Genomic DNA, 61271 nt, shown 5'->3' with positions numbered 1-61271 from the left:
TTAGACTAATAATTTGACTTCGATGTTGAGTTCACATTACACAATTTCAACCCTTTTTTTCAATTGCTGAATTGAAATTCCAGCTTTCCCAGAGGAAACTGTCTGGGAATTAGATGCAAGCAGGTTTTTGGAGAAAAGAGCCATAAATTTTGACTGAATGCCTTCTCAGCTGTAAGGGCTATGGATCTTCATGACAAAATCATTGGATCTGTGTTAAGGCCTCTTCTGACAATTACAAAATATGTTCCCAATTTTGGTTGATCTTTAAAAATGATCTTCCCATCTTATGTTCTGATGTGTGGTATGTATATACAAATAGTGACTGCCCTAATTTGGAATTGTAAGTCCAACCCCATTTCTGAAAAAGTTGGGACAAAAATGTAAATGCAAAATGTAAATAAAAATTGAATGCAATGATGTGCAAATAATTTCCCTGAAAAAGACATAATCTAGATGGCAGCATGTCTTGCTCTAAAACCTGTATATGTACTGTTCAGCATTAATTATGCCTTAACAGATGTGCAAGTCACCCATGCCATCTGCACAAATGCACCCCTCTATACCATCATGGGTGTTGCCTTTTGGACTGTGTGTTGACAAAGGGCCAGATGGTTTTAGCCCAGAGGACACAGCATCCATGATTGATTTCACTTCACCTCCGTCCATCTTAAATGAGCTTGAGCCCAGAGAAGGTGTCTGCATTTCTGGATCCTGTTTGTATATTATTTCTTTTGAGGTAATCAGTTTCCTCAATTCATTTTAATTGACTTAACTCATCATGTTTTACAGAGTGTAGGATTTAAATGATTTGAATATAATTGCATTCTTTTTTATTTACATTTTGCACAGTGTCCCAACTTCTGTGGAAACAGGGTTGTATTAAACATGTTCAGCCTCAACACAAAATCCTATATTGGGAGGTGTTTTCCAATTGCCCCATCACATGTGGAAAAGCTGAAAAACAATGAGTGCTAAGCTGAACAGATATTGAGCTAAATGGAAGGATCATTTTATTTTATTAATTATCTTTGTTTTCTTTTGCCTTTTTACTGCAACATGTAGAAACAACTAGCACAGCAATCTGCCTCAAAAAGTGTAAGAATAATCTGAAAATCAGTAATGTATGGTTAGCCAAATCTTATACTGCCGGGGCTTTGATGACAGAAGGATGACCAAGCAAAGATAATTCTAAGGACTTTCTCATTAAATGTGCAGTCTCTCACTTTTTCATCATCAGGTAGGGTTTTATAAATTCTCCGTACTCTACAGAATTTCTGTAACTTCTACAACAATATGATGTGTTCAAGCCAGTAAGATTATGTATGTAGTTCCATTCTTCTGGGTGACATTCTATATGTGGCCAATTGGCTGATAAATAATAACTGAATCAAGTGTTAAATGAATGCAAATTTCAACAAACAAACAAATTTATTATATACAAAATGATATAATCACCATCATTTAGTCACTGGCCTACTGTTTTCTCCTTTGCTCCTTCACAGTGTTCCAGTGCAATTCTTTCAATAATAAGCTTCTTCTGAGCAGTCAATCATAATTTATTTTATCAATAGAGATTATCTTCCCACTGCCTATAGAGGACATTGTGACTTGTAGACTAGTCATAAAAGAGGACAATGTGCATGACACTTAAAACACTCTAAATCTTACCTTTCTAGAAGAGCAGCCTCTGTGTAGAAAGAAATAGAATTTAATCAGAAATGAGCAATATGATTCATGATGTTAATTTTGAGCTAAAAAACATGTGAACTAAAAAGGAGGTCTGTACCTTCCATTAGTTTGCTGTATTCCTGCTTTAGCCAAGAGGTGTAGACTGGATCTAGACTACAAGGAAAAAAAGACTGTCAATCGATACAATCAAATCTTACATACTTGTTGAATAATGATCTAAATTCTGTTCTTTCAAAATATACTTTTACAACTCTGATAGTTCCACCTGGACCAGAAACACACAATAACTTCTGTTCTTTTCTTACAAGCATGAGGCTAAGCACTCAGTGTAATAATATATCATCTGTCAAGTTTATTATCAACATGATAGTAAACTTGACATTATGCCTGCAAGATGAGTAGCTCTGTAGTTGGTGAAGAATCAATTACTGGGAGATCAGACATCTACAGTATTAATGAGTAAAGTATCTGAATGAAAATTGTACCTGATTTCTATTTAAGACTTCTAACTGACTGGCACATTTTTAGACTGCTACTGCTACTCAGATATACTTTCAAAATGGCTGACAAGGATTTGTAAGATGAACGCTGATGAGCAATAACAGTAACATCAGTCACTTTGCCTTTGGCCTAAAGCTAATAATGCCTTTTTGGTATCACAGCAGACACAGAAACTACTTGATGATGATTTTTAAGGCTTTCTGAATATAGTGTATATGCTCAACATTTGCATGATTGAAAGGTGACCAAAGGTTCAACATTTAAATTACATGAAAGATAATTCTTTTACCAAAGCTAAGAAGAAAAATAAGGTGCTAACAAATGGAAAAGCGAAAGTAAAACTGAACAGCAAACAGTTTTACTTTCCTTTTTTCATTTATGTGCAATGCTTTATAACCAAAGAGGGGGGAGAGTTACATAAGGCATGGGCAAAAATGAAGTTGTAAAATATAAAGCATAGAAGTGACAAGCAACGTATGGACAGCCATGCGCTGAGACAGACTTTAAGTTGATGAGAAATACTATATAGGCAAATACTAGAGGGGTTGTAATACTGAAACATAAACCTTTTATACAGCAGACCTATTCTTTAATTGTTAAAGGTAAGACTATTTATTTAGTTACTAGTAACATTTATTCAGTAACTTCCACGAAATGAAAGAATGTATGTAGTTAGGACAGGAAGGAAATAAATTGCAGGCCTAATGGAACCTTAGAGTTTGAGGGGTTAATAATTAAACTGCGTAAGCGGACAATAGTACAAATGGACTGTGCAGGCTAATACATATAAAGACATAATGGTAAAAGTGTGAAAAAAAAAGTGTTGACGCAAAGTTCTTGCTCACATTTAGTGGGTTACATGCAAGATAATGATTTCATATATTTATATGGGACATCAACCTTAAAACAAATGTTAAACATTACATTAAATTGATCATACCTTGTTATGTCTCCTCAATAGTTTTCATATCAGTAGATATTCAAATTGAAAAACAACCTTATCAAATTTGAGTGATGGACATAGCTACGTTAGGCCTCCCTTGAATCTGGCATTGTTGCCTACAACCTCCTCAGACCTGCTTTTAGCACAAATGCAAGTGCAAAATATGTTGTTTTCCGACTTTAAGCACAAGTACGTCCAGTTTATTACAATACCTTTCTGTAGCTGTACCATATTAATATCACCAACTTCAGTATAAATAGCAGTTTCACCCAATTACTTATAGTCCTTGGTTATGTAGTTCATTATCTTTACTTTGTTTCCTTTTTTAATCATTGATATGTCTTGTCTGTTGCTGCCTGCATGTGTGTTGACTAGGGGCGTTGGCTGGCCTTGTAAAGATCCAGGACTTAGCTCAGTTTTCTGTAAGCTAATTTTGGTGTACCTGCCCCTAAAATATTTTTAGTCAATTTATAAAAAGTAAAATGTTTAGTTTTTAGTTCAATGAGGATTTTAGTTGTTTGTTTTTAGTTTAGTGAGGATCTACTCATCAACAAAACTTTCAGAAATTCAGCGTTGATCACTGTATACAGAACATAAGAAAATAAGTGAAAACCCAGCTTGTAACAGAAAATAAAAAATTGTCAAAACAGAGATTTCCCCACTAATGCCATTCTGAAAGTCCTCTCCACATTTCTTCTCTTTCTATATCAAACAGCTCTTCTACACTCTTCTCAAATCAAGGTGTTATCTAACGCTAAAATATGTTGACTATCAAAAATCGGTCAGCTGTAATCATTTGAACATGCATGTATTTAATGATATAGATGAGTGATATGACCAGTGTTACAATTAGAGTTTGTTACATTGTTGAAGTGATCTGTTGCAAATAAAACATTATTTCAACAAACTCAGTCAAAATCTCAAAGATTAAGCCATTATTTTGACATAATCAATCAAAATCTTGAGAAAATAAGCCATTACTGGAACATATTCAAAATCTGTAGGAACTTAGCCACTATTTTGACATAGTGAAAATCACAAGAAAATAAGCTATTATTTCGACATGATCAGAGAAAATCTTATAAGCCATTATTTCAACAGTCAAAATCGGACAGGGATAAAAGAGCGCACTTCATTTGATGATTGTGATTGGTGACTGACCAATGGTGTTGTTATGTATGTAGCTAATGATTGAGAGTTGTATGTTCTTTGGTATATGTTATACATTGTTTTGGGAATTTCATTTAGAGTGCTGAGAATGAGATTAGCAAATAAGAAAGCAAATGAGAAATACATTTTAATATTTATTTTACTAATTAATTTAGTATTTAATTTATAGACATGCTGAACGTAGTCCCTGGTGATTACTGCCTCCTGCTACATCCAATGGCAGACAAAACACATATAAACTTAAATAAACCAGTTAAAAGTTCGTAGTAGTTACACATTTTATGTGCTCCTACAAGTAGAATTTGTTTTGTATGTCATGATCAGGAAGAAGTTTGTTTACACACCATTACTACACCAAGAAACTATTTTTTCTCACAAGCACTAGGCTAAGTGAACAGATCCCTTTGTTAGCAATCCATGTTTAACATAGCAGAAAGCTTGACATTGTGTTACATTCCAGAAAGTAACATCTTAACAGATTGTGGAAAATATTGCACGGCCAAGAAAACCATTGATGAAAAAAGCATATTAGCAAACAGTAGCCCTTACCTTCTGAGCTCCATTTAAAAACATTTAATGGAACACTTTTCAGGCTGAGTGTGACGAATGATATGACACCTTCAAAATGCCTGGCATTGGTTTGAAAGATCATGGTTGTTGGGTTTGTCAGCAGTGACGCAAGTCATTTGACTTTAAAAGATAATAACGCCCATTGGGAATCACAGACTAAAGAGAAACTGCATTAATTATTACTACATTAATCAAGGATTTTGATTATAAAGACTTCTAAGCATAGTGTATACTGTCAACTTTTGTTTAAGATTTAAAAGGTTACTAAACCCACTATTCTTTTAGCAAAAGCTAAAAGCTAACTTATATCTTATAAGTTTTACTTTCCCTTTTGCACTTCTTAAGAATGCTTGGAGAGAGGAAAAACAAGTCCAGCAACTTAGGACAAATGACAAATTGTTCCAGACAGATTTTCAAAGTTGGAATTTATAAGTTTTTTAGTGAAAACTGAAAAATGCTGCTTGCATTAGTATTCAACCCTTTTAGTCTAGTGCTGGTACTGGTGGTAGAACCTGGACACTGTTTGTTAGCAATTTTGTACCCATACATCCTGGCAGATTTGTTCCGAGTTGTTCAAACTGCTAATGCTTCTTTGAATAGACACAGATTCTCAATTGGATCCATCCTTCAACCTCCACCCATTGTTCCATTTGGCTTTAGATAAAATACATGAATATCATCTGTATATCTGTCACATGTGATGTCCAATGCAAGCAAAGAGACAGACTGTATTATTCAAACCGATTAACACAACCATTGTGCAGTACTGTGCAAATTTAACTATGTAAACTAAACATATATAAAGTTATTTTTGATATAATATCATATTATATATAATATTAATATATAAAATTATATTATAATATTTAAGTAAAATGTGGATTTGTTTGTCCGTAGAACAAGTCTTTGAAAAGAGCTCAATGTCAAGCCCTGGTTGATGTAAAAGTTACATGGTCATAGTATATAACATTTACATAAAGCAAGACAACTCATGAATGTTATATTTATGCCAAATATAACAAGTGTTTTCCTTATACACTTCTTTAATGTTTGCTAACATTACGGTCATTTCTAACTGTAAGTATGTAATGTAATTAGCCTTGGGCTAATGTGAACAATTCCATTCTTCGTGTCATTTTCCTACTGGACTCCAATTCCACACTGATGCTCCAGGTCATAACCCCTCTTCAGCCACTTGAACGGCAACTGAAACAACCAAGAATTAGAATAATGAAGATAGGCTTACTGTCATAGAGTACAACGAGCTCCATTGACCTCAGTATACTGATAAACTCTCGCATTTAAAAGTTATGAAAACTGTAAATCCATTATGCTACCATAGTTCCAGCTCTACCATTACTGTGTCCAGGTTGAGTGATGTTGACATAGACAGCCATATAAACAGGGTAATCATTTTTAAAATCTGCAGCATCAAATCTAAAGTCGATGTTTGGTGCTACTCTTGGGTTATCGACGTACAGGACCCATCTACCCTCCAGGTTGCAGCACAAGACCATGTGCTCTGTTGGCTCTCTCCTCTTCCATGGAAGCAAAAACTGCAGCTCAAATGTTCTGAGAAAGAAATGTGTATCATATCAATGGCATTTTTTAAAAAGGTGCAATATGAAATACTTGCCAAAAGATAATCAGAAAATATATTTTGTATGCATGCTTTTTATTTTCTCATTACCTGCCATATTTTTATGTGATATGAAGTGGGGGAGCTGTGTCCATCCAGCCATCTACATTTATGAATATGAGGCAGGGGTCTCCATATTTACCCAAAGTCATCACATCTCCATAGGGCTGGAACACACTAAGAATCAACACAGTTTTTTTACACATGTATTACACATATATTACACATTTATTAGCTGTTATATTAGACATTATATTTGTTTACATTAAGATTGTGAGAGAGAGCAAACATGGTGGGTAAGAAATATTCACCGTAGTATGCTTTCTTGTAAATGATCAGAAGCTCCATAAATGGCTCTGCTTTCAGACAACTGGTCTCTCGAACTAGCCAGCTCTTGAAGCATTGGCAAATGCTTTACCTCACTCCAAACATTAATTACCTTAGACATTTTGAATTTGCAGTCCTCAGATATGAGATTTAACCCAATCAGCCAAAGAACTTTGGCTTCATTTTTTTTTTTTGCATCTACAAATATCATTATTGCATTCATTGTAGGGTTGGATTGGAAAAGTAGTTTAATTTGTTTAAATTTGGTATAAAAAAGATGAAAGCCAACTAGGAGTGAGTCAAGAACGCATGTGTTTTTTGCCTGATATGGACCATAGTGACCACCAGCTTTTATATAGCTCCTCCACTCTTCCATCATGAGTTTCTTCAAGTTAGGAAAATATCTGCAGAGATGAAATCAAACATATGAGATGATTTGTAGGTCTGTTATCTTAATTATAGTGTTAAAAGACAGCCCATATTGAGTGGTCAGATTTTGAAAGTCAATCTTCGCACTAAGGATCATGACATATATACACATTTGTAATATTATTTAATCAAAAATATTAAATGCTCCTTTATTTTATCAGCATTGACTTGCCTAGTATTTTTGCCTTGGTCTGCATCAGCATCTGATAACATACACCAAAACACATAGACACACATGTAGATATTCGACCATCAGTGGAAACATCTGGAACAAACATCTCTGCTGTGAAGTAATCGTCCAACTTTACCTTTAAGCAGATGTACATACACCTGCAGTAACACATCGCGGTCGATCTCTCTCCAGCCGAAAAATGAAAAAACTCAGGATATGATTTTTGTGCTGGAATTTAAATAAACATTATTATTAGTAAAATGTTGCCATTTCTGAGATTATTTTCACTGTCCTCTCACACAGTACTGAAATACACAGTCAGGATTGTAAACATTTCTGCCTAGACTTGCCCTGACATATTTTTACTCTTCAGGTTAGTCTTATCTCACTGACTAATATACAGGAACTCTGTTACGTAACTTACAACCACAAAGCAATTCACACAGCGCGCCAACACTGCAGTAAAAGTTTTCTATGCAGTGTCGCAGAGAATAACTGATAGTTTCTCATTAGTTGATCAAGACAACAAAAAAAGAGAAGCATTTTAAACAGAGAGTCTCCTTTTTGATGAGTCAGCTCACCAATAAGAGCCAGCTGTTTTGGCGCCAATAAACTTCTCTGCCAATAAGCCAAAATCTGTTCTATTATTACAAAGAATTGTTTAGTTTATCCATCAATAAAGTTAATGAGGATGAAACTGAGAAATTAAGACAAATCTTTTTCTACCTTTTGATGAGTATAACACTCTTTTGCATTGTCTTTTAAATAGAAATTGTAAATAAATGTAAAACATCGAAATAATACACATTCAAAAAAGGAATTTTTAGTTAAATAAATTCCAGAATAAATTAAAATTTTAGTTCCAATAACTTCCATGTTTATTATGGAATTTCTTTAACTAAAAAGCTTTCATTTCAATGCAAATTATTTGCTTCAACAATTCTTTTATGTTGACCAATTCAAAACAAATCACACTCAAGTATAAAACTATAGCTACAACAAATGTGTTGTTCTTCCAAAAAAGTATCTCCATTTTTTCTACATCATTTGATTTCAGCAGCTGTTTAACCCTTTAAATTGTGTCAAAATGATGACACATTCATGATGAATTGACCAACAGAAAAGAACCAAAATGGTTCACCACTTTAACGTACATTAATAGAAAAGATCATACTACAATAATGTGATATTTTAGGTTAAACAGTTGAAGAATCCAGGAGCCGAGTTTGATTAACAGGCTTGTACAAAAATAATTGTGATGTGATGATAACTGCATTACCATAATACTACAGTCATGTGATGCCCACTGTGGGTTCGGCTCATTACTATCACCACTTTTTTTATTAATTTATGATGATTATTTATTTTGGATATTTTTGTATTTATTTATTTTATTTATCTATTTATTTTTGCTGGTGAACATTGAAGGAGTGCATATGGTGTGTGATATGAAATATAAGCACAATAGTAATTATTTAGTTATCATTACTGAATGTCTTCCATCCTATCTTCAAGGGATTCTGGAGAAACAAAACGTCTCAGTTGCTGGTAACTTCAGCTTTGCGCATGAGGGGGAAGAACAGTACATTAAACTTATGGGGGTTTCTTTTATGTGTGTCTGATTATTATTGATCATTTCCAGGCTTGAGTACTTGTGACATCTGCTAATAATGTTTAATTGAACAGACACACACAAACACACAATACACAGATATAAAAGACAGACGCGTAATGTAAACACTTGGAGTTAGATTTTAATTGCCAGTGCTTCTAGCAAACACACTTCTCTTATGTGGTATTGCCCAAACAGTTGATGCTAGCCGGTTGTCATTATTTGATTCAACAATGGCAATGAATCTAGTTTCTAAGCCAAATGTTATGTCACCAATTTGGGCACATTTTTTCTTTGAGCAAAATGACAAGGGGCAGCCAGGGAACTTGGATGAGGATTCTGCTGGGAGCAGTGCTAGTTGTACTGTCTAACAGCAGCAGGAAGGAAGGACCTGCAATAGCCTCCTTCACACTAACAGTCTTCACTTGCAGTGAAGCAGCCTGTCACTGAAGGAGCTGCCCAGTGCTGCCAGAGTGTCGTGCATGGGGTGGGAGCTGTTCTCCAGCATGGATGCTAGTCTGGCTAACATCCTCCTGTCTCCCACCATCTGCACAGGGTCTAGGGGGCTTCCCAGGACAGAGCTGGCCTCCTTAATGAGTCTGTCAAGTCTCTTCCTGTCCGCAGTTGAGATGCTGCTGCCCCAGCAGACAACTCCATAAAAGATGGCTGATGCCACAACTGTGTCGCAGAATATTTGTAGATTTGTAGGTGTATCCATATAAAGGATCAGTCTTGTGAGGAAATACATCTAATCTGGCTCAGGAGGAGACCTTAGGCCAGCAGTGACAGTTGAGAGTGTCCAAGGCCTTTGTGAGAGGAGTGAGGTACAACATGATGGCACCACAGAACAGGTTTGATTTTGGCTTTTTATCACTCACTCTACTTTTACTCTCTCAGACATTAGGTTTTTATCTTGTAAACTTGTGTCCGCAGACCAGCAGTTAGTGAGAATCAGGCCTTTACTGTGGTGATTGCACCATTTGGTTCTGTAACCTGCTCGCTAAGTTAACATTAAGTTTAACATTAGGCCAATCATGCATCCAATCACCACAGAACTGGTTAATTTTGACCTTGAGCGTAAACTGCCAAGACTGCTTCTTCACCACAGTAAGAAAAAACCTTACCATCACAGTTCTACAAGAAATACAGTCCAAAACTCAAAGACATGTGAAACATGCAAAAGGTCTGTAATCAGAAAGGCAGTTCAGAACCAGGCATGACGGTCCAATGACAATTTTAGCAATATTTCACAAACTGGAGGGGGAATGGAGAGGAATTTAAAAAGAGACTAAAGAAGGGGAAAGTTTCTGTAATTGTGAGTGCTTAAGTATAACCTTCATCACAGTTAGTCATGATGAGGACCTCTGGTGGACAGAATGGACAATAGCAGGATGTGACACATAATTTGCTGATAAGTTGGATCAGACTGGGGACAACCTGAAACTGTTCAGGGCAGTGGAGCTGAAAAGCCATGACATAAATCATCATGATAAAAAATGTAACTAATGACAACAAACCTACTCTAACTCTTTTCCAGTGTAAGCATTGTAGGGTGTGCTTATCTTCATTTTCCAAAAATGGCCCTTTAGATTTGTGATTCAGCTGAATTTCAACAAATAAGAGCCCACTTGTTTGCATAGGATGCATCAGTAGGTGGATGTGCAGTGTGAGATGCCAAAATACAGAATTCTCTGTTAAAATACAAGAAGTGAGCTCTTCATTTAGAAACAAATAAGTTGTTTATTCATGCAGTCTTATTCAAACCCATGAATTACTTGACAATATTAACAGATGTGGCATGTATTTCCAGGGGAAAGTAGGCATCATGGCCCCATCCTCCAAACACCACCATCATCATGCAGCTGATCAAAGAAGTATGCATCACCTAGAAATGCTAACATGGCTGACGCAGCATTTACCATGAAGCAGTTAGTACACAATTAAGGTGTATTTAATTAATAAATTTGTCACCAACTAAACTATCAGGTTACAGCATACTGAATTAGTAATTACTCAGTAAAAAAGTAATAGCTAATGTTTACCAAACAGTTAACTAATCTATAAATATGTAATTAATTAGTCATTAGCAAGTACCTGTAAATATCATTTGATTTGCCATTTATTCAGTATTTTAAATTGGTTTGAGTAGCCCAGGGTCTCCTGAAAATAACAACATATGGCATGTGTGACTGTCTCATGTAATACTTTATAAATGCAATTGTGATATTTTTATCCCAAATTATCCTAGGGTCCTAAGGGCTAATGGGGATGGTTTTGGTGGTCTACCAGGTCTTTCACAGTTGTTAAGAGTCTCATATTCTCTGTATCTTTGGTGGGCAATAAAATTTAGAATGAGTGCCCAACTTTGCTGGTCAACTCCATGTACTGCTTTAGCATAGTTGCTGTAGTAGTAAGTTCAGGGTCTTTGTCTTGCTGCAAGATTAAGCACCAGTCAAAGAGGTTAATAACACTTGAACTGGATGTGAACTGGATCTGAGCTGCTAAGATGTTTCTGTTCACTTCAGAAATCATTGTTCTCTCTGCAGTCACATCATCACATTTCTTTACAAGTGATTCAGCTCTGCAGCTGTACATGCTCATATCTTTATTGGTGTAATTTCTGGTCAGGATGGGGGTGCTAGGTTATGCCTTGATCTACCAGACTACCATTGTTAAGCTCCATTACTGCTTTTTATCACTGCACCAATCGATTAATTTATAAATATGCTGTGATTATGTCTATGATTTTCCATCTTCTTAAAGACTTCCTTTCCTGACATTGACAATTTCTTAGTCCTTATGTTAAGAGGAACATCCCACATCAACTCTAGTCCTCTAGTACAATAAAACCAATCAATTATTGTCAATTGTCAAAAACTTTTTGGTGACCAAAAAAAGGGGGACTGACAACTATGTAATTTGTACATTGGTAACCAGAGCAAGCAAAGTTTATTTATATAGCACTTTTTACATCAGGTGTTGTCACAAAGCAGCTTTACAAAAAGAAATCCGGGTCCAAACCCCCATGAGCAAGCCAGTGGCGACAGTGGCAAGGAAAAACTCCCTAAGAGAAACAGGAAGAAACCTTGAGAGGAACCAAGACTCAGAAGGGGAACCCATCCTCCTCTGGTCGACACCGGATAGTAAACATTGTTAGTACAAAAACGGGGAAAACAGGTGGAGCAAATGATTAATTTGATTAGTTTCGTTTATGCAGCAGCAGCAGCGGCAGCAGCATCAGCATCAGTGGGGTCAGAATGTGAGGGTGAGGTTTGCACAGCGTTGTACAGTATGAAGCTCAATGGTGGTCAAGCCGGTCCAGAAGGCAGCAGTGGCAGAAGAGGCAGCAGCATCAGGCGCACAGAATGGGCAGCTGTTCAATTCGGCAAAGGAAAGAAAGGAAAAACACACAGAGTCAGTTCTGTAATGGGTGTCAGTTCTGTAATGGGTGACTGATCACAGATTATAGTGTTAGCAGAGCAGCAGAGACTCTGGCAGGTATAGAACTGACAGGGAAAACTAATTACCAAAGGCTTGACTATACAAGTAAGTTTTTAGCCTAGACTTAAAGACTGAGGCTGTGTCTCGAACATTAACAGGAAGACTATTCCAAAGCCGGGGGGCTTTGTATGAGAAGGCTCTGCCCCCTAATGTAAATTTATTAATTCTAGGTACTAATAGTAAGCCAGCACCTTGTGATCTAAGTAGGTGTGATGGTTCATAGTGAGAGAGAAGTTCACTCAGGTACTGAGGGGCGAGTCCGTTTAGGGCTTTATAAGTCAGTAAGACAATTTTATAATCAATGCGAAATTGGTAACTAGCGTAGATTGATAGAACTGGGCTGATATGGTCAAATTTTCTGGTTCTAGTAAGAACTCTGGCTGCAGCATTCTGGACTAGCTGAAGCTTGTTATGGCTTTTGCTCAAACATCCAGCCAGCAGGGCATTACAGTAATCTAGCCTTGAAGTAATAAATGCATGAACAGAGGTGCTCATACCTTTGAATTAATGCAGACGCTCGGCACTTTCATTTCAATTTGAGTGTTTAATTTCAAAAACATCATTACAGAAAAGATTACTATTTAAAAATTGGACTAAAGCTTGAGTGCAACTAGAGAGTGGCATAAGTTGTCTAGTTCAATGGAGAAAGGCTGTGCTCCTGTTCCAGTCTCAGGAATGCCTACAGAGGGAAACAAAGGAAAAGGAAAAGTTAGTCGATCAATGAAAACTTCAAACTGGAGGGCCATTTATAAAAGCATAGAAACTCATACCATATTTATGTTCACTAGCTTGTGTTGTATTAACATAGCCAGCGAGGCAGATGACATAACAGCCAAGCTCCTCCTCAAGGTCGAAAGACCGAAAAGTTGATAACCCAGAAGTCGGCTCATTGTCATAGAGAATCCACCTGTTCTTTGAGAGGTTAAAACACTTGAACATGTGAGTTCGTTGACCCAGCAGCAGAAACTGAAGCTTAAAGATCCTAAAAGACAGAAGACGACACAGGATGATCACAGAGGTAAAGCAATGCACTTCAGGCTATTTTTACTGTTTAGTTATTATTTTTGGTGAATTTGTGGAGTTGCCTTTGGTTGCCATCTTCAACAAACAGGGGTGGTTTAGGAAAGTTTAAGTGAACATCTCGATGCACCAGAATGAGAGCAGGATCATCCACATGGCCTAAAGCCTTCACATCCCCAAACGCTCGAAATTTACTGACAAGACAAATATGAGATTATGTGAAAGTGAGAAAGTATTATTTTCTCTTTTAGCAGTTCCGCTCAGTCATAGCACACCAATAAACCTTGGACCTGGCAGGTCATGTCAAGAAAAAAACTTTCATTTAATTCCTACGAATGATATCAAATAGTGCTTTAGATAGTTTTAGAATCAGACAAAGCTAAACTGGAGCAGACTTGCTCGTCCTTTTATGCATAATGAAAACACAGCTAATGATGAATATGTGGATGGGAAAGGCTGATATCACAATGAGAGCCAGAGGACATTTCACTACAAACTGCCAGCTGACTTAAAACTGTATAGACAGTGGCTTGACATCTGGAACAATGCATCATAAACATGATAATGGCTTTTATTAGGCTGTGTTCAAAATGCATGCATACACATCTCGTTACCTTTTTTCCAAATGATGTCAAATAATGCTTCAGATTTTGAGAGTTTAAATATAAAGACCTTTTACAGACGTGACCTGCCAGGCCTCTGGTGAGAAGCTCTGTTGTCGTTATTTTTTATATTCATTGCTTACCTCAGCGTTGTTTCATATACGGCATCGTCATTCGGGGTTTCTTGATGATGATCAACTTCAGCACATATCAGTTTAGCAAACACTGGAAAATGGTCTTGCACACAACTTTTACAGTCAATTATTTTATTTTTAGGAAACTGTATTAGCAGGCTTATCCAGAGAGCTTTAGCATCATCATAATTTTCTGTATCCAAAAAAGCCATAACTTTTCTGAGTGAGGGGTCTACCTCTAAGAGATATTTCACATTTGAATATTTAATATAACAAACGTGAAAAGCAGCAAGGAATGAGTCCAGGACACACGTGTTGGTAAACTGTTTAGATCTAAAATGACCACCAGCTTTTATGTAGACACCTCGATTTCTCAGCTTCAGCAATGCTAGTGGCTCTGAATCTGAATTAGAGTGAGATTTTATAAAAAATTACAACAGAGAGCTAAAAATATTGAACAATATTCATTTCTCTTTCAACGTAAGAACATGTTTGAACTTTTGCATTGTCTTTTCAAATGCAATATTGGAATCAACTATAATATGAAGATATTTGGTATTATAAAAATTGTAACTATAACCATGCAGTAAAGTTTTTATTGGGCATGAAAGTACAAACCTTCAGTGTTGAATGGTCTATATTGGTGCCACCATGTATAAAGAGAAGAGCTGTTAATCACAGAAAATCTTTGTAAGTCTGAGGTGATCATGTGATAAGTTACACACAGCTTCATGCTACCCATTCACAGATTACATCAATGTTGCATCAAGTACCCTGACTTTAAAATGATCAGGGTCCATCAGAACAGAAATGCTGTAGCTGTAGAATTATTGTTTTACATTTGATTATGTACAAATACCAACAAATGAAAAATGAAAAAGGAAGGTAAAGAACACAAAAAGAAAAGATATACAGCATGTATGTATGAAAAGCTCTTTCTAGACTGTTTCAGATCGACCAGTCCATGTTCTGATCATTACTTTATAGCCATTTCTATGAGGTAAATAGCTACAAATGTTAACTTTTACATAAACTAGATTGTAAACACATTTCTGCCTAGACCTGCCCTAACATATTTTTACCCTTCAGGTTAGTCCTAGTTTACTGACTGAAGTACAGGAGCTCTGTTATGTAACAAACCAATTCAAACAGCGCGCCAACACGGCAGTAAAAGGTTTTCTATGCATTGTCACAGAGAATAACTGACAGTTTCTCATTAGTTGATCAAAACAAGAAAAAGAGAAGCATTTTAAACAGAGAGTGATTGTTCTGTACCTGCTGTTTTCCATTTCAAGTTTTTTATTTACTAAACGACAAGGGTCAAAGTGAACTTGTTTGCCAGCTGAATCAAATTCCAGCTAAGGAAGTGAATCTGATGACGTGAATTTTGTCTCCATCAGCTAATCCAATCAGAGGCAGCTGTTTTGGCGCCATAAAGCTTCTTTGCCAATAAGCCAAAATCTGACATATTATTACAAAGATTCTTTAATTTATTCTGAAGTTATTTCTAGTGGAGGTGAGCAGTTTTTTTTCTATTTGAACTTTATAAACATTGCCATGTTAATATGAATTATTTTTATTAATGATCTTTGAATTCATGCTAAAATTACAAAAAAACATGGGTACAAAAAAGAACCTGCACTGAAAAGTACTGTATTGTACCTCAACAGGGTGCAGCCCCAGTGTCAAGCCTTTGTACTCTCTTAAGTACCTAATTTTCTTAGTGTGCAGCCTGTTACTAGGTTTGTCTCTGGTGTTGGGAAGAAAAAAAAATGAAAATCAATTGATAACAGTCCAGTTTAGTTAAGGGTAAGGCTTTTGCCTAAAAAGATTGCAAGGTCTAGATTAGACAGAAAAGTGACAGGAAATAGAGCAGAATGTAAGTTTTAATTTACCTTATGTTTGTCATTGTTGATATTAATTTTCCACCTTCCTTCCTGCTCCAGACTGTCTCAGTTTCCTTTTTATAGTTACATTGAAGTTTAGTATTAACAATTTTTAATTTAATCTTTGCACTTTCAACCACCAATCATTTTCACAATCCACATGGCGTTGCATTGAAGTTAATATTAACTAGACCATAATATAGATTTACTTCAAGGAAACTTCCTGTAGACTCTTAAAAACCTGGCACTTTTCCACAGATGAACAAGAAGGTAAGTGTACTGGAACTTTGGAACTGGAATACTGTACATGGCACAGGAAGTAAGGTAAGAATTGGTACGTTTGTTGTCACATTGTCTATATTGTGGTGATGAAATGAATGACTGCATTCACCATGTCATTTTGTTCACCCTCCTCCATATTTTGCATAATCATTCATGACATAAGTTCTAAGAAAGACTTTCCTTAAAACAGAGATAGAAAAGAAATAATAATCATTTTAAAATCCTTAATGTAATGCAGATACAGGCCTGTCATTTGAGCAGATTGTAAATTCCACATAAGCTTCTTGTTTTCTTCGTAAATATAGGTAATATAGAGAAGAGAAAATTGCATCTATAATATAGTAATTATACTGTAATTACACTGAAAAACATAGTGTTGTGCTAATTGATGGTAAATTAACCAAGACATCATGTAAACTGTACAAGTAGGAAATGATTCATTCTTGAAAAGAAAATGTTATTCACTTACATTTATTTACCCTGTTTATATTGGTGTTCAGGTGTTAAGATGTTAACCATGTGTTAATGTAAAATGAAAGCATTTTATTATAAAGTGAATCTCACAAAGTCAGACACTCAATGTTTTAATATTATGGTCATTCTTTGTTTTATATATTGCAAAATACTTCAATGCATGCAGTATGTAGAGCAATGTTCCATTCAATAAAGTATTCAGATTTCAAAATATCTAAGTATTATTATTGTTGATTACATTAGTTTTCATGCTTACAAATTATAATTCTAATTATCCGACATTATATAAATAATCTCATTAGTTCATCAAGAGTAATGATTTAAATATTTAATGCAATATGTAGAAAACAGGCAGCGTAAAAAAAGCGTAAAGTTGATAAATGTGACATGTTAAATTGCTTTGCGTAATGACTGAACTTAAGCTTTAGAAAACCATGAATGTATGATATAATGGATATTGGTTAAAGGTATACTTAAGAAATGCTAGTAATGATATCATTTGCAATGTACTGGAGGTGGAGGTGGTGTTATTGCACGAGCATGTATGGCTGCCAATGGAACAAAGTCCATTTTTTATCTTCACTGCATCTTTTTATTGATAAAGTAACTGCTAACAAAAGCAGCACAATGAATTCAGAAGTGTGTGGGTGCAGATTCAGCCAAATGCTTCTAAAGTATGGACACAGAACACCACAAAATAAGCCAAGACTTTAAGGCAAAGAAAATGTTCTGCCAATAGCAAGTCACTCACCTGACCTTAAACCAATTGAACATGCATTTTGCTTACTGAAGGCAAAACCAGAGGGAGAACACCCAAAAATCTAGCAGGAACAGAAGACTGCAGTGAAGACCTGGTGGAGCATCACCCAGTATTTGGAGATGTCTGTGGCTTCCAGACAGCAAAGGATTTGCAATATGACAATTTAATTAAATTTATAATCGTTAGTTTGTCCATGTAATGTTACTTTGTTTGGTGGCTATTTATAAAAATGGTTGTAATTCCCACAACATGTACTATCACACCTGTCCAGCAGGTGGTGCCAAAGCATTAGCACTATGAGGGAAACATCCACACCTTCCTTTGAACCCTGGGCTCATCAGCTAATGTGGTTCAGCTGAGTCTCATCTCACTGGCTTTGTAAGTCACCAGAATCCTAGGAACTCTGTTTAGTCATGCAGTCTCCTGTGTGCTGGAGCATTTGTAAGATTCCTGCTATGCTCTCTGTAAGTTTGTCTGTTTTCCCTGTGGAATTGTGTTTGCCTTTCCAGGACACTGTACTTTGTTTCTTTATGTTTTTATATGCTTAGGGTTTTGTTCTGTCACCGCTTGAGGAAGTAAAACCACTTCAGACATCAGTACCGCCACTGTGTATTGGTCTATATTATACATATATATATCTATATAATACAGCAACATGGAGACACTTTGTCTTTTCTTTCTGTTATTATGCTTATAAACTGTGAACATGAATTCCACCTTTGATTAGACAGTCAAGCTCAGCACTCACGTTTAAAGAACATTGGAAAATGAATCTGTTTAACTAGTGCTCAATTAAAATTCTATGTCTCTTTGGTGTTTATCATTTTAATATGATGAGTTATGCTTTATATGATTTTCAATGAATACTCATAGTATCTATTACTGTCTTATCACCCAGCACTTTGAGGTGCCACTGTATATGCCACTACAAATAAACTTATCATTATTATGACGCTGTAGCTACTTATTGTTCTCTTTGGCATCACATGGTACATGATGCCAAACCTGATTTCAGATTTACATAAAGCAAAACAGCTCATAAGCATTATGTTTATGACTGTTACACCCTGTCTAGGGTTTTTACAATGGTTAATAACATATAGAAGACAAAAGAGAGCCATTGAGCGTTTAAACAGATCAAGTTGTGTTATTTTCTTTACTTTTCCTGCTGCCAACACACAAACTTCAGAGTGGGCATGTGCCAAAACAACAAACATAACCAGTCTAGCTAGGTTTAGAGAACTAACTTACCTACACCAAAAATAAAGAAACTAAAATACATTGTCTTTTCTGACTCCCTGACTAGGCCTGAAACAAGAGAAAACATTGGGTCAAAGGAAACGGCACCCACTCCTACACCCTGACATAAGAGAGGGAAAGTTACAGAGATTGTTCATGAGCTCACTTTTCAATAGTGGAAGTAAACTTAGCAGAAGACATAGGCCCAATTCCATTTCACCCCTTGCCCCGACCACTTAGCCCTTAGCCCTCTGTTTTGCGTGTTCATGAATAGGGGTAAGGTGTCCCAATGTTAGTTGAGATAGGGGGTAGGGTGAAGTGTTGGGCCAACATGGCCCTTCAAATGGAGGTTTTTCAGAGGCACACAAAAAAGAAAAAAAATCCAGCAGATGGCTGCGCAAGCGACCAAAGAAACCCACAAATGTATTTTCTCCATTAAAAATTACAATAACCACTGTATTATCTCAGTTTAATGTCTTTTCAATGTATTATAGTCACTTTCTTCATAACAAGAATAAAAAATCGCTAATAGCATGCTAATGTCTTGGTAGCTAGCTAGCTAACTTTCCTGTTCCACCTTAAACAGTCCAGCAGTTCTTACGCCTGAAGAGCCAGAATGTCACTGCTGCACCATTTAAGGTGGAACAGGAAATCAAGAAGCTGGTGAATAATTTCAGCTTCGTATCACTAAAGAATTAGGGGTAGGTGATAATAAATAATTGTCTTATCCGTAAGGTTGCTGAACTTTACCCTTCTCTGCTATTAATCCAGACTGGCAGGGTCGCCTACAGAGCACAGCTAGTAGCCTGTTAATTAAGTAATTTAATGAAGCGTTTTTTTGTTTTTTGTTTTTTTTTAGGGTTGTCCATTTGGTTAGGCTGACACTCAAAAACAAGGAGTAGGGGTAAAAAGAAGAAATGGAATTGGGCCATAATTAGAGCTAAGCTAATACATTGAGAAAGAGACAATACACCAACTATAAAGCAAACATCTATCTGAGCTACGGTTCTAAACTACTAGGTTTGCCCCAAGCCGCCTTGGAGGTACGCCTAGAGGACTTCGGAACAGGCCATGGAAGAAATACCCCATGCACTCGTAGCCAGCCAATCAGATGAACTTTTGGTCAAAGGACTGCAGCCAATCACATGCACGGGTGGGCAGTTTCCTAATCAGTGAGAAAGAGAGATGGACAGAGAGAGAAAAATAAATCAAACAAAAACATACATCCCGGGGACGCAACAATTCATTGTAATTATGTAACTGTACCTTTGGCTAATGTGAACAATCACATTCTCCGGTTCCTGTCACCTACTGGACTCCAATTCCACACTGACGCTCCAGGTCGTAACCCCTCTTCAGCCACTGGAACACCAACTGAAACAACCAAGACATGAGACATTCTGAGCTTTTAATCTACTCGGAATCTCAGAATTGGAATAATGATAAGATTTTACTGTCAGAGTAAAATGAGCTCCATATACATTGATCTCAGTGTACAGATAATTTTAAACTCTCGGTGAAAAGTTATGAAAACTGTAAATCCATTATGTTACCACAGTTCCAGCACTAACATACCATTACTGTGTCCAGGTTGGATAACGTTGACATAGCCAGCCAGGTGAACGGGATAATCCTTTTTAAAATATGCAGCATTAAAGTCGATGTCTGGTGCTACACTCGGGTTATTGTCATACAGGACCCATCTATCCACCAGGTTGCAGCACACAACCATGTGCTTTGTTTGTTCTCTCCTCTTCCACAGAAGCAAAAACTGCAGCTCAAATGTTCTGAGAATGATATGATATGATACACATTTCTATGGCATTTTTAACAGAGGTCAAATTTTAAACACTTGATGAAAGGTAAAAAGAAAAACATTTTGTATTAATGCTTTTCACTTCCTCATTTACCTGCCATATTTGTCTTTAATAAGTGGGGGAGCTGTGTCCATTAGGCCATCTATGTTTACAAGTATGAGGCAGGGGTCTCCATATTTACCCAAAGTCATTACTTCTCCATAGGGCTGGAATTCCCTAAGAATCAACATAGTGTTTATTACAAATATATTACACATTTATTAGTTCTTATATTAGACATTATATTTGTTTACATAAAGATTGTAAGAGACAGCAAACATGATGCATAAGAAATGTTCACCGTAAAATGCTTTCTTGTAAACGATCAGCAGCTCCATGAATGGCTCCGCTTTCAGAAAAATGGTCTCTGGAACAAACCAGCTCTTGAAGCATTGGCAAATGGTCCTTTACTTCACTCCAAACATTAATTACCTTTTGGAAATTAATTTGGAATTTACAGTCTTCAGACATGAGATTTAACCTAACCAGCCAAAGAACTTTGGCTTCATTATATTTTTTTGCATCTAAAAATATCATTATTGCATTCATTATAGAGTCAGATTGGAAAAGTAGTTTAATTTTTTCAAATTTAGTATAACAAAGATGAAAGCCAACTAGGAGTGAGTCAAGAACACATGTGTTTTCTGCTTTATATAGATCATAGTGACCACCGGCTTTTATATAGCTCTTCCAGTCTTCCATCATGAGTTTCTTCAAGTCAGGAAAACATCTGCAGAGATGAAGACAAACATATGAGATGACTTGTAGGTCTGTTATCTTGCTTTTAGTATTAAAACACGGCCCATATTGAGTGGCCAAATTTGTAAGTCACTCTTCACACTAAAGATTGCCACATATATAACATATTTATGAAATTATTAGACCACAATTACAAATTTACATTATCTTACACAGTGTCAACTTACATAATATTTGTTCCTTGGACTTCTTCAGCACCTGATAGCAAATACAGACAGACGTAGACACAAACACACATGTTAAAGCCCGGTGGAAACATTTGGAACAAATATAATGTCAGCTCCATGGTGAAGTAATCACCCAACTTTACCTTTAAGCAGACATTCACGTATGAGCAGTAACTCATCACGTTTGCTCTTAAATTTGGTGCTGGAAATTAGATAAACAACATTAGAAAAATGTTATTTCTAACAATATTTCCACTGTCCTTTTACACGCTACTGAAATATACAGTAAGGAGCTACAGATGTTAAGTATTACATAACCTGGATTGTAAACACAGACTTGCCCTAACAAATTTTACCCTTCACTTTCACTTTTTTTTTCAATGTTACCCTTCAGGGCTTCCCTAAATGTTACATGGAACATAAATTTTTTTTTGTTCTATAATTGATAGTATCTGTATTCGTAAACTATTTCTCATAACCCACCCCTCCACCACTACGTCCCAGGCCTGGTATAATCACAGTCGGTGACAACTTGATAGTAGGCCTTAATAGCCTTCATGACATGAAATACAGGACTAGATATAAAAGAAAACAACACAGATCTGCCCAGACCTGTCCTTCGTCTCATATATTTACCCTTCAAGCTAGATCTACATCATTTACTAAAATACAAGAGCATTGTTATATAACTTATATGACAATGACTAAGCTAATCACGCAAGGCATTTTCCTAATACTGCGGTCCCCAGCATGGTTTTAAAGTTAATCACTTCCATGTATTGTCTCAGAAAATAGATTCTAATTTATATAAACCCTTCATATATCATCCACAATACAAAAACAAATGAGAAATATTTTCAGTCCTTTACCTGTTATTGCCCATTTCACGCTGTGTATCTAGTCTTGTCTGAAAAGGTAGAAGGAGGAAGCCTTTCTAGACTGAGAAGGAAGTACTGATGACACTGAAATAGGCCCATCCCATCACAGTACGGGAGAAAAGTAGTTAAAAAAGGCAGGTTTCCTTATTGAAATACAAGAAGTTAGTTCTCTATGTGGATGGGGAAAAGTCATGCTACCAGCTTGATTTGATACTTTGTCAAAATCATCTAGACAACAAGTCTTCTATCTTTCAGTTCCCTCAAAAGAAAATAGTTGAAAATAGTCTGCTTTGATTTCTGAGAGACTACATTTCATTTGCTTCCAGAATTTGCTGATTTTTCATGGTATTCCATCTACCCATACAATGTGTCCTGTGCCACTGGCTGCCACACAAGCCCAGAAAATAACAGATCTATGCTTGACAGTTGGCAAGGTGTTCTTTTCATCAAATGCTGATCCTTTTTTCTTTAAACATACTTTTGGTGGTTGTGACCAAAAAGATCCATTTTATTACAATCCACCGCATTTGTTATCAAAATGCTCATTGATCTTTATCTGGATGTTGTTTTCAGTGCAGAAGTTGCTTTTTGTGATGAGGTTGCATGTGAGGTTTCAAACTGATGATTCTTCCCTGTAGATGAGTTTTGTTCAAGCAGCCCCCAAATCAAATCTGCACCACCAATCCTGTGATAAGCTAAATCTTCCTGCTAGCCCTTGCTGTCATTTGCTTTGCATTTCAGGCCAGCATATAGGTAGTTCTATCTGAATATTTTCGTGTTCCTCCAGATCTGGTGTCTTTGTGGTTTCACAGTTCCCCTTAACTGCTATTTCTTAATGACAATTTGGACATTAGAGCACAAAGCATTTTGATAACTTTGTAAAGTCTTCTCTTGCTTTGTAGGCATCTATTAGCTTCATTTCTCAGATCCCAGCTGCTTACATGAACCTATGGTTGTTGAGTATTAGCACAAGATTTAAAGAATCAGAATTCATTATGCTCAGCAATTTCCAGCAGCTGACAATTCCTACTGACAATCTTAACTAGTAATTAAATTCTATGTCTTTACAACTAGAAAGGTGTCTTGTGCCAACAGGTTATCTATTAAAGCCCACCTGCCTTTGCCATCTTTCAAAGGTGCTGAGTTACAAGTTGCCATGCATGACAACAAAAATCTAAAACAATACATTTTTTCACAATACTTTTAAACATTTCAAATCATACACAATGCACCTAATTAATTCCACAATTCATATCCTACACAGCACTGCACTGACATTTACAATGTCCATGTTCAATATACTTATTGCTTCAGGTGACTAGCAGGGTTTTTACATGATTTTGATTGATACCAACTTGAGTGTTTCCTCATGCAATTTTATTTGTAGTGATTGTTTAATTTCAATAACAATATTCTAGAGTACAGAGAAGATGTTTCACTGTTCTAATACTGCATATAATGAAAGTATATTATTGCTTCATGTTTCATATGATACATTCACTTATATGGATATAGACTGGTTCAAGTGCTTTGATTATACAATAATACCTTAAATACAGCTACAATCAAAGTTAACAAGTAATGATAAAACAAGGGAACTTTTTAAAGAGGAACTTCACAAAAAAATCTGCAGCCCACTCCAACTGCTGGTTGCTACACCTGGGCTATACTTCATCAAAACATTAAAATGCAAAAATAAGGTTAATGTAAAAAAACATGCATTTGTCAGTTATCTTTGTGAAACACCATAACAAGTGATGCATAGTGGCAAATATTATAATGCTTTTTTGCATGAAATGGTGCACCACAGATTGAATTGTCATTGGTGCCCCCAGCTTACATTCTGTTCATAAAGAGAGACATGCATGCATTCGATTTGATCACATGGTATTTAAAGCTTATTCTGAGGTCAGAGCTTAGCCCAATAGTGTAGTTATTCAGAGGTGCCACAGGATAGATCTCCCAATTTCATCAGTACATCATCCACAGACTCTTCAGGAATATTTCGCTGCCCTGATGAATCTGAGTCGAAAGCCTGTGCTCCTGTTCTAGTCTCGGGAATGCCTACAAATAAAGGAAAAGCAAGCCAATGTATATGGAGGAAACCACAAACCAAAGTGCCATTAAAAAGCATTAGAACTCATACCATGTTTATGTTCTTCAGCTTGGGTTGTGTTGACATAGCCAGCTAGGCAGATCATATAACGGTCGAGTTCATCTTCAAACTTGAAACGCCGAAAAGACCTGCAAGCCGGATCGTCATCATAGAGAATCCAGATGTTCTTTGAGAAGTTGAAACACATGACCATGTGAGTTCCTTCACCCAGCAGCAGAAACTGAAGCTCAAAGATCCTAAAACAAAGAGGACAATGGTTGTGGTACGTGGATAATCACAGAGGTCAACTAATGTACTTCAGGGTGTTACAGGTCTCCTATGTTCCCTCCTGCAATTGTTATGGGTTTCCCTGTACTCTGTGTGTGTCTGTGTATTTCTCTGTCCTCCCTGTCTCTAGGTGGAGCTCTATTCAGGCTGAAGGCTAGTGTGTGCAGTGAGAGAAGCATTTCCTGGAGAATACCCTAAAAGAGGTGGGAAAATGAAGAGAAGAGGGGGGGACCAACCTTGTTGTTGTTTTTTTTTTTGTGCCCTGTGTGTGTTTTGAGTCTTCTTTGGCAAATGTGTGCTGTGTAAAGTGTTTATAGAAAAACAACTATGCAACGCACCATTTTGGTAAGTGCCATTTTGTTTGTAGACTCCTTCGTTTCTCCTGGTTTTAGGTTAGTTAGTGTTGGGTTTGTTTGTTATTTTGGCCTTTGCTTACCCCTGGAGAGATAGCAGATCGGTTGACTCTTCGCTAACAGTTATTGCCTGTATCAATTCTATCTTTGTTCTAAATACATGTAAATAGTCTGACCATTGTGTGATGTGGGTTTCTTTTTGTCCCTTCACTTGCCCCCAGATTCATTACACCCTAGACCAACCTGTAACAATTGGGGGGGCGTCCTAACTTTTTGCTCTTCTTGCCTTTTTCTTTTTTTTGTGGGGGCAGGTGTGGTGTGATCATGGAGTTTAATTCGGTGGAGGCGTTGAGTAAGTGCAGGAAGGCTGAGTTGTTGATGGTAGCAGGGTTTTACAATGTGTCAGTGTCTCGCTCTGCTAGGAAGGCTGAAACGAGAGATACATTAATCAACAGATTACGTGAAGACCAGCAGTTGCCAGTGTCCACTGATACAGGGGGTGCTGCTGTGTTGCATGGGGTGAGGGATGCTGGTGTTGCCACAGGTGGCCCTGGTGTTTCCTCAGGGGTGGAGGCTGCTGAGCATTCCCCAGGAACACCAGGCATAGATCCAGTTACTCCTCCACCTGTTGAGAGCCTTCTCACTGATTTGAGTATGGCAATAAAGTAGAAAGAATTGGATCTCGCTATTAAGCAGCAGGAGCAAGAGACACACGAACTGGAGGTATTTACCCTTCCTCAACCCTACTACTGTGTTCCTACCACCCTATTTAGTCTGACTAAGAAATTATCACTGAAACTATTGTGACACTGTGCCATGAGAGACTATGCATGATCTTGATTTCATTAATGACACCAGTCTTGCTTCTGTATCATTTTGTCCATTTGTCCATTTCTTGCTTCTGTATCATTTTGTCCATTTATGAGTACTGTAAAAAAAAAAAAGTACTTTATTGACATCTCCACCTCATTTTTTACCATCAGCCTCTTGTTACTCTTATTTTGTAGGCAGTGCAGTCTGGATGCAAACATTTAGTATTTTGTCGGTGTTTACACAAGAATAAAAGAGCGCCCTTCATTTGGTGACAGTGCGGTAGTGATTGACCAACTTTGTGTGTTGTGATGTATGTGGCTAATGATTTGAGTGTTTTAGGTCCTTTTGCACAGGTAATACATTGTTTTGGGAATTTCATTTAGAGAGCTAAGAATGAGATCAGAAATGAGATTAGATAAGAAATGCAACTAAGCAAATGAGAAAAGGTACATTGTACAGCCCTGTTAAAGAAGTTTCTTTCTTGCAAGCTCAGAACTATTACTTGATCAGACCTTTATTTTGCAAGACTAATTAATATTAGACACTTATTATACATTTATTTTTTTCTTCATTGATTTATTATTGTAATTTATAGACATAGTGTTGAATGAAGTCTATGGCAATTGTTATTTCCTATCACATCTGACAGCAGACAAAACACAGACATATAAAACAGACATAAAAACTGTAATGTGTTTGAAATATACATGTAGTTGTACTTGACTGATACCTTCCTCAAGTCTAAAGAGGAGTTGCTTTCACCTTATTCACCCTTACTCAAGCCTACTGAGTATTGCCTACCAACCTATTTACCCGTTCTCATCCATACCGAGTTCTCACCACCTTACTCACCCTTTTTCATTCTTACTACTGAAGAGTTTCTACTACTCTATATATCCTTCCTCAACCCTACTGAGGAGTTTCTACTACCCAATTTATCCTCCTTAACCCTACTGAGGTGTTCCTACCACTATGCTTATCTTTCCTCAACCCTACTGAGGAGTTTGTAGTACACTGTTTATCCTTTCTCAATACTACTGAGGTGTTCCTACCACCATATTTATCTTTGCTCAACTGTACAGAGGGGGTTCTACCACCCTATTTATCCTTCCTCAGCCCTATTAAGGATTTTCTGCCACCCTATTTTGCATTTATTTTGTCAGTGTGTACACCTGGATAAAAGAGTGCCCTTCCTTTAGTGACAGTGTTGTAGAGATTGATGATTGACCAGCTTTGTGTGTTGATGTAGGTGGCTTATGATTTGAGTGTTTTAGGTCGTTTTGCACAGGTGACACATTGAGTGCATTTACATAAATCCAATAACTGTAGAAAATCAGATTTTGACAAATCACATTTAATCCGATCAACATGTTTACATGCTCTTGAGTAATTAGATAATGGGAAACTCTGGGTCTACATGAGTCAAGCAGTTATTAGATTTCTACTTTGCAACCAACCAATAAACTTACAGAAGAAGATGTGATGTAAACGTAACATAAAACTCAAACTTCATGCCAAACTTCAACATTGTGCCACTTTTACCCGAAAATATTAACATACATCCATCCATCCATCCATCATCTAAACCGCTTATCCTTCTGGGTCGCGGTGGGGTGCTGGAGCCTATCCCAGCTGTCATTGGGCGGAAGGCAGGATACACCCTGGACAGGTCACCAGTCCATCGCAGATATTAACATACATCATTTAGAAAATGAAGAATATTTAAATCCTTTATTTCATGCTTGATAAGCATGGAGCACCTCTCCAAAAGTGTTTTGCAGCCATCTCGCAGACTGAGAAACATGAGTTTACATGTACTGAGAAATCTGATTACTGAGCTAAAATCCAGCTCTCTTTATCAGATTTCTTAATCAGATTCCTAGATTGGAGTACAGTGTTCACATGACCATTTAAATAACCGGATAACTGCAGAAATCTGATATTGATCAGATTATTGAGGGCATGTTTATGCGCTCATTGTTTTGGGAATTTCATTTAGAGAGAGAATGAGATTAGATAAGAAATGCATCTAAGCAATTGAGAAAAACTAAGTCCTCCTAGTACATTGTATAGCCCTATAAAAGAAGTTATATAATCTCAAGACTTTTACTTAACCAGGCGTTTATTTTACAAGACTAATATGTGGTGATTACTACTTCTTACTACATCTGATAGCAGACAAAACACAGACATATACATTAAAATAAACCAAATAAGTTTAGTGAAACTAGTTCTTATTGATTTTAGGTGCTCCAACATTTAGAATTTGTTTTGTTTGTCATGATCAGGAAGAAGTTCTTTTACATACCATTATTACACCAGGAAACATTTCTGTGGTCCAGTACACATGTCCTGACCACACCCTAGCTGAGAAACTCAGGAGAGTTAAGTCAAATGGACTCACTGACTGATGTATGAAATTTTAAACATAAAGTGACTAGAGGGACTTAAAAAATTGAGTTCAATGAACTTGTAATATTAACAGAAGAATCATTTGTGTTTTATATTCGTTAATTTATTGTTTGAAGCTCAATGCACACAACATTTCAAAGTAACCTGGTTATTTAGAAAGAAAATATCTTTAGCCTTTTTTCTTACCTTTCCAGAACAGCAGCTGCTTCTCCTTTCAAAACATTAGAATTTAGTCAGCACTGAACATGTTTTTGAAGTAAACAAAAGTAAAACATATAAAATTGGTGTTAAATAGAATTTCTGTACCTTCTGTTAGTTTATCTGAGTCCTGGTTTAGCGTAGAGATGTAGTCTGGATTGTGAATACAAAAAAAAATCTATCAATTGCTATGAATTTTTATACATGCTTGTAGTCATGTTGCACAGATGCCAGAACATATCCGGGCTTCGTGTTGGTTGTAAATAAATAAAACTGTCTTTTTTTCAACACATGCTTTGCAATTTGAGCGAGTTCCAGCTTGATCAGTCATGTCTACAAGAACTTCTGTCATCTAATATATCTTTTTTCACAAACACTAGGCTAAGCGAACCAATCCCATTGTAGCAATCCATGTTTAACATAGCAGGAAGCGTGAAATTATGTTACATTCCAGAAAGGAACAGCTCAATAGATTGTGGAAAATAATACATTGGCAAGAAAACCATTGATGAAAAAAGAAATTAGCAAACACTTGCCCATACTTTCTGAGTGCCATTGAAAACCATAAAACACTTTTCAGGCTGAGCGTTACAGAGGATATGACACCTTTGAAATGGCTGGTATTAGCTTAAAAGATCATGGCTGTTGGGTTTTTCAACAGTGACGCAAGTCATTTGTGTGAGGCTTAAAGATAATAACGCCCATTTGGAATCACAGACTACAGAGAAACTGCATTAATGATTATTACAGTAATCAAGGATTTTGATTATAAACACTTCTAAACCTAGTGTATACTGTCAACTTTTGTTTAAGATTTAAAAGGTTAATAAACACACTATTCTTTTAGCAAAATCCATAAGCTAACTTATATCTTGTAAATTTTACTTTCCCTTTTTCGCTTCTTAAGAGCACTTCTTCTCTCTTACAGCATGTACAGTGAGCCATTACAATATGTAAGATCAGACAGGCAAGTAAACAAAAGAAAGGATAGAGAAAAGACAGAACCCAGAGGGTAAGTAAAGTAAGGGTGAAGACACACTAAACATCCAAAGAGCTGGCACCAGGACCAGTTTGGAAGCTCCCAGTGCCACAATATTTTAGAAGCAACGAAATTTCAATTGCACCCATCTGCATAAGAGATCACATTCAGTACCTGTCATTGTTAGTGTAGGGTACAAGTTCACCATGAGATTGGGACAATGATACATATGGATAAAAATATTGCTTTGTTATTATCAGCCCAGCTTTTTTTTATTAAAAACTGAAAAATGCTGCTTGCATAAGTATTCAACCCCTTTAGACTAGTATGGGTACTGGTGGAAGAATCACCCTTTTCTGCAATAACAGCTTAAAGCCTGTTAGGTAATGCTGCTAATGCTTCTTTAAATAGTGACACAGATTCTCAATTGGATCCATCCTTCAATCTCCACCTATTGTTCCATTTGGCTTTAATAAAATGCATGAATATCATCTGTACATCTGTCACATTATGTGATGTCCAGGTAAAGCAGAGAGTTGGACTGTATCATTCAACCTAATAGCACAACCATTTTTTGGTACTGGGCAAATTTTTTGTAAACTAAACATCAGTTTTAATAAATTTGGACATGTGACTTTTGCCTTTGGACAAGTAAAATATGGATTTTCTTGTCCATAGAACAAGTCTTTGAAAAGGTTGGTCAAGGTGTCTAACTTTATATAATATTTACATAAAGCAAGGCAACTCATGTATTATATTTCTGCCAAATCTAATTTATTTAGCAAGAAAGTAGTTTTCCTTACACACTTCTTCAACGTTTTCTGACATTATGGTCATTTCTAACTCTAGTTGTGAAACTGTAATTAGCCTTGGGCTAATGTGAACAATTCCATTCTTCGGGTGATTTTCCTACTGGACTCCAATTCCACACTGATGCTCTAGGCCGTAACCCCTCTTCAGCCACTGGAACACCAACTGAAACGATCAACAATAGGAATAATGAAGATAGGCTTACTGTCAAAGAGTCCAACGAGCTCCATTCACCTCACTATACTGATAAACTCTTACTTTAAAGTTGTGAAAACTGTAAATCCATTATGTTACCACAGTTCCAGCTCTAACATACCATTACTGTGTCCAGGTTGGGTGTTGTTGACATAGACAGCCATATAAACAGGGTAATCATTTTTAAAATCTACAGCATCAAATCCAAAGTCAATGTTTGGTGCCTCACTTGGGTTATCCTCATACAGGACCCATCTACCCTCCAGGTTGCAGCACACGACCTTGTGCTCTGTTGGCTCTCTCCTCTTCCACAGAAGCAAAAACTGCAGCTCAAATGTTCAGAGAAAGAAATGTGTATCATATCAATGGCATTTTTTAATTAGGTCCCATGTGAAATACTTGCTAAAAGGTAATCAAAAAGACATGTTTTTATGCATGCTTTTTTATTTTCTCATTACCTGCCATATTTGTCTGTAATATGAAGTGAGGGAGCTGTGTCCATTAGGCCATCTATGTTTACCAGTATGAGGCAGGGGTCTCCATATTTACCCAAAGTCATTACATCTCCATAGGGCTGGAATTCCCTAAGAATCAACATAGTGTTTATTACACATATATTGCACGTATACTACACATTTATTAGTTGTTATATTAGACATTATATTTGTTTACATAAAGGTTGTGAGAGGCAGCAAACATGATGCCTAAAAAATATTCACCGTAGAATGCTTTCTTGTAAACGATCAGCAGCTCCATGAATGGCTACGCTTTCAGCAAACTGGTCTCTGGAACAAACTAGCTCTTGAAGCATTGGCAAATGGTCCTTTACCTCACTCCAAACATTAATTACCTTAGACATTTTGAATTTACAGTCCTCAGACATGAGATTTAACCTAACCAGCCAAAGAAATTTGGCTTCATTATATTTTTTTGCATCTAAAAATCTCATTATTGCATTGATTATAGGGTCAGATTGGAAAAGTAGTTTAATTTTTTCAAATTTAGTTTAATAAAGATGAAAGCCAACTAGGAGTGAGTCAGGAACACATGTGTTTTCTGCCTGATATGGACCATAGTGACCGCCGGCTTTTATATAGCTCCTCCACTCTTCCATCATGAGTTTCTTCAAGTCAGGAAAACATCTGCAGAGATGAAAACAAACATATGAGATGACTTGTAGGTCTGTTATTGTACTTATAATATTAAAACATGACCCATACTGAGTGGTCAGATTTTGTAAGTCACTCTTCACACCAAAGATCATGACAAAGCTTATTTGTGATATTATTAGATCAAAACTATAAAATCCTCCTTTATATTATCTTATCAGCATTGACTTGACTAGTATTTCTTCCTTGGTCTGCATCAGCATCTGATAACATACACAAACACACACATAGATATTAGACCATCAGTGGAAACATCTGGAACAAACATCTCTGCTGTGAAGTAATTGTCCAACTTTACCTTTAAGCAGATGTACATACACCTGCAGTAACTCATCACGGTCGATCTCTCTCCAACCAAAAAATGAAAAAACCCAGGATATGATTTTTGTGCTGGAAATTTAAATAAACATTGTTATTAGTAAAATGTTGCCATTTCTGAGATTATTTTCACTGTCCTCTCACACAGTACTGAAATACACAGTCAGGATTGTAAACATTTCTGCCTAGACCTGTCTTGACATAATTTTACTCTTCAGGTTAGTCTTATCTCACTGACTAATATACAGGAGCTCTGTTACGTAACTTACAACCGCAAAGCAATTCACAAGTTTTCTATGCATTGTTGCAGAGAATAACTGATAGTTTCTCATTAGTTGATCAAGACAACAAAACAAAGAGAACCATTTTAAACAGAGAATGAATTTTCTGTACCTGCTGTTTCCCATTTAACGTTGATTATTTACTAAACAACCAGCATGAAAGTGAACTTGTTAGAACCAAAATCGCTAAGGAAGTGATTCTCACATAGATTCCATCTCCTTTTTGATGAGTCAGCTCACCAATCAGAGCCAGCTGTTTTGGCCCCATAAAACTTCTCTGCCAATAAGCCAAAATCTGTTCTATTATTACACAAGATTGTTTAGTTTATCCATCAATAATGTTGAAAGTTGATGAACTGAGGATTAAGATTAAACATATAGCTACAACAAATGTGTTGTTATTCCAAAAAAAGTATCTCCGTTTTTTCTACATCATTTGATTTCAGCAAACCCTTTAACCTTTTCAATTGTGTCAAAATGATGACACATTCATGATGAATTGACCAACAGAAAAGAACAAAAATGGTTCACCACTTTAACATACATTAATAGAAAAGATCATACTACAATAATGTGATATTTTAGGTTAAACAGTTGAAGAATCCAGGAGCCGAGTTTGATTAACAGGCTTGTACAAAAATGATTGTGTTGATGTGATGATAACTGCATTACCATAATACTACAGTCATGTGATGCCCACTGTGGGGTTCAGCCCATTATTATCACCACTTTTTTTATTAATTTATGATGATTATTTATTTTGGATATTTTTGTATGTATTTATTTTATTTATCTATTTATTTTTGCTGGTGAACATTGAAGGAGTGCATATGGTGTGTGATATGAAATATAAGCACAATAGTAATTATTTAGTTATCATTACTGAATGTCTTCCATCCTATCTTCAAGGGATTCTGGAGAAACAAAACGTCTCAGTTGCTGGTAACTTCAGCTTTGTGCATGAGGGGGAAGAACAGTACATTAAACTTATGGGGGTTTCTTTTATGTGTGTCTGATTATTATTGATCATTTCCAGGCTTGAGTACTTGTGACATCTGCTAATAATGTTTAATTGAACAGACACACACAAACACACAATACACAGATATAAAAGACAGACGCGTAATGTAAACACTTGGAGTTAGATTTTAATTGCCAGTGCTTCTAGCAAACACACTTCTCTTATGTGGTATTGCCCAAACAGTTGATGCTAGCCGGTTGTCATTATTTGATTCAACAATGGCAATGAATCTAGTTTCTAAGCCAATTGTTATGTCACCAATTTGCGCACATTTTTTTTTTGAGCCAAATGACAAGGGGCAGCCAGGGAACTTGGATGAGGTAATTTGCCAAATTTAAGATAAGATAATCCTTTATTAGTCCCACAACAGGGAAATTCTCAGTGTTACAGCAGTGAAGGGAGAGCAAGGCACTCAAGAAAAAGAAAAAAAGTAACAAGAAGAAAATTAACAAGCAAGTAATTCACTTTGTTAAGTGCTCAACAAGCTTTTTACAGTTTGTTACTTGTTACTATATAGAAAACATATATAATACTAAAAGTGAAGATAAGATAAAAATATAAACTCTATTCTTCACAAAAAATAACAATATAAAGGATTATAAATAAATAAAAAGCTAAGATATTTACATTGTAAGCATATCTTGCCCGAAATTCACATGGAGTATTGCATATGAGGTACTGGTTTATATTACACATGGGATGGTGAGGAGTTAACAATAAAAACAATTATAAATAGAAAGCAAATAATATTTACACTACATAGATATTTTAAAAAATATTGCACATGAAGTGTTTATATTGCACACAGGAAAAGGTCATAAATTCACAGTTTATGTTCTGTACGTGAGTGAAGTCTAATGGGGGGTGGAGGATTCTACTGGGAGCAGTGCTAGTTGTACAGTCTAACAGCAGCAGGAAGGAAGGACCTGCAATAGCCTCTTTCACACTAACAGTCTTCACGTGCAGTGAAGCAGCCTGTCACTGAAGGAGCTGCCCAGTGCTGCCAGAGTGTCATGCATGGGGTAGGAGCTGTTCTCCAGCATGGATGCTAGTCTGGCTAACATCCTCCTATCTCCCACTATCTGCACTGGGTCTAGAGGGCTTCCCAGGACAGAGCTGGCCCTCTTAATGAGTCTGTCAAGTCTCTTCCTGTCCGTAGTTGAGATGCTGCTGCCCCAGCAGACAACTCCATAAAAGATGGCTGATGCCACAACTGTATCGAAGAATTTTTGTAGATTTGTAGGTGTATCCGTATAAAGGATCAGTCTTGAGAGGAACTACGTCTAATCTGGCTCAGGAGGAGACCTTAGGCCAGCAGTGACAGTTGAGAGTGTCCAAGGCCTTTGTGAGAGGAGTGAGGTACAACATGATGGCACCACAGAACAGGTTTGATTTTGGCTTTTTATCACTCACTCTACTTTTACTCTCTCAGACATTAGTTTTTTATCATGTAAATTTGTGTCAGCAGACCAGCAGTTAGTGAGAATCAGGCCTTTACTGTGGTGATTGCACCATTTGGTTCTGTAACCTGCTCGCTAAGCTAACATTAAGTTTAGCCAATCATGCATCCAATCACCACAGAACTGGTTTATTTTGACCTTGAGCGTAAACTGCCAAGACTGCTTCTTCACCACAGTAAGAAAAAATCCTTCCCATCACAGCTTTATAAGAAATACAGTCCAAAACTCAAAGATAGTGAAACAAGCAAAAGGTCTGTAATCAGAAAGTCAGTCCAGAACTGGGCATGAGTCCAACAGCAATTGTGGCAATATTTCACAAACTGGAGGGGGAATGAAGAGGAGTTTAAAAAGAGACTAATGAAGGGGAAATTTTCTGTAATTGTGAGTGCTTAAGTATAACCTTCACCACAGTTAGTCATGATGAGGACCTCTGGTGGACAGAATGGACAATAGCAGGATGTGACACATAATTTGCTGATGAGTTGGATCAGAGTGGGGACAACCTGAAACTGTTCAGTACAAGAAGTGAGCTCTTCACTTAGAAAGAAATACATTGAAGTCTTATTCAAACTATGGTGTAACAGAAGGTGGTCTCCAAGTCCATGAATTACTTGACAACATTAACAGATGTGGCATGTATTTACAGGGGAAAGTAGGCATCATGGCCGCATCCTCCAAACACCATCATCATCATGCAGTTGACCAAAAAGGTACGCATCACCTAGAAATGTTAACACCATTAGCATGATCACGGTTCCGCTTGTTTTCAAAAGACCAGTGACAGAGAAATGGGCCTGCAGGAAAACAGTGAAACTCAGTTCAACAAGTTGTGTAGCAACTTTTACTTCCACGTTTAGTGTGATACTTTTGTCTAAAACATTGCAAGGGATAGCGTTGATAAAAGTGATAAAAAAGAGCAGAATCTCAGTTTTAATTTTCCTTGTCTTCATCATTGTAAACATCAACTTCTATGCAGTGCATTTGACTCTTGAAAAGGGAGGCATCATTGAAGATGTATGACATAAATGTAAAAAGGTGGAACAGTGGGGACAGTGCACACAGCACAGGTGGGAAGATGGCAGTAAGATCTCAGTGAAGAACAATGTCACCATGTTGTTCTTGGCAGAATCATCATCATCATCACCGTCACTTTTATTTATATTGCACCTTTCCCATGCTCAAGGATGCTTTACAATCAAAGAACATCAAGACATTAAACAAGAGGACAATATAGATAAACATTCAAGTATAAACAGTACAACAATAACAGTGAAAACAAATAAGTCTTTAACAGAGATTTAAAAGAAGATAGAGAGGTGGCATCCTGAATAGACTGGGGGAGAATATTCCATGATTTGGGAGCTACTACACTAAATGATCAACCACCCATAGAAGTCAGTTTAACCTTGGAACATGAAGAAGGTCTAAATTTAATTATCTCAAAGTACGGGATGGGACAAATAGGTGAATAAGCTCTGCCAAGTATTGAGGAGCCAGACCATGCAAAGCTTTATATGTTATAAGGAGAACCTTGTACAGAACGTGGAATGAAATGAGCAACCAGTGAAGACCCTGAAGAACAGGGGTGATGTGGTCATTCTTTTTTGAAAAAGTGATGATCTTAGCAGTGGCATTTTGAACATACTGTAACTTAGTGAGAGTTTTGACAGGGAGGCCAGAAAAAAGAACATTGCAGTAGTCTAGCCGTGATATCACTAATACAAGTGTTTCTACATCGGCTTGGCTGAGAAATGGTCAGAGGCAAGAAATATTATGAAGATGGAAAAATGCTGTCTTAACAACGGAATTGATTTGGATGTCAAAAGAGAGTGGAGGGTCAAAAATAACTCTGAGGTTGTGGACGTGGGGAGAAGGTGTTACCAGAATCCCATCAATATTGATGCCAAGGACAGATGAGCCAGATATCAGTGACTTTGAGCCAATTAAAAGCAACTCAGTTTTGCTAGCATTCAGTTTGAAGTAATGCATCACCTCTGCAGCCACTGTTGCATTATTTACTGTTTTTACTGGTTCCGTGACTTAGAAATAGAAGAAAATGAAATAATCAATTTAAAAGCCTTAATATAACACACATACAGGCCTCCCATTTGAGTGAGCCAGTTTAGCAAACTGTCATGACACAGCAAATAAATAAATACAGTTTGTTCTACATGGTGTTCCATTTATACATGAAATTGTGGCTGTTAAATTGTAATAATACTGTAAATACAATGTAAAATAATACTAATAAGCTGTACATGTGGAAAGTCATTTTCTGTTAATTAGTAATATTACATCTAACTAATAATATCTGTGAAGCTGTTAAGAGTACGAAATTCATATGAAGCTCCAAATGTTAGATGATGATTCAGTCTTTACAAAGAAAATTTCATTAATTCAAAGTGATTCACTTTATACTGTGATTACACTGTATTCAATCTGTTAGTGTAAAGGAAAGTGTGTTATGATGCAGTAAATCAATATTCAAAATAAATTGCAGAATTACTGTTTAAAGTTCTATTTACATAGAATGTACCTCGATGCACACTCTCAGAAAAAAAGTTACTATGTAGGTACATTTTTCATTCATCAAAGAACAATTGAAATGTGCCTTCAAATTAAATAAGTGTCTCCCAAGGGAAAGGTGTGTTTGTACAGTTTCATTATCTAATACTCTTAAAACAGAACCATTAAAATGAAAAGGCTGGAGTGAAGAAAGGGTTTGTGGAGCCAATGGGGCTTTTATAATATAATTACAATGGATTATGCTTCCTAACTAAAGGTTATGCAGATGTACCCTTGAGGGCTACCACCCCACCGACAGTTTAGTACTTTTTTCTGAAAGCCATACATTCTAGTATTGGATAGTGTTGTAATGTTTGACTCCTGTCTTGGTTTTGAGACCATTGTCTTAAATCAGTCCCACTTATGCCTCAGTCTGGGGGTAAGGTGGATTCAGAAATTGTTCTTGAGACCATTTTAGTTACTCTAAGACAATAAAAAATGTTTTTCCTGTCTTTCCTGAGTATCAATAAAACCTTCAAGCAGAATAAAATAGTTGTTTCTCTGCATATTTCAATAAAATTTGTTTGTTGCTGCAATAGGAGTCTCTACATAGATGGGTAGAAATCAAATACAGTGGTAATATTTCACATTAAACACTGGAAATTAAAGATTAATTTTGTTGTTAATAAGTAATTAACTTTTCATCATTTCTACATTAATACAGCATTATTTATTCTTAGAAAGATATTAAGATCAGTAATTAGTCACAACTTCATGATAGTATAATTAGTTTATAATATAATTACTAATAAAACTGATCATTTTACAGGGAGGAACACAAAGTAGTAATTCATTAATAACAATATATCAGTAAATTAATAACAGATAATTAACAGGACTAACTCATAACTACTAAACAAGTCTTATGCTAGTTATTTATGAGTGAACAGTTTAATAGCAGTGTAATAAGAAGCAGTTAGTACATAATTAAGGTGTATTTAATTAATGAACTTGTCACCAACTAAACTATTAGGTTACAGCATACTGAATTAGTAATTACTCAGTAAAAAAGTAATAGCTAATGTTTACTGAGCAGTTAACTAATCTATAAATATATAATTAATTAGTCATTAGCAAGTACCTCTAAATATCAATTGATTTGCCATTTACTCAGTATTTAAAATTGGTTTGAGTAGCCCAGGGTCTCCTGAAAATAACAACATATGGCATGTGTGTCATGTAATGATTTATAATTGCAATTGTGATATTCTTTATCCCAAATTATCCTAGGGTCCTAGATCCTAAGGGCTAATGGGGGTGGCTTTGGTGGTCTACCAGGTCTTGTATGGTTGATAAGTCTCATATTCTCTGTATCTTTGATGGACAATGAAATTTAGAATGAGTGCCCAACTTTGCTGGTCAACTCCATGTACTGTTTTAGCATAGTTGCTGTAGTAGTAAGTTCAGGGTCTTTGTCTTGCGGCAAGGTTAAGCACCAGTCAAAGATGTTAGTGCCACTTGGCTGGATCTGAGTTGCTAAGATGTTTCTGTTCACTTCAGAAATCATTGTTCTCTCTGCAGTCACATCATCACTTCTCTTTACAAGTGATTCAGCTCTGCAGCTGGACATGCTCATGTCTTTATTGGTGCAATGTCTGGTCAGGAATGGGGGGGCTGGGTTATGTCTTGATTTACCAGACTGCCATTGTTAAGCTCAATTACTGCTATTTATCAATGTACCAATCGATTCATTTATAAATATGCTCTGGCTGTGTCTATGATTTTCCGTCTTCTCAATGGCTTACTTTCCTGAAATTGAGCATTTCTTAGTCCTTATGTTAAGAAGAACATCAACTCTAGACCTCTAGTACAATAAAACAATTGTCAATTGTCAAACTTTTTGGTGACCTAAAAAAAGGGGGACTGAAAAGAATGTAATTTGTACATGCTTAACCTGAGGTAATCATACCTTTAAATTAAAGCAGATGCTCCACACTTTCATTTCAATTTGAGTGTTTAATTACAAAAACATCATTCTGCTTTACAGAAAAGATTACTATTTAAAAATTGGACTAAATCTTGAGTGCAGCTAGAGAGTGGCACAAGTTGTCTAGTTCAATGGAGAAAGGCTGTGCTCCTGTTCCAGTCTCAGGAATTCCTACAGAGAGAAACAAAGGAAAATGTCAATCAATGAAAACTTCAAACAGGAGGGCCATTTATAAAAACATAGAAACCCGTACCATATTTATATTTAACACTAGCTTGTGTTGTATTAACATAGCCAGCGTAGCATATGACATAATGGCCAAGCTGCTGCTCGAAGTTGAAAAACTGAAAAGTTGATAACCCAGAACTCGGCTCGTTGTCATAGAGAATCCAGCTGTTCTCTGATAAGTTGAAACACTTGAACATGTGAGTTTGTTGACCCAGCAGCAGAAACTGAAGCTTATATATCCTAAAAGATAGAAGAAGACAGTATTTGTGAGACATGGATGATCACAAAGGTAAACCAACACACATCTGACCAGTTTTACTGCTTAGTATTATTTTTGGTAAATTTGAGGAGTTGCCTTTGGTTGCCATCTTCAACAAACAGCGGTGGTTTAGGAAGATTTTTGCAAAAATCTTGACGCACCAAAATAAGAGCAGGATCATCCGCATGGCCCAAAACCTTCACATCACCAAGTGCCCGAAATTTACTGGGAAGATAAATGTGAGAATATTTGGAAGTAAGAATGTAATGTATTATTGTCTACAGGGTAGACAATCTACCCTGTCTACATTTCATACCAATCAACCTAGAACAGGGGTCAGCAACCCAAATGTTAAGCTTTCAACAAAAATCAACCCACCTTGGGAGCCACCATATTTTATGTCTATTCTACCATTTTGGCTGTGAATATGTCTCAGTACGTGCTAATGTCCTATTGTAGCACAGAATCACTTTCCTCTGCCATAAGCTTTAGCTCAGCTATAGGTGCTTTTCTTGCATCTCTGGCAGGAAACTTTCCTGCAAAAGTGGAATAGTTTCTTGTAAAATGTCCCTCAACCTTTGACTTTTTATGACGTTGAAGTCAGCTTCTCATTTCTCATTTTTCAAGTTCTTGAGTGAACTTTCCAGTTCCACCTTAAATTAATTTAACTGCCGCACCATTTAAGGTGGAATGGGAGAATTCGAACAAAGAGCTTGTAAATGAGAAGCTGATCTCAGCTTTGCATTTTTTTTGTGTTTGACAGTTTCTTGTTGCAGATTTAATGTAACAGGAAGTGCTTATAAACTCAAGTAAGTTCATTTATCTCCAAAATATCAACGTTTGTCTCGAGAGATCTTTGTCTTTGCCTTTTTGTTAGCTACTAGTTAGGTGTGATTGTTGTCTGCATTGCTATAGTGACCAGCAGTCTGCACACCAACCTTCAGGGTTAAAGTGTAAATTAGCAGTTCTACTTTAACTCCAGCATTTAAGACCATTTATTGTTAACAATGTGTTAGAAAAATCAGCAGAGCTTTATTTTACTGCAAAGGAGGATTATTTTATTTTTACCTAAAAATCTAATTCTGCTCTGAAGCTGCAACAGGGCAGTAAAAAAGCCACATGTTGACCCCTGACCTAGGACCTGGCAGGTCATGTCAAGCAAAAACTTTCATTTAATTTCTACAATTGATTTCAAACAGTGCTTCAGATAGTTTTAGAATCAAACAAAGCTAAACTGGAATAAACTTGTTCAGGCATTAATGCATAATCAAAACACAACTAAGAATAAATATGGGGTTGGGAAACATTGATATCACAAAGAGAGCTGGAGGATTTCATTACAAACTGACTTCTGGATCAATACATCATAACCATGATAAAGGCTTTTATTAGGCTGCGTTCAAAAAGAATGCTTACACATCTTGTCAACTTTTTTTCAAAAAATGCTTCAGATTTTGAGAGTTTAAATATAAAGGCTTTTTGAAGACGTGACCTGCCAGGCCTCTGCTGAGAAGCTCTGTTGTTGTTGTTATTTATTTTCATTGCTTACCTTATTGTTTCATATATGGCATCGTCATTCGGGGTTTCTTGACGATAATCAACTTCAGCACATACCAGTTTAGCAAACACTGGAAAATGGTCTCGCACACGACTTTTACAGTCAAGTATTTTATTTTTAGGAAACCATCTTAGCAGTTTCATCCAGAGAGCTTTGGCATCATTATAATTTTCTGTATCCAAATAAGCCATAACAATCCTGAGCGAGGAGTGTGACTCTAAGAGATATTTTATGTTTGGATATTTAATATAACAAATGTGAAAAGTAGCAAGGAATGAGTCCAGGACGCATGTGTTGGTAAACTGGTATGAGCTAAAATGACCACCAGCTTTTATGTAGGCATCTTGCTTTATTAGCTCCAGCAATGCTTGCCACCCAGAACCTGAAAATAAGGACAGAGAGAGATTATGTAAAATAATTAGAACAGAGAGTTAAAATGATTATTCATTTCTCTTTTAACATGAGGACATTTCTGACATCGGCTTGAGCCCAGGTAGTCTGACAGAAAGTCAATTATGGAACATCAATACATTAAAATACAGTGTTGCTGCTTCGGTGGTTAAACAATCTCTGATATAACAACTAATTGACAAATTAAACAACATTTACTACTTTTTTTCATTTTCTTTTTAATGGCAAGATTGGAATCAACTATAATATGACGATATTTGATATTATAACAATTGTAACTATAACCATGCATAAAAATATTTTTTGAGCATAAAAGTACAAACCTTTATTGTTGAATGGTCTATACTGGTACGACCACACATAAGGGTAAAGACGGTTAAAGAGAAACACAGAAAATGTTTGTAAGTCTGAGGTGATCATGTGATGAGGTACACACAGCTTCATGCTACCAATTCACAAGTTACACCAGTGTTGCAGCAAGTATTCAGATGATCAGGGTCCATCAGAACCATCAGAAATGCAGTAACTGTAGAATTTCTATTTTTAAACTATTTTACATTTTATTATATACAGTAACTCACAACAGATGCCAAAGGAAAAGGAAAAAGTGAAGGTAAAGCACACACAAATATGAGATTAACAGCATATTTATATGAAAAATGCTCTTCTATTCTGACCTATTCATGTTCTGATCATTATTTCATAGACACTTATGTGAGGTTGGACAAGCTTAGTAAAAATGTTGGCAACAATCCACTATGTGGATATATGGAACTGTTTGATTCAGAGGCTTAAGATGAAAAAAATATTTTTAGTGCATTCCTGAGTCTACCTTATTTATTTGTTCTGCCTGTATAACATACCAAAACAGCTGAAAAAATATTCAGCATCACTTGTACAATTTTGGTCATCAAAAACCTTTTTTTGTCACCCCACTACTGTATGAAAGAACATTGGTCAGCACTTGTTAAAGCTGTTAACAACCTCCCCCTTTAGGAAGCAGATGAAAAACAGGATGGAATATTTCATTTTACCCCTCAGAGCTGCGTAAAGCTGGGTGTACACTACACAACTTCTAAAATCTAAGGCAAAATAATAAGGCAAAAAGAGAGTATAACTTAACAAGTTTAGATATGAATAATAACTCAAACTCTCAAACCCCCACCATTAACATGTGACACAAGCAACATTAAATGGCACCATACTTGTTTGTGCTTTCATGCATACTGAAAAAATACACAATAAAGGCTATTTATATGCATAATAAAGGCTCTTATTGGCCTGTGATCTGTTCAGCAGTTTGTTACACATATGGAATGCCTAAACATCTTATTAAAGTTTTTCCTCCACTTTTATTGCTCTCTCATTGACTGCTGCCCGAATCACTTGTTGAGTCATTGACCATATCACACTACAGAACAAATGTTTGAAAATATGTTTGAAAATCAATCACTTCTGATCCAGCTACCAACATGGAAAATTACTTTAGATTGTGAAAATTTGTCAGAAGTGGCAAATCAGGCTAAGAACTGTGTAACGTAGGCCCAGCTTAAGCTGAACTAGTTACTACCCACATCTGATGAATAGGTCACTGTTAACTAGGGGGTTGTTTATAGACACATTTATCCAAACATCATCATCTACTTAAAATCTTTCTCACTTTCTATCATCTGGAACAGAACCTATTATGTCTTATCAATAAAAACGTATAGCATTTGACCACACTTTTTAGATAAATTTTAGATGCTGTATAATCTCTGTAAAAACTCCAAAAACCTCTCTAAAACAGGTTTTTGAGTTTCAAAGCAGAGCTAGCTACGTCATGTGAAATGAATATTTAATGGCATAAATAACACCAACCATTCAAATAAGGTGATTCAGAAAGGTCTGCGTTATCTAGAAATGCTAACATAGCTAACAGTAATGTTTAGCATGATTCACACTATAGCACGTTTTCAAAAGCCCAATGACAGAGAAATAGGCCTGCAGCTAAAAAGGGAAACTCAGTTAAACAAGTTGTGCAGCAACCCTTAAATGTGTCATTTGTGGGACAGATGTGTTCTAAAGGTTTTGATTTGGCTCCACATCCTCACACATCCTGTACGTAAACTGGTCTCTGTAGAATCTTATCCCATTGAGCCAAAACTTATTGCCAGGCCTGCCGGTAGGCCCAAAGTTTTATAACACTCTTCTATAACCTAAGAATAGCTCAGCCAGTTTGCATTGAAGTCCTTGTAGTTACTGAAAAATACGCCTTAGTATGTAACAAGCCTGGAAAAGCAAAGCTAGCTACTTCATGCCACTGTGATTGTCACTGAATACAGATTTAAGGACATAAATAAACTGAACCACCACAACCACCACCACCACATTATAGTCTTCCAAAGTTTGTGGCTTCACCCAAAAATGCTACATGGCTAACAGCAACGTGTAGCAGGTAGCGTTTAGCATGATCCAAGTTCCTGCTTGTTTTCAAAAGCCCAACAACAGAGAAATAGGCCTGCAGCAAAAAAGTTTTGTGGTAATCCTTAAATGTGTCCTTTGTGGGACAAATGTGTTCTGAAAGTTTGGATTTGGCCCCACATCGTCACACATCCTGTACGGAAACCACTCACATGTGCCTAGCCTGAAGGTTTGTATTTGTGTTGAAAAGAAATAAAAAATGTAATTGACAGTTAAGTGTCATTGCTTGTCATAACTCCCATTTAGACTCATCGTTGAACCACCCCCTCATTCAGTCTTTTATTTACTACATTTAGCGAACACGCCAGAACATGTTTCACTTCAAGTGTGCTTCGTTTCCACGTGTAACACTGAAGTGCTGAGATTAACTATGGTGGCTAGTCTGATACTGTTGTCTAAAAGCCATTACAAGGAGATAGATCTGACAGAAAAGTGCTAAAAAAGAGTCTACGGTTTACTTTACCTTGAGTTCATCGTCTTTGCTATGCCTTTTGGCCTGTTAAAGAGGAGGCAGCATCAAAGATGTATGACGCAAATGTGGAAAGGTGGAACCGGCACTGTCACTGTGACTTCCAGGGGAGGTGCACACAATATACGTAAGAAGGTGGCAGTAAGATCCAGGTGAAGGGCAGTGGGCCTCATTCATCAATATCTTCCTAAGTTTTTTTTTCTGAAATGTGTTGAGAATTTCTTGAGAAAGGTCCTATGAATAAGGCTACATGAGATGTATACTGTGTTTTTAAGCCACACAGTTGTTCACACCTTTTGTGCCCTTGAGTGTATTTAGATTCTGTTCTTACCGAGGAACAAATCCCAAACAAGAAAACATAGATGAATGTCAGAATCTTCGTGAAAATGGCAAAAGTAGGTTTTATTTAGAAACTTCTTCTTAAGAACGATTGGTGAATGAGGCCCAAGGTAACCATGTTGTTTATAGCAGAGTGAAGTAATGCATTATCTCTGCAGCCACCATGCCATTCTATTCACTCTTACCCAAGTGTTGAATCATTTACTGTTGGTACTGTACCTTTGCTCATGAAATAGCTACACTTAAAATAAAATAAAATAAATAAATAAAAACAAATATTCTCTAATCAGCATGGCTTTCTTATATTTTTAATGCAAGAGGTAATAGAATAGTAATAACCTGTTAATATGGGAAAAAGTAATTAAGACACTCATATAAATTTTCAAATATGGGATGATGAAAATTGAAAAGCCTTTGGTTGCCATCTTCAACAAACAGTGATGGTTTAGGATGGGATTGTCATTGGGGACTAATCGACTTAAGCACATACAAGTTTGGCAAACACTGGAAAATGGTCTCACACATTACTTTTATAGTCAAGTATTTTATTTTTAGGAATATGTGTCGGCAAGACACAAAAGAAAGAGAAGCATTTTAAACAGAGCGTGATTGTTCTGTACCTGTGTTTACCTTGTCAAGTCATTTATATACTAAACAACAAGTGTCAAAGTGAACTTGTTCGCAGCTGCAACAAAATTCTTGCAAAGGAATTTTCTTTCAGTAATTCTGATGTGGATTATATCTACTTTTCGTTTAGTCAGCTCACCAGCTATTCCTGCTCCATAAAGCTTCTTTGCCAATAAGACAAAGTCTGTTATATTATTACAAAGACTGTTCAATTCATTTATCAATTAAATTGATCAATGAAATCTTTTTCTACCTTCTGTTGAATACACACTTTTGTATTATCTTGTAAGTAAAAAATGTAAATAAACGTCGAAAGGCAAAATGGTATTTTGATGAAATGATGAATTGATAATTTGATGAAATGAAACATTTTACAATAAATCAAATTTGTATTTAAATAAATTCCACAATAAATTCACTTTTTAGTTACATAAATTTAATTATGAAATTTATTGAACTAATAATTCCTTTTTAAAAAGTGAATCATTTGCTTTGACATTTCTTTTGCCATGTTGACCCACTCAAAAAAAGTCATTCAAATATAAAAAAACCAGCAACAATGTTGTTGTTTTCCCAAAAGTGTCTCCAATTTTTTCTACATTATATGAGTTTAGTAGTTGTTCAACCCTTTACATTGTGTCAAAATGATGACACATTCTGGAAGAAGGGACCAACAGAAATAGCAAAATAACTCACCACATTAACTTACATTAAAAATAAATATCATAAAACAATAATGTGACCTTTTAGGTTCAGACAGTTGAACAATCCATGAGCAGAGTTTGATTAACAGGCTTGTACAAAAAATTAGTGCTGCGATTATAACTGCATTACGGCAATACCAAGGTCATGTGATGTCCACCGTGGGGTTTAGCTCATTACTGACACCATTTAATTTTTTTCTTTTGCTGGTGGAAGTTACAGGAGTGCATGTGGTGTATGATATGAAATATAAGCACAATAATCATTGTTTAGTTATCATCACTGACTCTCTTCCATCATATGTTCAAGGGATTCTGGAAAAACAAAACATTGCAGTTGCAATGAGAGGGAGGGTCTATTAAACATATTAAGAGTGCCATGATATCAACATTGGATGTTTTGTATGTTGTTGATGCCACATTTTATTGTGAAGCTGTTTCTTTAAAATGTTCATTTTAGCGTTGCCGTTGTATGGGGGCAGGTTTGGTGACGCATTTCTTTTAGAATGCCCAATTTTGTATATATAATAATAATATATTGTGTATTTTTCATGTTGTTCTCGATTTTTTGTTTGGTTGTTTACTTGTTTGTTTTTGTTTTTTCTTTTAGGCTGATCTTCTCTTTACCTCTTGAAGTGGATATTTTTAATGATTTGAGTACACTTTTGTAAATTGTCCCATGTTTGTTTGAAATATAAATCAAACATCTTTTTACTTTGGATTCATTGTTATGTATGCTGTTGATGCCACATTTTTATGAGTACAGAGTGGTTCTGATGTTATTTCTTAAAAATTGCAGAGGAGGTGTGCAGGTATTTAAGTTTACCCCTATTTCCAAAAAAGTTAGGATGCTGTGCAAAATATTAATAAAATAGAATGCAGTGATGTGCAAATCATACAAACCATATGTTTAAAGGAAAATACTACAAAGACAACATATCAAATGTTGAAACTGTGAAATTTTATTGTTTTTTGAGAAATATGTGCCCATTTTGAATTTAATGCCTAAAACACGTTCCAAAAAAGTTGGGACGGGGGCATGTTTACTACTGTGCTGCATCACCTCTTCTTTTAAAAGCACTTTTTAAGCGTTTGGGAACTGAGGAAAGCAATTGCTGTAGTTTTGAAAGTTAAATGTTTTCCATTCTTGTTTGATACAGGATTTCATGTGCTCAACAGTTCATGGTCTCTTTTGATGTATTTTTCACCTAATAATGCGCCAAGTGTTTTCAGTGGTGACAGGTCTGGACTGCAGGAAGGCCAGTTTAGCATTTGAACTCTTTTAATATGGAGCAATGCTGTTGTAATACATGCAGAATGTGGTTTGACATTGTCTTCCTGAAATAATCAAGTACTTCCCTGAAAAAAAATGTCATCTGAATGGCAGCATATGTTGCCAAACCCATATATATCATTCAACATTGATTGTGCCTTCACAGATGTGCACATCACCCATGCAATATGCACCAATGCACCCCTATACCATCATGAAAACTGGCTTTTGATCTGTTCACTGATAACAAGCTGAGTGGTCTTCAGCCCGGAGGACACAGTATTCATGATTTCCACAAAGAATTTTAAATGCAATTTGATTTGCCAGACCACAGGACACTTTTCCACTTCTCCTCAGTCCATTTTAAATGAGCTCAGGCCCAGAGAAGGTAGCAATATTTCTGTATCCTGTTTATATATGGTTTCGTCTTTGTGTTTTAGAGTTTTAACTTGCATTTGTGGATGCAGCGGCAGACTTTTCACAGACAGTGGTTTTCAGAAGTGTTTCTGAACCCATGCAGTGATTTCCTCTACATAATCATGTCTGTTTTTAATGCAGTTTTTAATACCCAATCATATCGCTCACCTGTTGCCGATTAAACACCAGGTGTTATTTTTAGCATTACCCAACTTCGCAGCCTTTTGTTGCCCCCATCCCAACTCTTTTGGAATGTATTTTTGGCATGAAATTCAAAATGGGCATATATTTTTCAAAAAACAGTAACATTTCAATAGTACAAAGACAACATTTGATATGTTGTCTTTGTACTATTTTCAAATAAGTATAGGGCTTATGTGATTTGCACATTATTGCATTTTGTTTATATTTACATTTTGCACAACATCCCAACTTTTTTTGGACATGGGGTTATCTAGGGGTATTTAAACTGACCCTTATAAACATTGCCATGTTAATATGTATTTCTTTTACTAATGATCTTTGAATTATTGCTAAAGTTGTCTATGTTTCCTACTAAATAAACAGTGCAGAAAGGCAATATAACACTTGTGTAGATATTTCTGGCACACTTTGCTTAAAAAAATTGCAAGGTCCAAATTAAACAGAAAAGTGACAGGTAATAGAGCAGAATGTGAGTTTTACATTACCTTATTTTTGTCATTGTTGATATTAATTTTCCACCTTCTTTCCTTTACCGTGTGCACTGCTCCAGACCATCTCAGTGACAGCACCAGTTCCCTTTTTATAGTTACACTGAAGTTTAATATTAACACTTTCAACCAGGTTAAAATTAGTATTTTCAACCAAGTTAATCTTTGTACTTTCAACCACTATCATTTTCAGGATCTACATGGTGTTGCATTGAAGTTAATATTAACTAGACCATAATATAGATTTTAGTTTCCCTTGTCCCTTTTCCCCTTTTCATCATCATTCATGAGTTTTAAAAGAGACCTCCTCAAAACAAGGATAGAAAAGAATGAAATATTTGGTTTAAAAGCTTTAATCGAATGCAGATACAGGCCTGCCATTTGAGTTGCTTGGTCTAGCCAGCGAACCTGTTATGACAGAAGCAATCTTAAAAATAAGAATGCAACCAATACGTTGACATTTCTTAGTTAACCTTCCAAAGTCCACATGATTTTTTTTGTACTTTAATTACACTGTAGAACAATAATAGTAAGAAGTTATACATGTGGAAAAACATTTGTGTTCATTTATTGTAATTCAGGCAAAAACAAGTTTAAGAAAGAGTATGAGTATGAAATGATTCACTTTTGATAAGAAAATGTTATTCACTTACATTGATTTACCCTGTTTATATTGCTGCTAAGCTGTTAAGATGTTAACCATGTGTTAATATAAAATGAAAGCATCTTATAAAGTGAATCTCACAAAGTCAGGAACTCAACCTTTTAATATTATGATCATTATGTTGGAAAATATTTCAGTGCATGCAGTATGTAGATCAATGTACCATTCAATAAAGTATTCAGATTTCAAAATGTCTAATTATTATTATTGTTGTAGATTACATTAGTTTTCTTGATTAAAAATGTAAAATTCTAATTGTATAACATTATATAAATATTTCATTAGTTCATCGTGAATAATGATCTAAATATTTAATGGAATATGTATCAAACAGGCAGATAAAAAGTGTCAAGTTGATAAATGTGACATGTTAAATTGCTTTGCGTAATGACTGAACTTAAGCTTTAGAAAACCATGAATGTATGATATAATGGATATTGGTTAAAGGTATACTTAAGAAATGCTAGTAATGATATCATTTGCAATGTACTGGAGGTGGAGGTGGTGTTATTGCATGAGCATGTATGGCTGCCAATGGAACATGTTCCATATTTTATCAATAGCAAGTCACAAGCAGGAACAGAAGACTGCAAAAAGATCTGGTGGAGTATCACCCAGTGTCTGGAGACATCTGTAGGTTCCAGACATCAGGCCAATACTGATAGCAAAGGATTTGCAATATGACAATTTCATTTACTTTATTTATTGTTAGGTTGTCCATGTTACATTACTTTGTTTGGGGCTATGTATAAAAATGGTTGTAATTCCTACACCATGTACTGTCACACCTGTACAGCAGGTGGTGCCATAGCATTATTACTGTGAAGGAAACATCCACACCTTCCATTGAACCCTGGGTTCATCAACTATAGTGATTCAGCTATGACTCATCTCAATGGCTTTATAAGTCACCAGGAACCTTGGAAGTTAGTTTAGTCGGTGTACAGGGTGTATCAGCATCTGATAACATACACCCACATGCATAGAGACAAATGCACACGTAAATATTAGACCCCCAGTGGAAACATCTGGAGCAAATATGATTTTATCTCTGGGGTGAAGTAATCAGTCCACATTATCTTTAAGCAGACATCCACGTACAAGCAGTAACTCATCACGTTTGCTCATTTTCCAGCCAAAACATGGAAAAATCCAGCTAATAATTTTTGTTCTGGAAATTTAGATCAACATTGTTATTAGAAAAATGTTATTTCTGACAATATTTCCCCTGTCCTCTTACATGCTACTGAAATATACAGTAAGAAGCTATAGGTGTAACATATTATGTAACCTGGATTGTAAACACATTTATGCCTAGACATGCCTTCACTATTTTTACCCTTCAGGATAGTCTTAGTTCACTGACTGAAGTCCAGGGGCTCTGGTATGTAACTGCAAAGCAATTCAAACAGCGCACCAACACGGCAGTAAAAAGTTTCCTCTGCACTGACACAGAGGATAACTGATAGTTTCTCATTAGTTGATCAAGACAACAAAAAGACAAGCATGCGCTTATCATTTTTCAAATTAACTTCAATGAAACTTCCTATAGAAAAAGCTGGGACTTTTCCACAGATGAACAAGAAAGTAACTGTACTTGAACTAGGGAACTGGAGTACTGTACATGGCACAGGAGGTAAGGTGAGAAGACTGGAAAATTGGTACGTTTGTTGCCACATTGTCCATATTGTGGCGATGAAATTAATTACTGCATTCACCATGTCATTTTGTTCACCCTCCTCCATATAAGTTCTAAGAAAGACTTTCTTTAAAACAGGGATAGAAAGAATAAAAGCTTTAATGTAATACAGAAACAGGCCTGCCATTTGAGTGGCTCGGTCTAGCCAGCAAACCTGTGTTATGACAAAAGTAAACTTTAAAATAATAATACAACCAATTAAATTTTCATAATTAACTCCTAAATTCTAAATGATTCAGTTTTTCTTTGTGAATATAGGTAATTATAAAGAAAATTACATCTATTGTATTTCAATTATTATTACATTGTAAAATAATAGAAATAAGCTAAAATTGTGGAAAACGTAGTTTTGTGCTAAAGAATTATAAATTAACCAAGAAGTCATGTTTAGGCAACTGTACGAGTATGAAATGATTCACTCTTGATAAGAAAATGTTATTCACATACATTTATTTACCCTATTTATGTTGCTGTTAAGCTTTTACAATGTTAATCATTTGTTAATGTAAATTGAATGCATTTTATGATGCAGTGAGACAGTCAGAAATTCAAACTTTTAGTATTATGATCATTCTTTGGTTTGTATATTGCACAATACGTTAAGGCATGCAGTATGTAGATCAATGTACCATTCAATAAAGTATTCAGATTTCAAAATGTCTAATTATTATTATTGTTGATTACATTAGTTTTCACGCTTATCTCATTAGTTGTCATTAGTTCATCAAGAATAATGATCTAAATATTTAATGCAATATGTATAAAACAGGCAGATAAAAGGCGTAAAGTTAATGAATGTGACATGTTAAATTGCTTTGTGTAATAACTGAACTTAAGCTTTAGAAAACCATGAATGTATGATATAATGGATATCAGTTAAAGGTATACTTAAGAAATGCTACTAATAATATCATTTGCAACGTACTTGAGGTGGAGGTGGTGTTATTGCATAAGCATGTATGGCTGCCAATGGAACAAGGTCCGTTTTTTATCTTCTGTACATCTTTTTAGATGTATGGACACAGAACACCACAAAGTAAGCCAAGACTTTAAGGCAAAGAAGTAAAATGTTCTGCCAATAGCAAGTCACTTACCTGACCTCAAACCAATTGAACATGCATTTTGCTTACTGAAGGGAAACCAGAGGGAAAACACTCAAAAATCAAGCAGGAACAGAAGACTGCAGTGAAGACCTGGTGGAGCATCACCCAGTATTTGGAGATGTCTGTGGCTTCCAGACAGCAAAGGATTTGCAATATGACAATTTAATTAAATTTATAATCGTTAGTTTGTCCATGTAATGTTACTTTGTTTGGTGGCTATTTATAAAAATGGTTGTAATTCCCACAACATGTACTATCACACCTGTCCAGCAGGTGGTGCCAAAGCATTAGCACTATGAGGGAAACATCCACACCTTCCTTTGAACCCTGGGCTCATCAGCTAATGTGGTTCAGCTGTGTCTCATCTCACTGGCTTTGTAAGTCACCAGAATCCTAGGAACTCTGTTTAGTCATGCAGTCTCCTGTGTGCTGGAGCATTTGTAAGATTCCTGCTATGCTCTCTGTAAGTTTGTCTGTTTTCCCTGTGGAATTGTGTTTGCCTTTCCAGGACACTGTACTTTGTTTCTTTATGTTTTTATATGTTTAGGGTTTTGTTCTGTCACCGCTTGAGGAAGTAAAACCACTTCAGACATCAGTACCGCCACTGTGTATTGGTCTATATTATACATATATATATCTATATAATACAGCAACATGGAGACACTTTGTCTTTTCTTTCTGTTATTATGCTTATAAACTGTGAACATGAATTCCACCTTTGATTAGACAGTCAAGCTCAGCACTCACGTTTAAAGAACATTGGAAAATGAATCTGTTTAACTGGTGCTCAATTAAAATTCTATGTCTCTTTGGTGTTTATCATTTTAATATGATGAGTTATGCTTTATATGATTTTCAATGAATACTCATAGTATCTATTACTGTCTTATCACCCAGCACTTTGAGGTGCCACTGTATATGCCACTACAAATAAACTTATCATTATTATGACGCTGTAGCTACTTATTGTTCTCTTTGGCATCACATGGTACATGATGCCAAACCTGATTTCAGATTTACATAAAGCAAAACAGCTCATAAGCATTATGTTTATGACTGTTACACCCTGTCTAGGGGTTTTACAATGGTTAATAACATATAGAAGACAAAAGAGAGCCATTGAGCGTTTAAACAGATCAAGTTGTGTTATTTTCTTTACTTTTGCTGCTGCCAACACACAAACTTCAGAGTGGGCATGTGCCAAAACAACAAACATAACCAGTCTAGCTAGGTTTAGAGAACTAACTTACCTACACCAAAAATAAAGAAACTAAAATACATTGTCTTTCCTGACTCCCTGACTAGGCCTGAAACAAGAGAAAACATTGGGTCAAAGGAAACGGCACCCACTCCTACACCCTGACATAAGAGAGGGAAAGTTACAGAGATTGTTCATGAGCTCACTTTTCAATAGTGGAAGTAAACTTAGCAGAAGACATAGGCCCAATTCCATTTCACCCCTTGCCCCGACCACTTAGCCCTTAGCCCTCTGTTTTGCGTGTTCATGAATAGGGGTAAGGTGTCCCAATGTTAGTTGAGATAGGGGGTAGGGTGAAGTGTTGGGCCAACATGGCCCTTCAAATGGAGGTTTTTCAGAGGCACACAAAAAAGAAAAAAAATCCAGCAGATGGCTGCGCAAGCGACCAAAGAAACCCACAAATGTATTTTCTCCATTAAAAATTACAATAACCACTGTATTATCTCAGTTTAATGTCTTTTCAATGTATTATAGTCACTTTCTTCATAACAAGAATAAAAAATCGCTAATAGCATGCTAATGTCTTGGTAGCTAGCTAGCTAACTTTCCTGTTCCACCTTAAACAGTCCAGCAGTTCTTACGCCTGAAGAGCCAGAATGTCACTGCTGCACCATTTAAGGTGGAACAGGAAATCAAGAAGCTGGTGAATAATTTCAGCTTCGTATCACTAAAGAATTAGGGGTAGGTGATAATAAATAATTGTCTTATCCGTAAGGTTGCTGAACTTTACCCTTCTCTGCTATTAATCCAGACTGGCAGGGTCGCCTACAGAGCACAGCTAGTAGCCTGTTAATGAAGTAATTTAATGAAGCGTTTTTTTGTTTTTTGTTTTTTTTTAGGGTTGTCCATTTCGTAGGGCAAGATTTCAACCACTACCCCTTGTTACTCAGTTCCAAGGGGTTAGGCTGACACTCAAAAACAAGGAGTAGGGGTAAAAAGAAGAAATGGAATTGGGCCATAATTAGAGCTAAGCTAATACATTGAGAAAGAGACAATACACCAACTATAAAGCAAACATCTATCTGAGCTACGGTTCTAAACTACTAGGTTTGCCCCAAGCCGCCTTGGAGGTACACCTAGAGGACTTCGGAACAGGCCATGGAAGAAATACCCCATGCACTCGCAGCCAGCCAATCAGATGAACTTTTGGTCAAAGGACTGCAGCCAATCACATGCACGGGTGGGCAGTTTCCTAATCAGTGAGAAAGAGAGATGGACAGAGAGAGAAAAATGAATCAAATAAAAACATACATCCTGGGGACGCAACAATTCATTGTAATTATGTAACTGTACCTTTGGCTAATGTGAACAATCACATTCTCCGGTTCCTGTCACCTACTGGACTCCAATTCCACACTGACGCTCCAGGTCGTAACCCCTCTTCAGCCACTGGAACACCAACTGAAACAACCAAGACATGAGACATTCTGAGCTTTTAATCTACTCGGAATCTCAGAATTGGAATAATGATAAGATTTTACTGTCAGAGTAAAATGAGCTCCATATACATTGATCTCAGTGTACAGATAATTATAAACTCTCGGTGAAAAGTTATGAAAACTGTAAATCCATTATGTTACCACAGTTCCAGCACTAACATACCATTACTGTGTCCAGGTTGGATAATGTTGACATAGCCAGCCAGTTGAACAGGGTAATCATTTTTAAAATGTGCAGCATTAAAGTTGATATCTGGTGCTACACTCGGGTTATTGTCATACAGGACCCATCTATCCACCAGGTTGCAGCACACAACCATGTGCTTTGTTTGTTCTCTCCTCTTCCACAGAAGCAAAAACTGCAGCTCAAATGTTCTGAGAATGATATGATATGATACACATTTCTATGGCATTTTTAACAGAGGTCAAATTTTAAACACTTGATGAAAGGTAAAAAGAAAAACATTTTGTATTAATGCTTTTCACTTCCTCATTTACCTGCCATATTTGTCTTTAATAAGTGGGGGAGCTGTGTCCATTAGGCCATCTATGTTTACAAGTATGAGGCAGGGGTCTCCATATTTACCCAAAGTCATTACTTCTCCATAGGGCTGGAATTCCCTAAGAATCAACATAGTGTTTATTACAAATATATTACACATTTATTAGTTCTTATATTAGACATTATATTTGTTTACATAAAGATTGTAAGAGACAGCAAACATGATGCATAAGAAATGTTCACCGTAAAATGCTTTCTTGTAAACGATCAGCAGCTCCATGAATGGCTCCGCTTTCAGAAAAATGGTCTCTGGAACAAACCAGCTCTTGAAGCATTGGCAAATGGTCCTTTACTTCACTCCAAACATTAATTACCTTTTGGAAATTAATTTGGAATTTACAGTCTTCAGACATGAGATTTAACCTAACCAGCCAAAGAAATTTGGTTTCATTATATTTTTTTGCATCTAAAAATATCATTATTGCATTCATTATAGAGTCAGATTGGAAAAGTAGTTTAATTTTTTCAAATTTAGTATAACAAAGATGAAAGCCAACTAGGAGTGAGTCAAGAACACATGTGTTTTCTGCTTTATATAGATCATAGCGACCGCCGGCTTTTATATAGCTCTTCCAGTCTTCCATCATGAGTTTCTTCAAGTCAGGAAAACATCTGCAGAACATAAACATCTGCTCAAACATATGAGATGACTTGTAGGTCTGTTATCTTGCTTTTAGTATTAAAACACGGCCCATATTGAGTGGCCAAATTTGTAAGTCACTCTTCACACTAAAGATTGCCACATATATAACATATTTATGAAATTATTAGACCACAATTACAAATTTACATTATCTTACACAGTGTCAACTTACATAATATTTGTTCCTTGGACTTCTTCAGCACCTGATAGCAAATACAGACAGACGTAGACACAAACACATATGTTAAAGCCCGGTGGAAACATTTGGAACAAATATAATGTCAGCTCCATGGTGAAGTAATCACCCAACTTTACCTTTAAGCAGACATTCACGTATGAGCAGTAACTCATCACGTTTGCTCTTAAATTTGGTGCTGGAAATTAGATAAACAACATTAGAACAACACTGTCCTTTTACACGCTACTGAAATATACAGTAAGGAGCTACAGATGTTAAGTATTACATAACCTGGATTGTAAACACAGACTTGCCCTAACAAATTTTACCCTTCACTTTCACTTTTTTTTTCAATGTTACCCTTCAGGGCTTCCCTAAATGTTACATGGAACATAAATTTTTTTTTGTTCTATAATTGATAGTATCTGTATTCGTAAACTATTTCTCATAACCCACCCCTCCACCACTACGTCCCAGGCCTGGTATAATCACAGTCGGTGACAACTTGATAGTAGGCCTTAATAGCCTTCATGACATGAAATACAGGACTAGATATAAAAGAAAACAACACAGATCTGCCCAGACCTGTCCTTCGTCTCATATATTTACCCTTCAAGCTAGATCTACATCATTTACTAAAATACAAGAGCATTGTTATATAACTTATATGACAATGACTAAGCTAATCACGCAAGGCATTTTCCTAATACTGCGGTCCCCAGCATGGTTTTAAAGTTAATCACTTCCATGTATTGTCTCAGAAAATAGATTCTAATTTATATAAACCCTTCATTTATCATCCACAATACAAAAACAAATGAGAAACATTTTCAATCCTTTACCTGTTATTGCCCATTTCACGCTGTGTATCTAGTCTTGTCCAAAAAGGTAGAAGGAGGAAGCCTTTCTAGACTGAGAAGGAAGTACTGATGACACTGAAATAGGCCCATCCCATCACAGTACGGGAGAAAAGTAGTTAAAAAAGGCAGGTTTCCTTATTGAAATACAAGAAGTTAGTTCTCTATGTGGATGGGGAAAAGTCATGCTACCAGCTTGATTTGAAACTTTGTCGAAATCATCTACACATCTTCTATCTTTCAGTTCCCTCAAAATAAAATAGTTGAAAATAGTATGCTTCGATTTCTGACAGTCTACATTACATTTGCTTCATGAATTTGCTGATTTTTAATGGAATTCTATCTTCCCATACAATGTGTCCTGTGCCACTGGCCACCACACAAGCCTAGAAAATAACAGATCTATGCTTAACAGTTGGCAAGGTGTTCTTTTCATCAAATGCTGCTCCTTTTTTCTTCAAACATACTTTTGGTGGTTGTGACCAAAAAGATCCATTTTATTACAATCCACAGCATTTGTTATCAAAATGCTCATTGATCTTTATCTGGATGTTGTTTTCAGTGCAGAAGTTGCTTTTTGTGATGAGGTTGCATGTGAGGTTTCATACTGATGATTCTTCCTTGTAGATCAGTTTTGTGCCAGCAACCCCCAAATCAAATCTGCACCACCAATCCTGTGATAAGCTAAATCTTCCTGCTAGCCCTTGCTGTCATTTGGGGGTTTTGCTTCGGATTTCTGGCCAGCATATAGGTAGTTCTATCTGAAAATTTTCATGATCTTCCAGATTTGATGGCTTTGTGGTATCACAGTTCCCCTTAACTGCTATTTCTTAATGACATTTTGGACATTAGAGCACAAAGCATTTTCATAACTTTGTAAAGTCTTCTCTTGCTTTGTCGGCATCTATTAGCTTCATTTCTTAGATCCCAGCTGCTTACATGAACCTATGGTTGTTGAGTATTAGCACAAGATTTAAAGAATCAGAATTCTTTATTACTGTAGCGTGCTTTGCTGTTTTAATTCATAAACGGGTCAGAACTTTTTGAGCAAAGTGAGATCTGCATCTGCATGCGGCAGGATGTTTAGAAGGACCAGTAGTAAATTTATGGCTGACTGCTAAAGACACGTCTCACAGCCCCCATTGCCTGCCCCCCTCCCCCTTTGGCAACGTGGTGCAGAAGTGGGGAGGGGGGTGGCTCACCTCCGAACAGACCTACTTTGACCCAGAGGTCTGAAGACTTTTTTTCTTTTGACTAACAGTTTAAGAGCAACATAACGGAACATCATGCCACCCCTTTATAACATCCTGAAGAGACCTTTGGACATCACTGAAGTAAATTTTGGAATACTGATAAATTGTGACTTTTGAAAATTCCCTTCCCTCTCTCTCACACCCATACATCTCACCTTCCCCCACAAAGAGAGACATCGTATCTAAAACAAAGGCCAAACATGGCCCACCAATCAACTCTGGGTGAGGGAACTGTTGAGACCTCACGAATCCCTGAGCAGACCCCTCGGTGTGGCCAGATACTCTTAAGTGCATTCCTCCAGTATCATAAATTTTGGGTCTGTGCAGAGGCTAGGCTCCTGAGAGCCCTGCTTTCTGGCAAATTATTCACAATGTGATTTTTAATCAAGTATCAATCAAATCAATCAAATGCCTTTCCTACAAATCCAAACTGTGAAGAACACCTCTGGTACTGTTAACATGTTGCCTTGTCAGGCGTGAATTGATTAATCCCTGCCAAAGAGAATTAGTACCTAACTATCCACAATATGTTCTTTTATTTTCTAGTAGTTATTTTGATTCTTGAATTGTAACCCTTCCTCACTGATCTAGGTTATTATATTGATCTTTGATCATTCACAACTATGTTCATTTCACCCATTATATAATTTTTCTTTTTCTTTTGTTTGAGAAACAACCCATGTATTTCGTGATCACTGTTAATCTTATATATCTGCTTTTCTTGCAAGTCTTCTTGTAGTGTTATTAGAAGTAGGATTCTAAAGTTTGTAGCTTGTGTGACTATGTACACTTTAATCATAGAGTTTCTCCCAACATATCTACAGAATTATTGATGATTACGTACGCACTTATTTTACTCTGAGTTATTATGTAACCGTTCATGTAAGCATTGTTTAGAAATAGTAATGTGACGTATAACCTCGGAATTGTCTTACCAATTTAATTCTTTTGTCTAAGTAGTTCCTACTTCTGCCTTAGCTCCACCCCTCAAAGTTCTTTCTTTAAAGCCAGCAAGAAAGAGAAACAGTAGAGAGAACGAGAAGAAGAAACAGAAAGACAGGGAAAGTTGGCCCTGAAGGGAGCGAGACAGCCAACATGTAACCTTAACGAAACTCCAAGTAGAGAAGACCGTTCTCCTCGTTTTGCACTTTAGCTAAGTTCTGCAGATCTTAAACGTTAGTTGTTTGTCTTGTGTCTTAATCGTTTTGTTTCATTTACTCAGTAATCTTAGTGTTGTAACTGTAAGGTTAGACTATTGAAGAGCTGCGTCGCCGGAAGCCTGCCTTGCCAGTGGGGTCCTAGCCTGTGTGAGCAGCGGCTTCTCTTCCTCAACGTGGCACGCGCATCAAAACGGCTCTGAGGCGTCCAGCAGCTTTGACCTGCAGACCCTGCTCCAGCCCATGCCAGCAGCGGCCTCTCTTCCCCTCAACGCGACACGCACATCACACAGCTCTGAGGCATCCAGGTCGTAGATTCACTCGCACTGCCCTTTTGTGGTCTCAGTCTCACTGTGATTTTGCTTTTCTTTATTGACACTTAGGCCAGCTTTACACTAGTGTCAGGGTTGTTCTGCTTGCTGCTCAAAAGCCACATAATTTGGAAAATCAGCTAATCTTAGTACTTTTGTTCAGTATATTCAATATCTCTGGTTTCTTTCCATAACTAGTATTCCAGTGTTTAGCACCTACATACCTTTATATCGATCGCTTTGTGTTTATATACCGCTATCAATAAATAACCCTGTATTACAGTCATCTCGGTCACGGTGTGCATATGAAAAACTTCAATTTGGTTCTGTTCCCTGGACCATGGTCAAGCCCTCACCTGAATTTAATTAAAATACCCGTGTCTTACGGTAAGTGGGACATTAGGCGCTTTTGAGGCCTTGTCCCGCTACATTACAAATGACAGACAGATTTTCAAAGTCGGAATTAATTCGATTTTTTTTCTATTGAAAACTGAAAAATGCTGTTTGCATAAGTATTCAACCCCTTTAGACTAGTACGGGTACTGGTGGAAGAAACACCTTTTTCTGCAATAACAGCTTAAAGTCTGTCAGGTAGTTTTGGACACTGTTTGGTAGCAATTTTGTACCCTTACTTCCTGGCAGATTTGTTCCAGGTTGTTCAAACTGCTAATGCTTAAACAGTGACACTGATTCTCAATTGGATCCATCCTTTGATCTCCACCTATTGTTCCATTTGGCTTTAATAAAATGCATGAATATCATCTGTACAACTGTCACATTATGTGATGTCCAGGTAAAGCAGAGAGTTGGACTGTATTATTGAACTTAAGAGCACAACCATTTTTTGGTACTGGGCAAATTTTACTATGTAAACTAAACATCAGTTTTAAAAAATTTGGACATGTGACTTTTGCCTTTGGACAAGTAAAATGTGGATTTTCTTGTCCATAGAAGAAGTCTTTGAGAAGGTTGGTCAAGGTGTCTAACTTCATATAATATTTACATAAAGGAAGACAACTCATGAATGTTATATTTCTGCAAAATCTAATTTATTTAGCAAGAAAGTTTTCCTTACACACTTCTTCAGTGTTTTCTGACATTATGGTCATTTCTAATAGTGAAATTGTAATTAGCCTTGGGCTAATATGAACAATTCCATTCCTCGGATCATTTTCCTACTGGATTCCAATTCCAAACTGATGCTTCAGGTCGTAAT

General features: G+C 36.4%; 1 protein-coding gene and 3 long non-coding RNA genes across 5 annotated transcripts; 1 reads left to right on the top strand and 3 right to left on the bottom strand.

The window, feature by feature from the left end:
* Positions 1-1668: 1668 nt before the first annotated feature.
* LOC118801184 lies at positions 1669-5120 on the bottom strand. The gene is made up of 3 exons (XR_005006478.1): positions 4853-5120; positions 1787-1842; positions 1669-1687 (listed from the first exon to the last, which is right to left on the bottom strand). It is a non-coding gene; the product is annotated as an uncharacterized LOC118801184 (long non-coding RNA).
* Positions 5121-13477: 8357 nt separating this feature from the next.
* On the top strand, positions 13478-18642 carry LOC118801188. Its single transcript, XR_005006481.1, has 3 exons — positions 13478-13571; positions 16454-16519; positions 17744-18642. It is a non-coding gene; the product is annotated as an uncharacterized LOC118801188 (long non-coding RNA).
* A 1186-nt stretch (positions 18643-19828) lies between these two features.
* Positions 19829-22662, bottom strand: LOC118801187. Its single transcript, XM_036561360.1, has 8 exons — positions 22602-22662; positions 21876-21934; positions 21733-21763; positions 21108-21536; positions 20861-20983; positions 20526-20737; positions 20217-20324; positions 19829-20115 (listed from the first exon to the last, which is right to left on the bottom strand). The coding sequence occupies exons 1-7, from the start codon at positions 22613-22615 to the stop codon at positions 20236-20238; spliced, it is 957 nt and encodes a 318-aa protein (XP_036417253.1). The 5' UTR covers positions 22616-22662; the 3' UTR covers positions 19829-20115; positions 20217-20235.
* A 19133-nt stretch (positions 22663-41795) lies between these two features.
* On the bottom strand, positions 41796-44957 carry LOC118801185. 2 transcript variants are annotated; one of them, XR_005006480.1, is made up of 3 exons: positions 44877-44957; positions 42274-42290; positions 41796-41921 (listed from the first exon to the last, which is right to left on the bottom strand). It is a non-coding gene; the product is annotated as an uncharacterized LOC118801185 (long non-coding RNA). The 2 variants fall into 2 exon arrangements; XR_005006479.1 differs by having other exon boundaries at positions 42274-42295; positions 44877-44938.
* Between the last annotated feature and the right edge of the window lie 16314 nt (positions 44958-61271).

The sequence above is a fragment of the Colossoma macropomum genome, unplaced genomic scaffold, assembly GCF_904425465.1.
Source record: "Colossoma macropomum unplaced genomic scaffold, Colossoma_macropomum, whole genome shotgun sequence".
NCBI classification, from domain to species: domain Eukaryota; kingdom Metazoa; phylum Chordata; class Actinopteri; order Characiformes; family Serrasalmidae; genus Colossoma; species Colossoma macropomum.
This window is presented reverse-complemented; position numbering and strand designations above follow the sequence as displayed.

Bases quoted from the DNA above. Each gene is read 5' to 3' on its own strand.
- LOC118801187 (XM_036561360.1), bottom strand. The intron at 21,764-21,875 runs GTAAAGTTGGGT...ATTTGCTATCAG, and splicing joins ACGTGAATGTCTGCTTAAAG to GTGCTGAAGAAGTCCAAGGA. The intron at 20,738-20,860 runs GTAAATGAGGAA...TATCATTCTCAG, and splicing joins ATTAAAGACAAATATGGCAG to AACATTTGAGCTGCAGTTTT.